The 60948-nt window shown below is 42.3% G+C and overlaps 3 protein-coding genes across 11 annotated transcripts; all 3 read right to left on the reverse strand.

Annotated features, from left to right (window-relative positions):
- Positions 1–3075: 3075 nt before the first annotated feature.
- LOC116993812 (corepressor interacting with RBPJ 1-like) lies at positions 3076–8379 on the reverse strand. The gene is made up of 7 exons (XM_033054915.2): positions 8318–8379; positions 7817–7888; positions 7472–7609; positions 6776–6828; positions 6084–6167; positions 5755–5847; positions 3076–4355 (listed from the first exon to the last, which is right to left on the reverse strand). Exons 2-7 carry the CDS (start codon positions 7884–7886, stop codon positions 4305–4307), a joined length of 489 nt encoding a protein of 162 aa, XP_032910806.1. The 5' UTR covers positions 7887–7888; positions 8318–8379; the 3' UTR covers positions 3076–4304.
- A 626-nt stretch (positions 8380–9005) lies between these two features.
- Positions 9006–25999, reverse strand: TRAF5 (TNF receptor associated factor 5). 5 transcript variants are annotated; one of them, XM_033056006.2, is made up of 12 exons: positions 22055–25999; positions 19688–19820; positions 18953–19177; positions 17763–17820; positions 16443–16544; positions 15930–16094; positions 15550–15627; positions 15098–15172; positions 14741–14833; positions 13646–13786; positions 12979–13147; positions 9006–12471 (listed from the first exon to the last, which is right to left on the reverse strand). In XM_033056006.2, exons 3-12 carry the CDS (start codon positions 19165–19167, stop codon positions 11894–11896), a joined length of 1674 nt encoding a protein of 557 aa, XP_032911897.1. In that variant the 5' UTR covers positions 19168–19177; positions 19688–19820; positions 22055–25999; the 3' UTR covers positions 9006–11893. The 5 variants fall into 5 exon arrangements, with proteins under 5 accessions (XP_032911897.1, XP_032911899.1, XP_032911896.1 ...); XM_033056008.1 differs by having other exon boundaries at positions 19688–19816; positions 22055–22069; XM_033056005.1 differs by lacking the exon at positions 19688–19820.
- A 7731-nt stretch (positions 26000–33730) lies between these two features.
- RCOR3 (REST corepressor 3) lies at positions 33731–60264 on the reverse strand. 5 transcript variants are annotated; one of them, XM_033054808.1, is made up of 12 exons: positions 60027–60264; positions 59508–59564; positions 53940–54017; positions 52388–52440; positions 50516–50677; positions 50049–50173; positions 48535–48613; positions 45596–45814; positions 43920–43997; positions 43104–43161; positions 37618–37859; positions 33731–37188 (listed from the first exon to the last, which is right to left on the reverse strand). In XM_033054808.1, the coding sequence occupies exons 1-12, from the start codon at positions 60166–60168 to the stop codon at positions 36844–36846; spliced, it is 1638 nt and encodes a 545-aa protein (XP_032910699.1). In that variant the 5' UTR covers positions 60169–60264; the 3' UTR covers positions 33731–36843. The 5 variants fall into 5 exon arrangements, with proteins under 5 accessions (XP_032910699.1, XP_032910697.1, XP_032910700.1 ...); XM_033054806.1 differs by having other exon boundaries at positions 48517–48613; XM_033054812.2 differs by lacking the exon at positions 37618–37859 and having other exon boundaries at positions 36770–37188.
- Positions 60265–60948: the final 684 nt, after the last annotated feature.

Raw genomic sequence — 60948 nt, forward strand, 5'->3', positions numbered from 1 at the left:
GCAGCCCAGGTAGGATGGTGCACCTTGCAGGCCCCTGCTGGCTCTCAGCAACCTGCTCCTGTTGCATTCAGTTACTGAGAAGTTAAAGGTTTCCTTCCTTCTGCCTCTGGCACACTGGCACCAGCAGAAGAGACTATTGTCTGTCCTCAGCACAGCCAAGGGCAAGAAAGGAACAAAGACTGGATTAAATTCATAGGACAGCAGTAACACATGTTCCCCACAAACAACCATAATTATTCGCAGGCTAATTATAGGGTTTCAGAATAAGAAAGTGCAAAGCCAACGTCCAAAGGTTTTAAAAAATAATAAATCTGTGACATTCCAGCTGGACAGCATTGCCACCTACTGGCAGATATTCCAGCATATTCCAGACATAGGTAGTGATGATGTTCTTCATGCTGCTCCAAAGGGCACTCAAGAGCTCTCAGACCCCTCAGCACCATGTCCTGCTCCTCCCTCAGACAACACTATGTGAGTCATACTCCTGAAGCACAATTTAAGACTGAAATTGAACAGGCAGGGAGAAAAAATACCTGTTTTCAACAGGCAAATAAATCACAATCTCTGCACTGGACAGTAGTTTTGATGATTAATTTTGTCCAGAGATGGAACTAGGTAGATGGTTGCTTGCCAATAATTTTAAGAAGCAGGTCCTCAAAAACTCATCACCCTACAGCTTCAAATATAACCCAGTGCAAACTGGAGGATTCTCAGGTGTGCCCAGGACCTCATTCCTTCAGGAAAACCCACTATAAAATAAAATCCACAGAGCCCTCAAATGACAGTGGAGCCCCCAACTGAGTGTTGAATCAGAACTTTGGAAACTTATTTCTAAATACATGCAGCAAAGACCCACACAGAAAAGACCCACACAGCAAAGACCATGAGGAGTGTGTTTAACACATGAAAGGACATCAGAGCTCCACCAGCCATCAAGGCCCCTGCCCACACCAGGAAAGGTTCAGCAGGTGACCCCAGGGCAAGTCACTTCAGCCTCTCTGACCTCTGCTCTTCCCCTGCGTGTAGAGCTCACTCAGTTTTTCCTGCTGCAGAGGATGACTGGGAATGATGCATTCCTGCAGCACAAAACCCCAAGTACACCCAAACATCCAAGTTTAACCATACTGAATACTGAACTGTCACCAAAACGGCAGACCCTGCTCAGCTCTGCAGGATGAGACACCTTAGTTCCATGGAGTCAGGTGGTTCCAAGTCAAAGTGGCATTTATCAATACTTCCTCAGCTTTTCATCTCTGCTACGTTTTTGCGGGGGCAAAAGAGTGAAGTTCAAGCGAACTCTAAATGAAATTAGTAACAAAGGATTGTACTGCCCACAAGAACAGACTGGGACAGAATACTTTAAAAAGTGCCAAGGAAGATGGGCATGGTAGCAGCAGCTCAGAGAATGTATCCTTCCTCTCCTTCCCACAACAAACTTCTGTTTCTGAAAATTCTGCTGCTAAAAAAAATCAGTTGAGGTCTGCATGATTCGCAGAATAGAAAATGGTGCAGAACACAGAAGGTGGGAAGACTGTCACACACACACACACACACACACAAAAGGCAGGTTTCACATCAAAAAGACTTCTATGATTCAGAATTTTAGGAAGAACCTCAACTTGCCCAGCCAGGTAAGCTTCTGCAGCCCCTGCCTCATCACCTGACCTCTGCCCCACTCCATGACTTCTGACAGCAGCCATCTCCCTCCACCCCTACCTCTCACCTTTTCCATTGTTCCAGCCTTCACCTTTGCCCAAGACATGCACTTCTTGGCAGACGTGGCAGCAAGTCTCTCTATCAGCCATGTGTGTATCAGGTTAACATCCCACACTGTTTCACAGTTCCTTCATGAAAATTCCTCAACCTGATTGTCACCACATTCTTACTGTTGCAACCTTCTCATCTGGCTCAGTCTTGTTGTGCAGCTGCCACAACAGGGGTCTGAAGCAGAACTGAGAATCTACATGGAGATGGGTAGGACAGAAAAGGAGACCTATAAAAGGAGTAACTGCTGGGAAGTTTCAGAGAGCACTTGTAAATGACTGGGCAGGAGAGAATAAAGCAGAATCACTGCCTCAGAGTTTAAGCAGCTTGGCTTTCCAGAAGAAATGATAGCTTAGAAGTAAATGCTGACACAGAAATATTTTAAAGCATCACCAAAGCATACCCAGCATATCAAGAAAAATAAACAGAAAATTTCTCTGTCCTAAACACACACCAAAAACAGGTTTGTTTTTTAAGAATAAATAGTTTGACTCATTTTTGCACCATGAGAGACAACTACCAAAACCCTAAACAAACAGCAGTCTTCATAATATTACTAAAGGCCCTTTGCCTTTTCCATACTGATGCGGAACAGGGCAGGAGTTTTTATGACAAAAAAAAGCAAATTATTTAGGGTAAAAAAAGCAAATTATCTAAACTAAGTATGAACCTTCCAACCAATGCAGTTCTTTACAACTGTGATCTCTGGGTTTCCTATTCCTATTTTCTTTCCATATTCCTAATTTCTACTCCCTACCCTACACCAAGTTTTCCAAAATAACACTATCTTTACATAAAATGTAACCTAGAGAATGGGAAGGATGTCGTCTTCTAAAAATGTGTCTTTGGGATTAACCTTGTTATGCAAAGTCCAGAGACAAAAGCTGCTTATCTGGGCAAGATGCTTTGGCATCACTAGCTAGAAAATAGCAAAGTAGCATAAATCAAAGCATAAAAACCCCCATGATAAATAAAAGGGGTTTTCTTGTTTGGTTGTTTGTTTCTCCCCAGTGACATTTCAGAACAGTATTTCAAAAAACCCTTTCCATTATTGGATTAGAAGTCAAGGAAACTCCATATCTTACCTGTTTCTGTAAATTTTATGTTTATAAGGATGTAAGGAGTTACTCTGCTGGATCAGGGCTTCACATCTCTGCAATAACTACAAAGTGCTTCACAACAAAAGAAAACTAGGGAAAGCAGAGGATTCTAGCATCTTCAGAAGGTTTCACACATCAAAACACTTATAAAATTATCCCTTGAGCAATAGTACAAATCTTCAGGTTTACTTCAAAACATAGCAGACACAGAGAGTTTTCCATTTGCTCTTTAATGAACTCCCCCACTCCGACTGCTGTACACTTGATGTTCTTGTCAAAGTCAACTCCCCTTGAGTCCTTCCTTCAGGCACACCCAAGCTGTAGCCCCTGAGCAGCACCTGCTTCACCAGCAGTTCAAGTGGAACTCCCACAGCAGGAATAGGTACAGAGGGGCCTGCTGGCTGACCAGGAGTCAAGGTTTGGAAAGAAGGTGCAGGCACCGAGCAAATTACCACAGCTGGCACACCCACAAGCTGTGCTGGGTTCCTGCTGCCTGTCCAAACCTGTTTCATCTCACAGTGGACTGCCAACAGACCCGTGAAGTCACTGTCACTGCCTGCCTCAGCACCATTCCACAGCTCAGACTAAGGTATGTCGATGGTACACGTCTTGCTGCGCTTCAGAGACAGAAATATTGGATACATGGCTCACAGGATCAGAAAAGCAGGCCACAACTCCAGAGCTTTTAGTCTAGGAACTGCAACTCCAGATGTGGGGAGGTAAACTATCTATTATGAGCTGAACAACTGATTCAGACAAACAAAACCAGAGACTGTTCCTGCTTCTATTTAAGGAAAAAAATAATTTGCTACCATTATTGCTCTAGAGTATTTTGTTGTTACATTTTCTAAAGAGAGAGAGCAATAAACTGTCTCTCTTAGAGAAACACCACATCTCAAATTCTGAAAGAAAATAGCATACTAGTGAATAAACAAAAAAAAAAAACACTTATGTAAAAGGATGTTCTATTTACCAAGGTCAATTTGCTCTTTAGGATAAGCATAACCATTACCAGAAAAAAATATACATAAAAGAAACATCTTTCAAATAGGCATTTACAAATACTCTGCTTGAACTACTAGAAAAATTAAGACACTTGAAATCAAGAGTGCATTCTGCATGCAGTTAGAATAGAAACTACATTGCTGGACTTCAGTGTGTCATTTCTTGCCATTGTGAACAACACACACTTGGGCTTTTCTAAAACACCACAGCCTGGCTATTACCTTAGGATCTCAAAAGGAGGACATGGCTCTCCATTAACAAGTTATTAGCTACTCTTTGTTTTGCCATGTAAAAAGGACATCCCGATTTTCTTCCCAGTAGAAGGGTCTGGTCTTGTCCAACGTGGTGTCCTTTTCCCTGAGGTTCCCTTTAGTGTTCTGCTAGGATGATGGCTGGCTTGGTACATCTACCAGTCCTTGGTGAGCACTCTTCCTGTTACAAGGCAGAGTTCAGAAATTCCAGGAGCTGTGCACGGTTCCGGTCTCTCTGTAGAGCAGACAAAGAGGCAGCGGTTGAACAGACCTGTCCCCAGGAGCAAGGCCACAGATCTCTATTTTCTGTGGGGTTTGCACATCCCAAAGCAAGTGCCATGCACACAGCTGGGTGTAACTAGCTACCAGTGAGGTGTGTGTGCCCAGGGGAAGTGCCAGGCAATGGGTACTGGGGAGATGAGCTGTCACTATTCCATGAGACTTTTCCTAAGTGGCTCCCTAAGGAGGCTCCACTGGGTTGTCATGTTCAGCTCACAGCCTGCCCAGGAGGGAACTCACAAGCACAACAGATGCTCCTCTCCGGTGGCTGAGGCAACTGTCACTGTACTCACAGCAAGTCCTGTGCTTTGGGAACCCTTTTTTTCCCTATGCATGAACAGCAGCTTATGCAGCATAACAGAACCCGAATTTAGGTTGTTCTTCACATAAGAGACGGCCCAACCAGTCAATTCCAGTGATTTTATAAAAAATTACAGAATCTTTAAATATTGCAAAGAATGGATGTTGTTCAGTTCAGCAACACCACAGGCACCAAACAAGAAAAGGACCATCAAATACTTGACATCAAATATTGTAATGAGCAGATTACTGGAACAGAAGTAGCAAACATTCAGCATAATTTAATACACACTTTACAGAGTTACAGAGAGAAGATAAAAAGTGTTGTCAGTCAAATTTAACTCAGAATGCTCAGGACTGCTTTGGCAGCTGCAGAATGAACTACTGGGGCTGAATGAGAATCTGCTAAGCTGGATACCTCAAGGAAGTCACACTTCCTGACCAGCACCAGAGCCCTCTGCAGGCCACCCTCAGGTGTGGAAACTGTTGAAAGGTCAAGGTATTATTGAAGTGCTGAGTCAAAACATCCATAGCAATAGCACACAACACTATTCATGGTATTTATTTCCCTGGGTATCTCAGCAGAAACATTTGACTGCTCTGAGAAAATGCAGGAGCATGGGGTCCTAATAATACTACTGGGTTTTTATAAATTCCACTCTAAATAAAGGCTAGTCTTGCATGTGTTAGAAAAACATAGTAAAGTAGCAATTACCACAACTGATCACAAGAGACTGAAAGAAGATGAGTACAATTAACACCAGTGTAAGAGAAAGCTACAAATTGGCTAATGATTAGAGGCCGAAATTTTAAGAACCTGCACAAGCATCCTTTGGTTTATCTGCTCATGACTCAGTATTCCAACCCCTTCCTAACATAAAATCTGCCAAAAGAATGAATTAAAATTTCTCAGAGGGCATCACAGCCACTCTTAACAGTTACACTCAGTTTACAACTCTAACTGCAAGACCCACTCTTCTACAAAACTACTATTAGAAAAATATTTTAAAATACAGTATTTTTTCTTAGGGACATTTAGACTAATTAACTCTTACCTCTATATCCTCCTTAGTCTTCTTTATTTTCATCTTAATTTTCTTTCCAGTTATCATGCTGTAGTTTTCATTCTTCTTTTTGTTTTTGAAGAACTGAAATGATATCACATGTTAAAAAGACATAAGCTTTGTTCTTATAACAAATAAGGACATATTATAATCTTATGTGAAATTACAGACAATAATATTTTATACATCCTAACTGTCCACAACAACAGAAAGAGATTTTCACTGGTTGATGACCAAAGATCTTATAAACATTTTTATGACAGGACAGATTAAGTGTGAAGGTGAGAAATAAAACAGGGCTTCACATCGGACCAGCATACCTTGGAAAGCTGGACAGGTCCTGTTTTCTCTTTCCTTTTCTTCTTTTCTTTCTTTTTCTTCATTTTGTTCTCCTTTTTCCTTTTCTACAAGAATAAGACATGCATTCTTATGCTTACAGACTAACAAGGGCAAAACCCCCCAAACCCACAAGAACCTCTCAAGGCCACTCTAATCAGCCATTAGTGCTTGCCCTGACCACTGCTGGACAAGTGGTAGAAAGTAATGGACCAGAGGGAGCAACCCTTGGGACTCTGAGGAACAGAAAAGGTCTGAACACCTGTTCTCTCTCCTTTAAAGTAACCTCAATATATAAAATCACTGAAAATGGAATAGAAAAACTACAACAGCAAGAATTTACCTCTTGCTTCTCTAACTGACTATGAATAATTTCTTCTGAACCAAGATTCCCCACTTCTCTTTGCTTCAGGAACTACTCTAAACTCCAACTGCTGGTCCAGCTGGACCAGCAATGAATGGCAAAAGTAACTTTAAATTATTTCTCTTTTTGTATAAAGCCAAGTGCCCATTTATCAGTTGAGCTACCACAACCCAGTGTGGTACCAATCCTAAAAGCATGATTTAGATTTACACAGCCACCACAGACAAAAGAATTGTCTTACATGACATTTCAGGTTATTGAAATAGTAAGAACTGTTTTGTTAACTACTTATTTCTCTTTGTTATCTTTTACCTTTTTGTTGTGTTTTTCTTTTTTCTTCTTCTTTGATTTAGACTTAGGAGAATCTAAAATAAAGGAAAAAATAAACAACAAAATCAAACCCTGTGAATTTAGCATTCTGAAAAAGGTGTTTGTTTTACAGACAAGACACAGAGAAATGTGAAACATACAAATAAAATGCTTCAGTTCAACTATACATATTGACACAGGTTGAACTAACTCTGAGAAAAAGAACACATTAAGTTACTGCCACTTACTGGACTAACATGGAAACTGAAAACGCCTGATTTACTGATTCTACAGATGGGCTGGCTTCACCTGAGTCCTCAAAGTAAAATGCTTGAAATGCTAAGACCAAAGTAGGACTAAATCAAACCCACACCTCTGTCTAGATAGACTGGTGAAGTAAAAAAAGATCTGTTTCGAAAATGTAAAAAATTGAGGGGTTTAAATACATACAGAGTATTGTTACCAAGTAACATTTATTCAAAAGGCAGTTTCTCTTCTGAAGGAATTCAAATTAACACAAGAACATTGCAAACTGTGTGTGAAGTGGCACCTTTACACACAATAGCAAAGGGTTATGAGAGAAACACCCTGAACAAGCAACACTGCTATTCTGCACTGTCACTTCTAAAATAAGCTTTAAACATTCTCAGGAGTGCTATCAAAACTGGAAAACACCATGTGCACATGGAGGTAGCTTACCTCTACTACTACTGGAAGAAGATGACCTTGATGATGAGCGTGATGAGGAGGAAGAAGTGGATGTGCTGCCAGAGGACGATGTGGATGAAACAGATGAGGATCTGCTTCTGCTGCGCTTCCGTTTCCTTTTTTCTTTTCCTGACAAGGTAACAGTGACAAGCTTGCTAGTAACTGAAGCCTATAGAAATGACTCTTAGAATTCAAATATAATAAACCCCTGTTTTGAGGCGTTGGTTGTGTTTTTCGCCACTCGGAAGTGTGCCATGCTGTATCTCCACCAGCAAACCCGGTGACACAGAGGGTGACACACGGACAAACATCACAGCGACAGACCACAGCACCTACCTCGGCCCTTCAGCCCTTCTTCTGAGCTTGCACACAGCGTCCTACTCTTTTCATCCTTCCTGCTTTCCATATCTAGTCAGAGGCAAAAGGACATTCAATAATATCATTTCCGAAAGACTGGGGGGGTGGTTTGGTTCACAAATAGAGGAAACGAGCGAGCAGGCCCGAGGGCAGCGCCACGGAAGCGCAGGGTGGGATGGCTGGAAGGGACCCGGTCCAACCTCCCTGCTCCAGCAGGGTCATCCCGGAGCACACGGCACAGGGTCACATCCCCTCCCATGACACCGCACCACACTGCGCCGGGAAAGCACGCTCCGGAACCGGAGCCCAGGCCCGCCTTTGGGTGCCGCTAGCGGGGGCGCCAGGGGAGTTTTACCCACACCTACGTGTCGGGCTGCGGCTGGATCACGGATGCCGCCCACGGCCCTCAGCGGCCGGAGGGCCCCGCACCCCGGCCCACCCTTCCCCGGCCGCCCCACAGCCCCACAGCCCCACACCCACCGGCGCTGCAGCCGCGGCCGCCCCGGCTCCGCCGCCCCTCGCCCCGGAAGGGCTGGGGCCGCGCGCCGCCGACTTCCGGCCCTCCCTCACGGGAGGGAGCCGCGGGATGAGGGACGGGAGCGCGGCCCTCACACCGCCCACCGGGCCTTGCCCTGCCCTCCCTCACGGGAGAGTGCCGCGGGATGAGGGACGGGAGCGCGGCTCCGCACCGCCCGCCGGGCCTTGCCCTGCCCTCCCTCACGGCAGCCGCGGGCTGAGGGACGGGAGCGGGGTCCCGCACAGCCCGCCGGGCCTTGCCCTGCCGACCGTCCCCTTCCTGCTGCAAAACACCGCGTTCCCAAGCGGCAGTAGTCAGGGGATACTGGAACAGCTCTTGTCTCTGCTCTGAACCGAAACAAATCCAACCCCTGCCGAGCCCAAACCCGCCCCAACCACAGATAACCATGGCAGTGCATCCTCAGACCTCGAGGATATTCATCTGATCTAGTTTAGGATTTACCGAACTTGCATGTGCGGGGTCTCTGCGATATCCAAGTGCAAACCAAAGTACCCACGAAGCACACATTGATTCCTAATCTAAAGCAGTGTTGGTTTGGTTTTGTTGTTTTGTTTTTTTTAGTTAGTGTAAACAAATACCCAGTATTCCACATCCTTAAATCCAGCCAAAAGGAATATAGGCCACAGTCCCTCCAGAAGGATGATAAAATTATTTATTGTTACATTAGTTTATGTACACAGTAAAGACACTCAGCTAGAAAAATGCCTCTGTTGTAGTAAGAGATACTCAAACAACTACAAACTATCAATAAATAGATTAGAAACATACGGTATGCTGATGTAGAAATACCCTACCGCTCGTTTGGTTACTTACCCAGTACAATATTATTGAAAAGTTTTTTGGTATTCTTCATGCAACATCAAAATTCTTCCTGACAATTCATGCTATACAACATTTTTTTTACTAGGAATGGGATGAAATTTAAAACCCTGTTTACAAGTAGTAAAAAAAATCACTGAAAATTTTAACAGAAATCTCTTAATTTCTGTACTAAAAAGAACCAATTTAAAGAAGGTTGTCTTTAAAAAAATTAATTTTCTCAACTAATTCTTTATAAAACAGGCAGTATTTCAAAAGGGATGTTTCCATCACCCAGGATGAATTTGTGCTTCAGAATCTTAAAAGGAATATTCATGGCAAAAACCTAAACCCAACCAGTAGGTAGAGGAGAGATTGCAGTACAAACTGCCTAAAACCAAACATGCTTCCAAAATCTGTCTAGGAAAACACTAAACACTTATTCACATCACTATGCCATCACCTATTCTAACAAATAGAAATGGAGTTTTAATAATACTTAGCTCTTTTCATGCTCAAATTTCTCCACAAACATTTAAATAGCCCTAACCCTTCTGCAAGTATTATTATCCCCATTTTACATTTGGGGTGGTGGAGGCAGAGAGGGCTGGGAATTTGCCAGGATACAGACCACACACATCCCTTTCATCTTGCCTCCCTCACTTGTCCAAGTTGTTTATCACTTTCTGTATTTAACACTCAAAGTACTGGAGAACCCCAGGACACATGGATGGTACATTCCCATCAGTTATTAGTGGTTATTATGCAAGTTGTGTCACTTTATGGCAAATACTAAAGTAATAATCGACATGAAATCCAGGCTCAAGAGTGGCACACCACTGTTAAAACAAGCCTGCTCTTTCTGTAACAAAGTGTTATGCATAATTAGTTCTGTGTTACAGCTGAAATGGCTCTTGAGGTCAACGGTGGCGGCACACAAGAATAAAATTTGTTCCTCACAGTCTGTCCCCATGAACATGGAAAGCCCCTATGGTGACTCAGTACATCTTGGCATTGTAAAACAAAAAGGACTTCTAGATCAAAACAAAGATTTCACATGTGCTAACCCACCATGAGGTACAGATTACTAAGGTCTTTTCCCCTCCACCCCTGAGTTAGAAAATACATGTGTCTGAATTATGTCCTGAAAACCATGCGGGAAAGTAAATGTCTAGCAATAAGATCACAGATACAAAATAAAGTATTTTGCCTTCATCTTGGTATCAATCCTTGAATTATTTGTTATCAACATCCTGCACAGGAAGGGCATTTTTCATTTTGCCACATTTGCCATCCTGAATTTTATATCTTACACCTTTCAGTCTGTGCCCTGTTTTGGTTTTTGTCCTGCCTAGTTTACTCTTGCTCTAAAACCAATTTAGTTTCTTGCTGCCTCTCGATAAGCTTTGGAGCAACAGATAATGCCATGGTGTTTCCCTTGCTAACCTGTAAGATATGAGAGACGCAAAATTCTGCCACTTGTCATAGCAAGTATGCAAAATTGCATCCCTCTCACAGGCACCCAAAGGGCTTTAAAAAGGCACATGTGTTCTGAGTCACTTGTTCCTCAGTGCCTGGTTTTGGTGGTTTTAGTGTGTCTCCAATAAACCCTGCACGCATTCCCTTGCAGTATGGAAGGAACTTGGAATAAAATTAAGATCTTCAGACATCGCAGTAAGCAGCTGTGTCATCCTTTAGCAGACACTAAGGCTGCACTGGTTGTGAAAATCGGGTTCTTACAGCAACCTCAAACCCTAACCCATTTCCTCCCTTCTTTCCCAAACTCCTAGGAGAGAGGAAAAAAGTGCATGTTATGTGAGCTATTCCCCAAGGTCTTCCTGCTGTTTGTAGAGCTGGTAAGGCCAGAAAACATCTCTTTTGCACAGATGTGGAAGCAAAAGAACAGGACTTTTGCCCTTTTTCCAGAAGCTGGCAGGCTGGCCGAGTGCCCTGCCTCTGGCCATGTCCTGAGAGGTGAGAAGCACCTGCAGCTTTTGGCTTCAGATGGGGACTGTGGATGTTCACCACCAATGGAAACCAGTCCCAAGGCACTAGGCAGGAATGGAAAGGACACAAGAAAGATGTGACCTGGGGGTTCTCTGTACAGCTGAAGAAACAGGCTAAAAAAGTAAGAGGCATTGGCTCCTTCCTGTGGGCTTCCTGGAAAAACACAATTAAATAAAAAAGATGCAAGATACTTGGCAAATGTTTTCCCTGCCTAACTGAAGCCATTCTCCCTGCTTCAAAATTCCAGGAGACGGAGGGATCAAGACTCATTGATTCGAATTTGCTAATGTTGAAATGTTTCCATTGCAGACAGATGAAATGCACTTGCATGTTTGGGCATGGCTTCACTTTTGTGTGAGGGAGAGGAGCCCACAGGCCTGCCTGGGCTCCAGGGAATTTACTGGAAGAGGTTCATCTCCAAATGCCACTCTGGTGATGGGAGCCAAGCATTCCCCCAGCCTGGACTGAACCAATCTGGATCGAATGCACGTTTGCACCAACATGGACTTCTAGCTGCCTTAAAAAAGCAGTCTTGAAAAAAAGGGTAGAAAAGGAAAGGCTTATGCTTTGGCAATTCAGTATCTGTCCTGTAGTCCAAAGCCATGAAACATTCTCAGTAGCCTGACTGGTGGCAATTTGCTATTGCATGGCTGGTGTTCACTGCAAAAGTAGTTCCTCACGCTTACGGCAGTCACATAGATCGGGCACGCTTTTCACAATTCCTCCAGATCAGTTAGATCCACGACCACTTTCAAAAAGAGAGTGTCATCTCTGATGTAGGTGTTTTTTGTGTTCTCCAGGACGGTGTGCGGCACGAAGCGCGGACAGCCGGAGGCGATGTTCATTTCTCCATCCGGCCTTTTGAAACTGCTGCTGTTGGGGTCAGCTCTAAAGACTTCCACAATGTGGTTCTTTTTCCCACTTTGGTCCAAAAGCATGAGTGTAACCTTCTGCCTGAAAGGCCACAGCAGCAGCGAGTCAAACTCGCCCCTCATGACCACGAAGTAGAGGGAGATGTGCGTTCCCTTTCCCGAGCCGTCCCCGTTCAGGTAGGCTCTGGCACACAGCCTGTACCCACAGCGGCTGGTGTAGAAGGGCTGGCTGGCTATGGACAGCACACGGCCTTCCACTGCCTCCTTCTTCTTCATCTTGTAGTCCGTGATTTTCCAGATTAATTTCCCATTGTAGCACGTGCCTTCCAAAAGCTTAAATCGTTCTTCGTTTTTATTGAGCTGTGCTTTGTGAATATTGATCTGGAGATCGTGTTTGCTGGACTGATCTTCCAAAACAACTGAGAGAAGAGGGGGAAAAAAAAGAAATAGCAAAAAAGGGAGAGAGATATTTGGTTAAAATAAAACTGTCAGAGCCCTGGATAAAACGAGCACCCAGACTCAAGCTGGCAAAACTGATCTACCCAAGCCTGAGTACAGGCTATGAAACACAGCTGTTAACTTTTTAGAACTGTGATTTCAGCTGGTAGTTGAATAAGAAAAGCTGGCAGCGATAAATAATGAATTTCTGAGTAGCATCACGGCCTCCATCACAGTGCAGGAGCCAAACCAAGGCCAGCTCTGTGGCTCTGTGGCCCTGCAGTGCCACTGGAGTTCAGGAGACATTGTGCAGTAGGGAAAGGCAGGAGAACACCACACACACCATCACGGTTTGGTCTCAGAATGCAAAAAGAAAGCCCTTTCTAGTGAAGAGCTCCATATGACTGAGTGTAGCACCAGAGCCTCTCTACTCAGCCACCAGTAAATCAGCAAACCCCCTCTACCTGTGTAGGAAAGTGCCAACATACCCAAGCGCTGGTCGTACGTCTCCATCAGGGCAATCTTCTGCTTCATGTTTTCAATTGTGTCAAACAGGGGCCGCAGGTCTAATTTGCTTTGCTGCTGGTTTGCCATCTGTATTAGCTGTTTCACTTGTGATTCCAGGCGTGCAGACTTATCCAGGTGACTGGCCAGAGCCTTCCCAGTTCATGCCATTGGAAGAGGGTGGGAAGTAGAGACAAAAGATATCCATAAACCAGCTATTTGCTTTGAATTAAGGTAGTGAAGTCTTTAGCATGTCAGCATGATATGATGCATTCAAAGTGCTCTGCTGGCTTAGGAACTTATCCCAGTGCTCCTTCATGATTAATTCAGCGCATTTACAGACTGAGAAGCCATCCCTCATTCAGAACCCATTCACGCTGCACCACTTCACTCTACTCATTATTCAAATTTACACCTGCACATTTGCTCTGGGCATCTGACCATGAGGATTTGTACAGTGCTTTTTTGCCCAGATCACATATCCAAAATTCTGTATCAACTAAAATGAAAAGACAATACCATATTGTAAAAAAATGAGAAGGTCTTGGGGAGATTTGTTATTGCTGTGCTATTAATGACAACTATTACTGGAGAAACATATTTTGGGATGCAAGAAAGCAATTGGTAAAAAAAGTAAAATTAATGTCTCACCTGAGTGCTCACCATCAAGCTGCTATTGTTACCAAACAGTTGTGTATACTGTCTGAATTCTTTCTCACACTTCTTAATGGCATCTGCTAGCTGCTGGATTTTAATCTCTTTACATTCCAGGCTCTTATACAGGTCAGATATCTATAGATGGAAAAATTAGAGTATAAATGCTAAGGAACACCAAAACATACAATGAAGGAATTATAACATATCTCACTATATAAGAGACAGTAGAAAAATTTACAATGCAAAATCCTCTAAGTGAGCTAGATAGAGCATTCCTTAATTCACTATTTGTGAATAAGCACTGAAGACAAGAACTGCACATAAGGTAATCAGACTTTTGAGCACATCTGTGTGGCTCCAGGTGCAAAGAGGCTTCTATCTCTCATTCCCATCATGATGATCCATTCAACTCTATAGTGGGATAATGTATACTAACATGCACATTTGTTTCTGTGTGTATGTGTGTGCATTATTTTCCTCTATTGAGCTCTAACCAGCAGAAGGGATGAGTCATTGATGGATACAAACTTCAAAACCAAGTTCTAGCAGTTTGGGACTTTTATTTCTTGTACAAACAAGCAAAGAGTAAGCCCACCATCACTGGATGCATTCAGTTTAGCAGGACTGGGCACACACCCAGTGTCTCCTGCTGGGAGCCAGAGAAGTGACTGTGATCAGAAAGGTGCTTGCAACTGGCTCTGCTGTCCTCTGTGCTGCCTCCATACAAGCAGGCTACCTGGGCACCTACAGGCCGCTTTTTGGAACAACTTGGCCAGTCCATGAAACTTTGAAATACCTTATCTCTAAACCTCATACCCAGTGTAAAGCACAGACTGAAAGCAAATGAGGTGAGCCATAGCAAGGAGCCCTCCACTGTGCCTGGTGGAGAATTTTCATGCCTGAGTACAGAGAGGTTTCCCTGTAATTGACTGACTTCACTAGAAAAGCTTCTTCTATCATCTGAGGTGTAAAAAGACCATAAAAAAAGTCATTTAAAATGTATCTGAGCTAAACCTACAAATGTAGAATCTCATATCATCTTCTAACCAGTCGAGAGCTGGTGAAGAGTGCTCATTAACTATGACTTACCTGTTCTTCCAACCGGGAGTTCTTGTCTAAAATCTGCAGCATGTGTTCCCTCAGGGCACTGTTTTCATGTTCAGCAAGTTTCCCTCTTTTAACCTTAGTGAGGCAGAGGGGGGAAGTGAAAGAAGAAAATAATAAGATAAGCAGATTTTTGAAGCTGTTGGTAAAAAATTCATTGATGCAAACATTCAAAATGTCTCCTTTATGCCTTGAAACCGAGGGAAGGGCAGTTCTGATTCTCTTGTATTTCAGTTTAGCCAGAAGAAACGGTTGTGAAAGGCCATAAATTGGTTAATTATTCTGATTGGTTTGGGAGACAAAGTCCAGTCCTGGTACAGACAAAGATCTATAGAACAGTACCTTTACATGACAGCCATACTGCTTATATGGACAGTCCACTTCTGCCTCGGGACACACAGCGTGGTGCTTTTCAATCTGCATGTGTTAATGAAGCAGTTTGTGATTAAATAAATACTTAGTAATTCAAAGCACTAATAAAATCTAAATGCCTGCAAAAAGGGTGAATAATGTCACTGTCATGACACCACCAATCACTTTATGAGGAAAACAAGTATCCAGAATCAATAAGCAAGCCAGGTATTTTTCCATGCTGCAAAACACCAATGGCTTGCAGTGACAGAATAATCCACTTAGAAGATGGGAAATATATCCCTTTAGGATCAAACAAAGGAAACACTTAGAGCACTGAGATTTTATTGGCATGGGTCAATGTGATCTGCAGCATAACTTTCAGTTTTCATAAATGTATGTGATCTGCTGAATCACAGTATCTAAAAAAAAAATAATAGTACCTCTTTTTTCAGAATTATTTGTGAACAGTTTTGGAGACAAGGCACAGGAAAATCAGGACAGTCATTTTTCTCATGATTCTGAAGAAAAAGAAACAGAAGAAGGCAATGGCTTTCATTTTTGTAAAGTAGTATATACAGAGCAACCTATGCAAAAAGTAATCTCAAACATACAAATGCAAGCCACCTATCACCTTGTTGTTCATAAAAGAACATCAATAATTGGTATGATTTAAAGCACATTTATTATACTTTCTCCTTCAGCTATGCAGCCAAATTTTGTTTCGGGAGTTAAGTGTTATTGCAGTGGTGGAAACTTCTCACTCAACAATATCAAGGGGAAACAGGTGCTATGGATTCCTGGGAATGCTTTATAATCTTACCTTTATGTTAATTAACACCACATATGTATTACAGTACTGGCACCTCTCTTCTCGGAATTTACAGTGGCAGCTCAAGTGCTCTTTCAAGTCTTTGCGAAGAATTTGATCCCGACATCCATCATTAGTGCATTGCATGCTTTCAAACAAACACTGCTGCAGATGCTCCTGCAACACACACCAGCAGATTAAATGCTAAATGGCCAGTGTGACCTGGCACATTTCCTCGAATCAACAATCACCTCAGCATTCAGAATGTGAATGGACACTGTGATTTACAAAGGCTACACAAAGCAAATGGTTCTTACTAAAAAAAAAAAAAACAAACCCTAAGGCAAAGCTAGAACAAGCTAAAAGCTGTAATATGTTCTACTTACAGTGTACAGCTGTCATAATCTTTGTACTTAAACAACTTTGCTACAATAATTCTGAATACAATAATGGGAACTTAGCTTATCATAAATACAGAGTTATCATGAAAATCAAAGGCTTCAAAATTTGATCAAGCAAACCAACCTGATATCGCCCCAGAATTACTTTTGAATTGCAGTCAGGAAAGTTTTTGCAGAATACATGCAAATTGAGAACTTCTCTTTTACAGCAATTGTCTTTGAATACCTGCAAAGGAAGCAAACCAGCTTTAATATGCAGTCACATGGGATGTTATAAATAATATAAAAGAACAAAATATCACTAGAGATCTTCGAGGTGTTCAAATGTAGATGCCGTAATTGTGAGTATGGCTCTTGATAATTAATATTGAAAATTTGTACTGAAACTATAAATTAAACCATTTATGACATTTCTAGTAAGCATGGGGGATTTTTTCCACAGATGCTGAACCATCCCACAACCAGCAGGACTAGCAGCACAGGAGCTGTATAACCACTGCCAGAGCCTGCCTGTATCTAGAAGAAAGCAGCTGGAGCTAACAGCCCCGAAGGCCAAACCAGCTCTGTGAATGCTCCACTATGTTCAAGCAGTGCCTTTGGGATGGAGGTGATACTGAGATATCCCTTCTGTCACCTCTGAGAAGCAGCACCCTTCTCAGCTGTGCATGCAGAAGCAAATAAAGCCCCCAGAGCAAACTCTCAGTCTTATTTAGAGATCTTCCCACACTGTTGTCATCAAAATTTGTGAGAAGTAGAAGATGGCAAATGGAAAACATAATTCCTGTGGATAGTCTGATTATAATTTCCTATCAGGAGTAGGAGAGAGAGGAAGGAGACATTTGATTTCCCTAGAAAATTTTTGGCAGGACCAATATATAATAGAGTTTTAAGCCTTGAAATATAAATAAGGACAAATGAATCCATTATAAAACAAAACAACCAAAACCAACAATAGCTTGCAAAATAAAAAGGATGAACTTCTCTTTTTCTCTAAAAGTTACCCAAAAGTAAATTAGGTCTTCAGGGCTAATGAGATCTAATGGAGATAGTCAAGAAAGCAAATTATAGCCAAGTTAAAATGAAAACAATCAGACAAACAAGATATCCCTGCAAGACAGGGCATTTAAAAAGCAGGTCAATAAAATCTCCATTAAAAAACAGACATCTGGTGACTTGGGAGGATTCAAAGCTTTGTGAAATTCTTCATCACTTTACTGGAAATACAGAAGACTAGAATGAAATAACTTTAGAACATGAGGTATAAAATGAAGCTCTAGCTAGACAGCCATAATTCCTTCCTGGGAGAGCATCACTGAGTACACTGCTTCCTTCAGCATTATTTCAGAGACAAAAATCCTGCTCTGCCCTGAGGACTAGAAGCCACCTTGTTCTCAGCTATCTTGCCTCTGCCATGTAAATGCTGACTGCTGAAATAGCCACTTACCTCATGCATTTTTATCGTTTCTTTGTCGACAGGACAGGTGGGTACTGCATTTAACTCTCTAGATCAAAAGAAGAGTCATGTTAAACCACAGGAAATTCAATTTATTTTACTAAATTGGGCTATGCTATAATCTGACTGACAGAAGTCAGCAGTAGATAGCATAAAAACAAAGGAAAAAAAAAAGTGCTTTAAAAACACTTTAATCTGGCAATGACACAGCCAAATTCTGCCCACAGCTCAAAGAGGGCATAAAGCAGCAACTGTACATACACAACAGAAAGCAGAGTTTGTCTTAAGAGTGTTCAATGGTAAAAACCACAAGATGTTTTTTAATTAAGAGGACTGTGTCACTTTCTGGCCATCTGCAGCTCACAAATGTCATATCTCAGAAAATCTCATTGTGTGCTTTAAACATAGCCTTTGTCTACTAGGAGCAGTGCCCTCCTTGCTACACCAGTACAAGGAGATCTAATGGCTTCTTTCTTAAAAGGCTTCCAGAAATCTTGTAATAGGTAGCAGGAAAACAGTCACAGAGGCAGTACAAAAGGAGTCAATCCAGAGGCAAAGCAGCAAACATGAAGCATCTAAAATTCACAAAGGGTAATAAGTGACATGCATCCACATAAAGAGGCTCCTCTGCAACCCTTCCAGGTGAAATTCTGCCCTCAGGTACACCAGAGTTCATAATGTATTCCCAGACAGGTCTGGAGGGCAAATTCATTTGCATCAAGCAAGAAGGATACCAGCAGCCTTGTGATGTGACTGCAGCATCAGGTAATATTAACATCAGTTTTATCATTCTGCTAAATTCAGAGGAATTATACAGAAGCAAACCACCAGCACCAACACCATGAGACATCAATGCAGCGAATTCCTCTGAAGAGCACAGTGGCAGACAGACAGACCACAGCAGCACCTCACACAGCAGTATCAGCTTACATCAACAGTTTCTTTATGCTGACTTCCCTGCGGTTCACCAGCACCGGGCAAGGTCTTTAGAGACACCTTTAGAACACTGAGCACGCAGTCACTGGGTTCAACAGAGCCCTTCCATTGACTCCTGCAGCCTCTTACTGGGTCGGCAACATTATTATGGCACTCACTGCTGATTTCTAGAAGACGTGGGCTGGTTTTTTTTTTAGGAAAGGGAACAAGGGGAGCTTGCGGACACGGGAGGAGCGTGCTCTCACCTCAGAGCGAGAATGCAGTGCTGGCAGAAGCGGTGCCCGCATCCCGTCTGGTGCGGGTTGTGCAGGACCAGGTGGCAGTAGGCGCACTTGTAGCGCTCCTCCAGCCTTTCCACAAACTTGTAGTCAGCGTCGGGCTCGAAGTCCAGGGAGCTGGTACTGGAGGAGTTCTGGCGCGTGAAGATGCCCGAGAGAGCAGCGGGTTCGTCACAGGCCATGGGAGCGGCACTGGGAAGCGAAGCAGACACAGGGAAAAGCTCTTCAAATGCTCCCTGGCAGCCTCTGCCTCAACAGGCTGCTGCTGGCAGGAGGGCTCTCATCTGCAGGGGGGAGACAGGTTTCACAGGGAAACATGGTGCCAGCTATGGAAAACAACAAAACTCACAGAACCACAAAATAAAGATCACGCCACAAGCGTCAAAACACAGTTCTTTGGAAAAGAGCTTCACAATCTGAAAATTATTCCACAGAACTGAAATTTTTATGGTTTGGTTGGGTTTTGATTTCTTTTTTTCTTTTTTCTTGCAGCTGTTCTTAGTCTTAAAAAACTACAGGAGTTTCAGCTGGGGAAAGCAGAGGCCAAGCCTTGGCCTTAATGTTCACCAGGAAAGTCTCCACTTAAAGTAGAGCCTACCCACATGAATTTACAAGTTCATTGCACTGTTCAAGTAGGAGATGGCTTTGTGGCTTACAGCAAGGAGCATACCAAAAAAAAAAGAGACAGCAGGGGGATTTTACCTTAGGTTTAGGTGTTACAGGAGTTGAAGCCTCTTAACTAGACATCTTTCTTTTTCCTGTTGATCATTCATTTCTAGCAGTAAACTCTTATTCTACTTAATTATGTGCAAGTTTTTGACTATATTAATTCTGTCTGAAAAAAGTGGTGGGAAAAAAAAGAAAGAAAAACAGGATTGCAATTAGAAGTGTGATGTAAGTTTTTCTTTCAACCTACCATAGTCATACACAGCACAGGAATGCAACATTAATTTTCCAGTAGGAAAAAACATCAGCATATGTTCCAAGCCTTAAGTCACAAACTTTGAGATTTGCCACCAGTCCCTCAACCTTGCAGTCGTTTTTTTGGCAAGTAGCTCAAGCTCTAGAGCTACTCTGGTTGGCATTTCTTGCAGCTTTGCACTCAGAAGACATTTTCCTTACAGGACTGTACAAAAGCACGACACACCTGAGCTCCCAGATGCTCATTTCATGAGGGAAGTGCTCAGTTTTAGAGCTGTGCTGTGGGATGCTGTACCACCCGCCCTGTCAGACACTGGAGTCACTCTTACTGGCACTTACACGTAAGCTCTCACTCATCTCCTGTAAGGTCACTCAGGGTATTCGCTGCTTTTGGAGGGAAGCAGGGCCAGCACATCACCATTAACAATCTTGTGTCTGGCATGAAAGATTGTGCCCAGTGCTGACATTCCTCCCTCTCTCCCTGCTGCAGTGGCCTCCTGGCCCACGAAAACAGCAATTAGTGAACTGCCACAGAGCACCTTGAGCTTCAGAGAGCAACATCCATTTTCCTTTCTGCTTTAACAATCCATACTGGGTGAGGAAAACCTGTGGACAGATAATGTGCCTGATGCAAAAACACACCAAAGCACTTAACCAATTAAAATGTATTCCACAGCCAACACTTAAGTGCTCCTGTAACTCAGCACCCTCATTAATGGTTGTACACAGTATTCACCTCCCCAGCTTGTGAGAGTCTCCCTGACTTTCACCAGGCTGAATGTGTGACATACTCCAGCACAACTGATCTGCCAACGTCGGTAGCCCTCAGGAATATGAGCCATAATCATATTCCAGCCATTAAAGACTTATTATTCCAATAGGAGTTTGCAAATTACCCTGTTTGGGTCCTCCAAATGAACAGCCTTCTGCTTCAAATCAGACATGGTTGTCCATTTGCTTCTTTCATTTTTAAACAGCTGATCTTTCCTCCTCTGAAAATGGGGTTCTCAGTTCCCTGACACCTAATAAGGAGCAATTCTATTTTCCTCACGTCAACCAGAGATGACAAAATGCAGCCTGAGGGATTACCAGTCTCATGTCTGGGCTGCCTCGGCAGCAGATGCCAGCAGCAGTGTTCCTGCTGCTTCTAAGGCAGATGGAGAGCTGTCACCATTAATTTCCAGAACATGGACCACCTACAGGATGAACTGCCTAAGAATTCACTCGGCCATGGGTCGGTGACAACCCTGAAACAACTTTTCTTCCTCTCTCTCATTACTGCTCTGTCTCTCTTTAACTTGGCATCCAATTTCCCCAGTCCTATTATGCTCCAGCACTTACCTCATCTGATGGTATGGTTTAGCAAGCTAATGCCACACTGTGTAAAACACACTAAAATAAAACCACCAACAACAACAACAACAAAAAAAAATTCTATGTTTTACCCATTTTGCCTTTAGGGATCCTCCTTAACTCCAGAAACCCCAGCTGAGATGACATGTTTTAGGCAAAAAAGTTATGGAACATATAAAAAAGAAACAGTCAGCAGCCCAAAATCCCATCCAGAAACTCCTCCAGAGCTCTCACTGCTCATTAAATCAAGCAAAATCCCTCCCATTTCTTTCTGCAAGAGCACTGCCCTGTGGTACCACCTTCCAACTCTGTTGCTGAAATGAGAGCCTGCATCTCTTTAAATACCTTCATAATGCACCCAACCCAGCTACCACTCCTAAAAACGGAGACTCTTGGCATCTCCATGAAGGCACCTCCTCCACCCCAGCCTCACCCAGGACAGTATTGCACAGCTGAGGGCACCTCAGGGCACGGGAAGGAGCACCCCAGGTGAAAGGGAAGCTGCCTGCTCAGAGGGCAGAGCGGAAACCTCTGTGTGCCCAGAGGATGAGTGGGCTCACCGCTGCTGCCAGCCTTACAGGAGCTTTGCTGCAGGGCTTGTAGCTGTTCTGCCGGAAGAAATGGGCTGCCCCAGGAGGGGGCCTGGGGTTAGCAGTGCTTTGCCTGAGCTGGAGAGGTGCCTGCATGAATCAGCTGGGGAGACTCAGAGGAGCAGCAGCCCTGTGCCAGCCAGCACTCGGTGGGATGCGATCCAAACCAGCGCAGGCAGCGTGTAATTCCCACCCCAGCACTCACCAGTGACTCAGGGCAGGTTGCAGCAGCTTTGCTCCCACTTCTGGCTTCCAGTGCATGGGCTCTCTGAACTGAAACCAAAGGGAAACCGTCAGGGGAAAAAGTGCTGTTTTGTGTCAGTGAGAGCACCCCAGGGTTATCTGAATCAATTTCCTGCTTACGCTGATGCCTGGCCAGCGTAGGTAGGGGCTGAGGTAGCTTTCACTTCTGTTTGCTCACAGCTTCCAGCAAGGGGAAGGTGTCCTGCCTTTGTGTATGCTGCAGTTTTTCAGCACACGTGTGAACTGCAATGCTGGTTTAAAATAGCAGAGAGTGGAGGCTCATGCTGCATGATGATGCTCTTGTGGCAGACACAGTGCATGCTGTAAAGGGATTTTCACTGCAATTCCACTGCAACAGGGCACACACAAAACCTCCTAACCTGTGGAGGCTGAAAAACCTACACATTAAAAAAAAAAAAAGGATTCCCCTATACTGAAATAAATAGAATTAATTCTGCCCACACATAAAAAAAGTGGTATGAATCACTAGAAGCTAAGCCCAAGTCCTATAAACAGCTACCAACGAGTGGGAGCTCCAAGGCAGTGCAGTACAAAGAGCTCCCAGCTGCACCTTCCCACCACTTCAGCATCCCAGCCCTGCCTGCACCATGAGCTGCAAAATGCTTCTAGAAAAACTCCTTCTATGCAGATGCCTTAACCTCACTGGAAATAATCCAAATGGGAGAATTTTTATAACAAAAATAAACTTTATATACTGGGAGCTTTCCTATTTTAACTACCACCACACCAAACTGAGCCCAAAACACTTTCCAGTAAAATGCTCCACAGTGAGAATTGCTTCTTGTTCAGAAACTGCACAGAACATAATAATAAGGAGAAAAATCAGCATGGGCATGACTTACTAGAATATAAAATTGCATCAACATTTTAAAGCCATGTTCAAACAGCTCCCCTCCAGCACTGCTGCTCTCTACCTACAGCACCAGCAGTCACAATGACAGAGGCTGTGTGGAACCTTGATATTACATTGAACTACTGTGGACAGATTAACTTATTCCAGCCACAAAAACATACTTTCTGCACACAGGAAAAACCATTCCTTATGATGTGGTTGCTTTTTTTAAAAGAGAACATGTTTTTCCTGTTTTCTTTCATATAAAGCCAAGCCCTCCTGAAAGGTTACCACATTATTCCACAAGCTGAGAGTGCACCATTACAGCCAAAACTTCCAGGACAGCAGGCACAGGCACTGGGTGCCACCATGTCTCAGACTGAGAAGGGAAAATATCCAGGTTGTCATTACAGATTTATCATCACACATGGACAGGATCCATGATCCTGCTGCCCAGCAAATGGGGCTGAGAGCCTGGCTTCTGCCAGGTTCAGTGCATGAGGGGAGGGTGCTGCTCAGCCACCCTCCAGGATTGGGGTATTCCCAGCAAAAAGCACCTTCCTCACTTAACCAGCTTCCGTGTCATACGTACAACAGGGCACATAAAAAAGGTTATGCACCTACCTTTCTGTATCTCTAGCTCAGCTCTGTTGCTTTGCCCTAAAACACTTGGTAGGGACAAATCTTAGAAGATGCCCTGTCCCTCCCTCTAAAATTATCTACCTTTTATGGTAGATCAAAACTGACTGATCTTAGTCACAGTGGGAAAAGTTTTGTCAAATTTTGAGGTCTAAGATCAAGTCACTTCATTGGGAGGTAACAGGCAGAAACAGGATGGAGAGGAACACATCTTGCATTGAAACAACCCTCTCCAAGCTGCCTTATAAACTATTAAATTTATAAACAGATTACCTGCCTCCAGTACTTTTGAATTAAAACAACAAAGTTGCATGATTTACTGCTCTAAGGCCCTGCAAAACCCTACTATTTCGGGAACAAGAAATACATGCCCCAACTCAACACAGAGTGGAAGAGATAACAGTTTGCTAAAAAATGACTAGAAGTATCTATACAGTTTGACATACATATTTAAGATATAACAAGTTACATGGTGTCATGTGAAAACAGGAGATGATGACATCTGACATCACTGGGGGATCATCCTTGTCCCTTCCAGCCCAGGAAGGGTTAGAACATTTTGACTGCTGACAACAAAACACACTTGCAGAGTCCCTGTGTGGGAGAAGGACCCTGGAGAGAAGTGTGTCCCTCCAGCACAGAGGCTGAGGAGGGAAAGGATCCCTTGTTGCACCAACACAGACCCACTGCTAACACTCAGGGCTCACTCCCACTTCACCTGGCAGCAAGTGAAGCTCAGGAACTGCTCTGCTGTTGTCCTAATCACTTAAAAGCTGCAGGGCAGTGACCAGCTGTACTCAGGAGAGAGTGTTTCTAACAGCAACAATTTCCTATTGGATATGTGCCTGAGCCACCCCAGGGGATGTTGCTGCAGAGGACAGCAGAATAAACGTTTTCTTTTGTATACAGATACCACTATACTATTGAAGTTCCAAATGTAATATTACCTCATCCTCAAGGCACAGTAAAACCTTACTAAGCAAGCACCAGTTTGCTCATCTCCATAGGCAAATTTTCACTAAGCAGAGTCAGACAGTAGGGTATCCTTTGCATAGAGGTACTGTCAAGCATTACAGTAAATTCCCTTAAGACTAGACTTCATCAGGGTTTTAAGACACAGGTTACAACACAAAAAAAAATTAAAAACCACTCTCTTACAACTAATGAAGTGTGTATGGTGCTAAAGCAGCTTTGATTTTACAGCTAGTTTACTTATTTACTACATCTACTCTTTTCCCTAGAGATTCTAAAAATATTTAATTAATTAATTTTGCATTATCAAGAAATCTATTTCTAATCAAACCAATATTGTTATGCCTTAAAATAACCCCTTATTCACAGCTGGAAAAGAACCTTGTGCCATCACTCCTGTAGCAATCCTTGAGTGTTTTATCACATTCCCAAGCACCAACAGAAATCTCAGCAAGAAGGCTCTGCTTCTCCCCCCTACAACATCGTGGCACCATTTTGCCAGTTCAGGGGATGAACTTGTTTCCCAAGATGTTTTTGGCTCTGCAGCCTTCCCCCAACCCCTGTGTACCAAGCCCCTGAATAGCCCTTCAGAAATGAGAAATAATTCTGGTAAAGTTAAGCTCCTGCCAGCATCAACAAGACACGTTTTGGTAAAGCCATACCTGGAAACTGCAGCTGGTTCTCAATGGGGAGAAAATGAGAGAGAGACAGAGAGAGAGAGAGAGAGAGTGTACCAGCGTGAGCTTTGTGGTTAACACAGCAGTATGAGCATTTTAAAACAGCAAGGGAGTGGAAATCCCCCAGAGTAGTTTTGAAAAGATCATGTATAAAAATGTTTTAGAAGTGTTAGGATAAAAGGCAAGCCACTGAAAAGTATTTTGCCTTACTGCAATGATGTAGGGACTGCATATTTTACCATCTGGAGCAACACAAGGTTACCAAGGACGTTTCTCACAGTTGGAATCCAAGATACAGAGCGGATTTCACCTTCCACAAAACTGGTGAGTGATGTGATCAAAGAAGAAGTACAAGGACAGCAGGAAACACACAAGGCTATAACAAACACCCGTGTCCAGTCCTCTGAAGCCCTCCACAGTAGCCTGGCGAAGCTGGGTGAACCCACCCATTGCAGGAAGTGAAGTGGCAGTTCTCAGAGGAACAGCATTGGCTGGGTCACATCAGCTCATGCCACAGGCTGCACGGGCAGGTCACATTCAAACAGAACTCCCAAACGGAAATAAAATCCATTTTAAGAAAAGAAACATTTTATTTGGTTTTGTAATAACTTAAGTGGCCATAAACCCTAAATGGTTTTGTAGTCTGAACTTAATTGTGCATGCAGGATTCTTGGCAGCTTCCATCTCCCTCTTTCTGCATCAGCCTCCCTTCCCAGTCCAAAATGTGCTGCTCTCGAGGCAGTGCCTTAGGCTCCATCTCTACCCCCACTCTTTCCTCCTCTGCTTTCTGGTCTCTCATTCTTTCTTTCTTTCTTTCTTTCTTTCTTTCTTTCTTTCTTTCTTTCTTTCTTTCTTTCTTTCTTTCTTTCTTTCTTTCTTTCTTTCCTAAAGTAACCTATTGTATTTTCTCTGAAAGCAATGATTTTTAAGTCTCTTGTTATTTAAAATACTAATTTTTCCAAAGAAAGTTTCTGTTCTCTTTTCTGCTTAATGCAACATATACCCGCTTTTGTCTTTTCCCTTTAACTGAGTTTTCTCCCAGAGCATTTCTAGCCTATTTCAATTTCCATCTTCCCTCCCGGGAGGTATCCCAACCTACGGAATGTTTTCCTGAACCTTTCATGGAGGTCTGGAACAGACAAATCATTGCATCATGAAGTCAGTAGCAAAGGGAAAGGCACCAATTTGCAGGCATGCTGCTTCTTTATGGGATCAATTAAATTGATTTGAGTTGCATTTCTCAGCACAGCCCAAGCTCCCTTTTATGGTCAAGCTTTTAAACCCAGAAGGTGTCCTTTCATCCCTGCCATCAGCACCTGTCCTCAGGCTGCTTCCTGGTCAGGCTGTAGACCACACACCACCTCTGACCAGGCTGCCACCAGAACAGCACAACAGCTGGTACACAGGCTTTCCTTGAGCCTGGCAGCTCTCAGGGAAGGGCACATCCAGCTGGATTCCTCGGGAGGAGGCAGCGCTGCAGAAAGTGTAGTGCTCTGCAGGCATGGCTCCAGGAAGTGCCATCTGCTTCTGGGAAGCTTTGGGGAAAACCCCAAATGGAGAAGTTGAGTGGGAGCAGGATCTTAATTTTAAACAGCTTGACTCTGCAAATGAATAGAGAGCAGTGGGCCAGTGTTATTGTTTGTGAGCACCCTTGACCTCCTCCAGCACCAAGCACAGTGCTGAAACCCTCACCAAGCTTCAAGCAAACTCAAGGGGATGAACTTGAGTGAACAGACAGACAGCAACAGCATTTAGGAAACAGAATGAAGGAAGAGACAGAAAAAGAAAATAAAGAAATAAAAGTCACTGAAATAAAACCAGTAAGGGACAGAGAACAAGACAACGAGCAGACTTTAATTTTGTATCTTTTAGTGTACTGAAGTCATAGTACTCACTTTGCCTAACTAATAATTGGCCATTACAAATTTTGCAAAACTAGGTCTTTGGGGCTTTCAAATTTTCTGCCCTATAGGGACACACTATTCAGGGCTTCAGCTGATCTGACCATTCAGATGGTTTGGCCATGAATATCTGTTTAAGGCACAAGAGATTATTGGTTTTAATTTTCCACGCCCAGATCCTTTGACTCAGTCTTAATGAAGAACTTTACCATCATCTATACAGAAATCTATGAATCAACTCAATTATTCATCCAAATTATTAGGACGAGCTCCAATTTTTTTTAACACATACAGGTGTCTGATGACATGTAGACCACATTTTTGTAGCCACAGCTGTCACTGAAAATGTAACTGCTAATGTCACTGAAAATGTAACTGCTAATGTAAAAACCCAGATGCTATCGGGGACCCCATGAAATTGCTATTGGGAAAGTGGTGACAGCAAAGATTGTGACCATTTTCTTTTCTTAAAAAGAAAAAAAAATCAACAAGAGAAAGGATGTGTTCTTAAAACATGAGGACAGGCTGGAGATCTACAGAGGTGAGAACCAGAAGCAGTGCTTTCCCCTGGCCCCTTCTCCAAATGCAGTGGGCAGTGGAAAGCTGTGCTGCTCTGCCTGAGCATGCTGCCACAGCCAGACAGCCACAGCATTTTTTTGTATCTTTCATAGAACATTCCAGTTTCAAGCACATGGATATAGCAGAAAAGACTGTGAACCATATAACTTAGCACAGGTCTGACCATTTCACATCTCACAGCACCTACTTTGGGAAAATCTGCTTTGCAGATGGTTCCTAACCTTGAGGTTTGGTTAGTCACAAGGTGGCTTTGCATAATAATAGTAAATAACTTTTATACTTTGATATAATCTTCTGCAAAGTAAGTTCACAGCAACACACTTACCCATACAGAATCCCTGTACGCAAACATCAGTGTATTACACACAAAAATTTGCTTTATCAGTCCCACTCCCAGAGACAAACATGCTTAACTGCAGAGCACTCTGGGCAATCCCATATCAAAACCACTGTGGTTTAGGTGCACAGAGTTTCTCACACACTAGTGTATTTGTTGCAATATTGAGCAGGGGAAACTGGAAATTTTTGCAACATTTTTATTAACAATACAGCATGAGTCATGTTTCCTCACTTTCCCAAGCCCAGCCACACACCAGGGTAAAGAGGTTAGCTTCTTTCCTGGGCTGAGGGAAGATAGTGGAACAACTGCACAGTTGTAGCCCAAACTGGTGCTGATAAGGGACTGATGACTAACAGGGTGATCATTAACCCTTCACAGTTATTGCCCAGAAAGTTGGACAGAAAAGCCCCAGAAAGCAGAAGAGCTTCTGAAATCCTCACCTCAGGCCCAGACCCAAGGGCACGCTGGCTGTAAGGTGTCCCAGCCAGGGACTGGGTCCTGCAGCAGCACCCTGAGGCTGCCACGCTGCTCTGGGCAGGGAATGCTCCCAAGAACAGAACATCTGGGAGGCAAGAGACACTACCTGAATCTCTGCAGCCATCACCAACTGCCCCCACAGGATCAGAGACCAAGAAAATTACAACTCACCCAGACTCCTTGAAAAACCAGAGAAAGGAATATCACTCCCTAGCCAGCTGATTCCTGATGATGAATTATGTATATTTATGCAAAATCAAAGGGTCAGACAAAGAACTGAAGAAGACAGAGGGCTATTGGATAACTTAAAGGTGGGCACAAATAAAGTCCAGGAGATGAAGTGCCCTACAAGTCTGCACCTACCCAGTGAAGGGATTTTGCAAAGTGACCCAGCAATATGAAGCACAGAATGAAGAGCTCCTGACCTGTCCCACAGCTTTGACAGCTGTGTAAGAACTGCTCCTGACTTAGGGAGTCTGTGTGGTAAAATAAAGAACTGTCTGGTTTCTGCCCTCTGCACTTACCTGAATTCCTTTTGTCCAAGTCTACAAAAGCAGCTTTCTAGCTTTAAAATCTTGTCCCCTCCTGGCTGGGATTCCTTACCCTCTTGAAACTCCATAAATACCCTGTGAGTGCCACAAGCTTTTCTTTCTTCCTTCAGGGTGGTACTCTGTATCTTATCTTTCAGGAACCTACAATTCTTCAGTTTCTAACCCTAAAGTTTCCTGCCAGGTACTCACAGATGTGCCCTATCACCCAGACCATCTCCCTGCACAGGCTGAACTCTGAACCTCTCCTCTGATATCTGGGCTGTGGATAATGACCAGCCCAGGGGTAGCACGATGAGCCCAAGCTTCCCCCACAGCCCTTCTGCACAGCCCGTGTCCCAACCTCACACAACCAGACCCTGCTCCACTCAGCTCAACCTTCACCTTTCTCTCAGGTCTTAAGTGTTAGATCTTCACAATACCTCACTAACTTCTCCTGCTTCATGTCTCTGTATGACACAGTATTTCTTGTCTACAAACACAAAAACTGGGTTGGAAGGCACCTTAAAGATCATCTCGTTCCAGCTACCTGGCCATGGGCAGGGACACCTTCCACTAAACCCCATTCAGCCCGGCCTTGAATGCTTCCAGGAATGGGGAAAACACTCATTTCCAAACACTTATTTCTCTTGAAAGGTAATATTTTACTAATTTATTCACCCTGCATGCTGCCACAGGGATCATTTTTCTAAGCCACAGCTACAACCACATCACCTCTCACCATCCCTCCACCTTCCCAATGCACCAAAACCTCTTCACTTTCAAAGCCTGTTCTAGGCTCCCTCCACTTGCCCCTGCATTGCCTCCACTGATGTAAAGGTTTCCTCTCTGTCCAAGGAACGATAACAGGTTCCGCTGCTTCCTTGTTAGGTATTTAAGCGAGGGGGTGCTGGGAGGACAGATTTTTTTTTTTTAGGAGATATTAGCAGGCTGATCTACTTCAAATCTCTTCTCCAAGATCTCCTTTGCCAAGCAGCTGGGAACAACTGGCTTCTGACTATCAGGGTGATCCAGAGGGTTGCACTGTCTCCTACTGCTCCTGCACGTCCCTCCCTCCTGATGTGAAGCTATAAACTCTCTTCAGCCAAGGGCTGTGGTTTTGCCTTCTGCTCGCACAGAAGGGTCCTCAACCACAGCAAATACTTCTCTGCACAGCAGAAACAAAATAAGATAATCAAGGCTAACAGCAAAGGAAGTGGTCCTGGGTGGTTTTAGGCTGAGTGCAACACATCACCACCACACTTCACGCTTAGCTCAAAAGTGGTGATACAACACAGTCCTCAGACAGAAGGTGAAGTGAAAAACCAGCCAGGTCAAGGCTCATGCACAAGGGCATTCCAGAGCACCCCAATTTTACCTTCATCACTAAACCCACATGCTCTGTGTGCAATCAGCAGGGGAGTTTAAAAATACAACAGTTTCTGCTGCCAGCCTGGAGATGTGCCTGACCTGAATACACCCAGCTATTTTTAGCGCATCATTGCACTCCTTTCAGCCATCCCGCATTTATGAAACGGAAGTTATGGGAAAAGTTGTTCTTGGCTGGCACCGGGAAGGAGCAGCCAAGCTAATAATAGGCAAAGCAATTCAAGAAGTGCCAACAATAGGAGCTCTTCATTTTTCGTTCTAAACATGAAGAGTGTTGAAAATGTTTGGTTAAAGCCTGCTGCTTCAAGATGCTCCCAGAGTGCTGTTAATCAAGGAAAATCAGAAGACTCCCTGCACAAGCACAGAGGGGAGATTCCCTCCCCCAGCAGCACTCAGCTGACACCAGCGGGGATGCTTGTTACAGTTCCCTGCCGTCTGAAAAGATCAGAGCTGCAAAGACATTCTTCATTCATCCGATCAGTCCCGGCTCTGTCTCCTTCCCAGCCCCCAAAATTTCGGCCCCGCATCAGCCTCTGGGGGGGCACGGGCCTACCTTTCCCTGCGGCATCCCTGGGGGCGGCGGCCGCGGCGCATCCCGGCCAGGGCAGGGCTGAGGGCGCCTCCGGGAGCCCCGGCCGGGGCCGAGCGCTCCGCCGCGCCTCGCTCAACTCCCGGGGCGCCAACTTCGGCTGTGCCAGCCGGGACGCTGTCTAGGCGGAGGAGAGCAGCCCCTGTGCACCGAGAGCTCCCCGTGCACCGCGGGGCTGGCAGAGCCACTTCGGGGAGGTGTCACCGCCGCCAGCCCGGCCGGCCCCACCGCTGCCGCCCGCCCCGGCCCCGCTCCCCGGCCCGCCCCGGCCCCCGCCCGTGTCCCGGCGCTGCCGGCCCCTCTCCGCGGCCCGCCCGCCCCGCCGCACCTGTACCGGCGCTCGCTGCGCTCCGGGCCGGGCCGGGCCGCGCTGCCGGCGGGGCGCGGGCGCTGTGGGCCGGCCCGGCTGCGCGGGCGCGGCTCCGTGCGCGGCTCCGGCGGGCGGGGGGCGCGGCGAGGACGCGCTACAGCCACTGCCGCCGCCCCCGGCTGCCGCCACCCCCGCGGGCGGGAGCCGCTTTCGGTTTCATGGCAACCCCCGGGCGGGGAGACCCCGGCGGCGGCACCGCCCGCTCCCGGGCTGGGGAGGGAGCGGCGGCGTTCCCCCGCCTCCTTAGGGATGGCAGCGCCGGGACCCGCGGCCCGGGAAGGCTCCCCGGCAGCCCATCCTCACCCACCGCCGGCCCGGGCTCGGCACGCCGCCCTGCAGCCTGCCGAAGGCCGGCGAGGTTCGGTGCGGTCGGCACAGCCGTGCCCCGCCGGCCCGCGAGTTTCCCAGGAGCGGCGGCGGGGCTCGGACGCGGCACTCGCTGCCTGCAGGTAGGGCAGTAGTTGTTCTCTCATTATTTACACCTGCGGGACTGAAAGAGCGAAAATGAGCCCATGCTGAATAGGCAAAGGACACGCACATGCCACATGCCAGTTATTATTATAGTATTACTATTACTTGCTGGCTAATGACCCGAGACGTGCCGAAGGGTTCCTTACACAGGCAGGCAACGCCGCCCTCCTCCAGCCAATAGTGCTGGTGCGAGGGCTTTGCTGCCTGTGCCACATCACCTGCTGCTGCACTTTGCTCTGTCTTTCACATTAAAACACTTCTGGGAAAACCAGTCTCCAAGGAACATTCCATCCTAGCACACGCACGAAAACACTAAGGCTAACAAAAAAAAAAGAAGCAATTGGGTTGTGTTATCTGGGTTGTCTTCAAAGGAGCTCTAAAACCAATACTAATAAAATGGTTTCAGAAATATTCTTCTTTTGCTAAAATGACTCAGAATTGTCACTCCCGAGAGAATCAGTCCATAGTGCTTTGACTCTGGGAACCCAGCAAAGACATTACTACAACCGACACTTTTAAAAACACTCCTTCTTGCAAAAATTAGGTTGGTTTTTTATTAGCTTTTAGAAATATCCTGATTAGTCTTAGTACTACTTGCTGGGAAGTTCACAGGAAGATCCGTCAGAATGACAGGCATTCTGTTTCTGTAATTAAATATTTATAAATTTAAATTAATAGTTTAGAGATGGGATCAGGTTGCCAAGCTGGTCATTGGCTGCACTATCCTCCCAATGCAGAAGGTAATTCCCCAGAACAGTGCTTTGTGGGGATGAAGATCCATCAATAAAATCATCAGCTATCAAGGTGCAGGCATTAGTTTAAAAATCCCTCTTCACTTAAGGCTCAGTGAGCGTAATGGGAGGCCTGGTCTGCATAAAGACAAAGTTGCATGCTTGAAACTGCAGCAGAGTTCACAATCCCTGAATCTCAGTGCTTTCTTGTGAGCCAATCCAAGGGAAAACTGCCGAGACAGTAGCAGCAATGAGGATTTATTGTGCTGCCAGAATTCTTTCAGTGTAAAAAGCTGCACTAAAAAGGAGGTTTAAGATTAAAGATTTGACAGAACTAAAAAGTAGCAGCCTTCACTAGCGCAACAATGAAGTATTTTCCAAAGTTGTACTTTAGAATTAATTTTGAGGATGTCGGTCTATAAAAGGGGGGACCGACTAATTAAACAGCCCAGACATTGTTGCCTGTATATTCTGCTTCTCCTCCCTACCTGACTGTACATTTTTGATGCCTAATTCATCAGCAATGGACTATGAGTAGTGTAAAGAATTAAAGTTTACCTTTATATCTCATATACAACTGCCTAGGATCTTAAAGTAGATGTCTATCCCATCAGTGCCTAGTTTTAACTCACTCTGAGAAAGGAAAACCCTTGAGGTTTGGGTACCTTAGCCTCAGGAAAAGCTGGAGGTTCACCATGTTCAGCTGATGACTGAACTGTATTCAGTGCTGTTTACAGTGCAACATTGCTGACTTCGCTACAACTTTCCTTGCATTATGAAACACAACTCCAAGCACACTATTTCATGATGTTTGGCTTTGCTTTTGCCTGACAACCACATTTCTGCCTGGCCCCAGTGTAAATTCAGTCTATTCCTTTCTTCTGCTATAAAGAGGCACATAACCTTCATCCCAAACTATTCCCCAAACTCTGTAATTCGTCTCTATCCATACATAAAATCCCGTAGCTGTAAGCTACTGGTTTGTGTTCTGTTCTTAATGCATCATGAGGTTTCCAGAGTAAAGAAAAAATCCCAACGCTCTTAGGATGAACAAAACCCTAAGAACAAAAGTACCTAATTCCTTTTGCTCAGGAGCAACAAATTAAACTGCTTTACTATGATGTGCAATGTTTAGTGATTGTTTTATTAAATGCAGAAATACCTGCTCAACTTCGTACCCATTCTGATTTAAAGTGCAACAATTAAATCTGATAGTTCTTGTACATCCATTATTTTGCAAGTGTTGTTTCTTGAATACATGTTGTTCCAATTATGCCTTGCATTTGTAAAATTTAATTTTTTTAGTACCGTTTTGCTTTATTAATTAAAATAAACTGTACAAAAAGCTGTAGAGTTACATTAGCTTTGAACAATGTAGGATACACGTTCTCTGCCAAACGTTAGTGTGCAAACATTGTACATTTTTTAAAGTGACAAAATTAAGCCAACCTTGAAGTCAGAGTTCATTACTACATTACAAAACAGGAGACTAGATATGGCAAAAGAAATTTCCCACTGAAATCAACACCATTGTATAATTTTATTTCTAATTTTTAAAAAAATAGAAATGAATTTAGAAGAGAATCACAGTATAAGGGCCCTAACATATTAGACCATTACAAGGTACATAAAAATAGAAGACACAGATTTCTTTGAAACTTTAATCCTTTGATTAAGCAGCAAGCATATCACTCTCCAGGCAAACACTGCTTAAAACAAACTCTACCCCCCAAAACAGGACGTGCAAACTGTATGCACATATTCTGCAAAGCACACAATAAAGACATTTTGCTATGTACATACTTATTTAGTACTACAAATGCTAGGAGTTCCCTACTGTGTGCTACAGTGTAGGTAAATTAAGAAATACTACCCTACCTATCTCTGGCCCTCCCTCCCCCCTTCAAATACAGCACCTTTGCCCAGTTATAGAATATTTAAACAAGATTAAACGGAATTACAATGTACTGAACAGTTTGTAGCAGTTGGTGGTGGCCAACTGTACTGTAACACCCAACATTCTGCATACTGAAGTCTATCAACAAGAGACAAGACAAAAATTAGCAGATGTACAATACACACACCTGGGAGACTCAATGCGTAAAAGTAAAAAAAAAAAAGCAAAAAGAAAAAAAGGAAAAAACAATCCTGAAGATGAATCTTGCCACTTTTAACAACTGAACTGTAAAAATGTACCATCTTGGTTTTATACTGGTTTCAAAGACCAGAGAGCAGCTAGATTTGTGTGTAGCTGTTACACACTAGCACACTAAAGACTCACGACTCCCAGAACACAAGTTTCCATGATTACGAATTCCTTGGTGCTTGTTTTAAAATTCTGCTTTACTTAGACAGGGGGTCATTTGATACTCACATAGTGGCTAAGCACCTGATGTAAAAGAAAATTTCTAAGAAAGACCTTTTATATGATACCTCAGCACACCAGTAAAAGTTCTTCAGAAAGAAAAATCTCTCACGTTTAATCTGAGAATATTTTAAAATGAAGAACCAAAACATGAAGGTTAACACTTTAACTGCAATTCAGGCTACAACTAACAAACTTTAATACTAGATTTTCAAATTAAATAGAATCTGATAGTACAAAAACTTCCCTTTGCACATTAAAAAAGACCTTATTTAGCTGCAAAACTGATCACTGACCACCCAATTTATCTGTGAAAAAACCTAGGGAGAGCACATCCTATCTGCATTTAAAAAATCTCATTTTAGTGAAGGGCAAATCTAGTTAATAACAAAAAGGAGTTAAAAAGACTTAGACACCATTTCAGCTATAAGCAAAAAAAAATTTTGAAATAGTATGACAGTCAACATGAATATTATTACATAATCAAGAATGCATTATTTTTTAATAGCTTAATTCAGATCACACAGTTTCAGACAGTGCTACTCATATTTGGAACCTGGTTTACTTGGAGGGTAGAGGCATCTGCTTAAAAAAAAAACAACCAAAAAACCAAAAACCCCACACCCCAAAACACTGCAAGGCATCAATTAAGGTTTCAGATGAGAATTCAGTGAAATGAGTTTCTTTCAAACTCCTATAATTTGGAAGCAATATGAATACCTAAGTGCAGGATTTACTGACTCAATAAAATAAACAAACACCCTCATCCTTCCCCTAATACCCTTAACTCATGTAATCAACTTTGCCAGAAATATAGCAGGAGCAAAGACATAATCACTAAAAAGTAAGACTGGGTTGGCAGCAGGTAACTACTCTCATATTCTACCAGCACCACCAGCCTCTACACTTCCCTCATTAATGCTCCAGCAAGGCATCAGTGATCTAACACACACAAACTGCAGACAGTCATTCTCAGAGGAACGGACTTTTACTGTACTTACATTAGAAGAATTAGTAGAATAACAAATTAAATTAATACTTCTTACTAGATAGTTCCTCTCCTATCATCCCCCTGGGTGGCTGGAAGCTGCTGCCACTCTATCCTGCCCAGCCTGCAAGACAAGACTGCAGCAAGAAACTGGACTCCTGCTTCCAGTTAAATTCTGTGAGTAGAACGCATGAGATTTAATAAATTTGGTACAACAGTTCACTGAGTCTTCAGAATACTCTGAAAGAGAAGTATTAAATAAGCCAGTACCTCTTAAAACATGCTCAGATGTTCTGGGAAAAACACAAAGAGAAGACCTATGTTTTCCAAGTGTGTGAAATGCTTCTATGTTATCTAAACAGGGCCAAACATTCTGAACCTAAAGCCATTATTTTCTTTTGCTAAAAGGTAAAAAAAATAACCCTAAAAATTCACACACACAAAAAATCCCAACACTACATTTAAGTCTCCTACAATATTACGTATTTCTAGATTTGCCAGACTACTTTCCTGTAGTTAGATGCTTGACTATAAAGAACTGTAATAAAATAAATAGAGTAAAAATCAGTTAAACAAAATCTTGGTGTGTTGAACATTTATTCATTTAAGAAGTTAGCTTCCTTCAACAGTTATTCACACAGAGGAGGGCTGCAGTGTAGGCATTGTTTTGCTGTACAAGTCTTCGGCATAAAAATATTTTTATACAGGTGGTCATTGACGTCGTTCCGTTTCTAGTTTGTAGCTTGCTCCTCTGGAAAACTGGTCTCATACCTGTGAAGGCTTGCTCTTTTCTCCCCTTCATTATTTGAAAAAAAAAAAAAAAAAAAGTACACGGGTACAATTTTTGAAAGGTGGGAGTTAGCATAATTCAGCTTTCATTTCTTCAGTGCAGAGTGGACTGCGACTCTGTCTGGATGCCGATGAGCGAGGGCGGCTGCTGGCCGCTGCCAGCGGTCAGCACGGGCCGGGGGTTGAGGCGGGGAGGCATGGAATTAGCTGGGCGGATGAGCGGCGGGGGAGGCTGGTTCAGGGTCGGCCGCGGCTGGATGAAGCGCGCCTGCTGCTGGAGCGGCGGGGGCTGCCGGTGCAGGGCAGGAGCGGCGGGGAGGGCCGGACGGAGTAACGGGGGCGGCTGATTTAAAGTTGCCATGGGAGCGGCAGGTGCTGGAGCAGATGCCTGTGCTGGAGGTGAAGGGCCTAAACACTGAGTGGCCGGAGTGCTTTGTGCCTGCACAAAGGACAAAGACAAGACCGCGTCAACAGCCGTCCCGGCCAGGACGTGACGCAGTTGGGCTGCCACTGGCCACTACACAGGAAACAGCATTTAAAAAAAATAAAACCAAAGAACTGAGAAGTTACTGAAAAGAAATCACCAACCAAAACATTATAGACAGCAGAACTAAAAATATTTACGAAGCAAGTCTTCTTCTAGAACAAGAAGTGTATTTTAACACTAAAACAGTAACGTGATCGTCACTATCAAAGATGCAGTCCTGCTCCCAGCTGGTTAACGACATTGGCTGAAGTTCTATGCAAGCTCATCATCATTCTTTAGAATGCGGTTTGCCACTCCACACCAGTTAACCTTATATTTTATCACTAAATAAAATGCTGTTCCTCAACCCATGCTTACTTATTTCTGGTACACAAAACACACCTCATCTTCTTCATCAGTGCTCTTTCCTGATGGCACATTAGAAGTATTTTTTGTGTCCTCCCCTAAAGCAGAAGCATCACCATTAGAAGCCAGGGTTCCTTGTTCCGCTTCCCATTCCTGCAATACCTCCTCTAAGTTAAACCGACGCCTGTAGTTTACAAAGAAGTTCTTCACTTGGCCAACAGTCTTGTTGCCAATTACATCTGCAATAGCTTGAAAATCTTTACCATATTTTCGGACACCTGGAAGGCAAAGTAAATAACATAGCTGTGAAGAATCAGTCAGACACAGCTACGTGTGATGTATTTATAGAGAGAACCTATGGGACCTGCAAACCGAGGACTCGCTAATTAGGAGAACTTCTCAATTAGGAGAAGGCCTTAATTTCCATTAAAACAAAGTAATCTTTAATAGCATAGCTATCAACATACAAAGCAAGAACTTTATTAAAAAGTCATTACCCATTCTTCTTAAAAGATCCTGGCTTACTCACCAAGCCTCTCAACCTAAAACCACAGATCCGGCCTCTGACAAACACAGTGAATCTTTCAGAGTGCTCACAGTAAGGGCAGAAGCCCAAGACCAGCTCAAGAGGGGAGGAAGGGTGACTGAGCATGTATGAATGGCTGTAAACAGACTAAGATGCTAGAAATATCAAGTGACAAACACTGCACTGATCGCTCCTACAGGTTGCCTACACACCAGCTGCAGGCAGCTGGTTCTTTCCCATAGCCAGTGGGGCAGGAGCAGCAGAGGGCAGAACAGGGGGCACAGTTCAGAAATCACAATACGCTGCTCATTCCTGTACTTGTGACATGCTCTACTCAGCCTAAACAGAGCAACTGGCAAGTGTTCACCTCACAAAGTCTGGTTGAAGCTTTCATTCACCATTCAGACTCAGCAGAAAAATCTGGGAGTTTGGGACAATCACCTAGGAGAATATAAACACATTTAAGCTACTGGTATCTGCTTACTTGGATGGCCCAGCACAATTCTCCGGGATTAAATCCCCTACTGATAAGCAGCATGACAGGTGATCTTTGCATTGTTCTTTTCATTGATTTTTGTACTGACAGCAGTAGTCACTTTTGTTTATGAGCGCTTCAAAACAAAGTCCCAACACATTTTAAATACTTCTAAAATTACATTTGCATACAAAGCAAAAAACTATTGTGTGCAACATTCCATAGTTTTAAACTTAAAATTTGAATTATAATAAAAAGTATATTGATTTTGTTATATTTAGGGTATGTGTCTAGTTCTTCCCCCCTCCTGCTTAAGAAAAAAATCCTCAACCTCTCCCACCTCCTAGAACACAGATTTTAGCTGCACAAAGTATATTTTTAATTACAAGTGTCAAAAAGTTTGGAGACTTGAAGAAATAAACCAATTTTGTTCCAGAGTGAATAAACAGAAAACTCTTTTTTATTTTTTTTTGCACTGTCAGTTATGCATGACCAAACTACAATTTGGCTTCTCCTGTGAAGCCCCTGACAGTTAAACTCATTCAGAACATATTACAGTTCTTAGAGGACACACACTTTTTCTCATTACAGGAAAATAAATTTATGCCTGAGTTCATGCCTCACTTCAGAAAATGAAGCAAAGTGTTCAGAAAGTGAGAGTTGTTTCAAATCTGAAAGCTATGTTCCTTTTCAACTTAATTGTGAAGAGTGTGACCTTCAGTTTGTTCTGCTCCTTTCTATTTTCCTCATTATTAGGCACTTCTGATGTGGTAATGCACACTTCCTGCGATTTAAAAGAAAAGTTCACCTCCAGGATAGTTACAATTTGTGTAGCTGAAGCTGATGTTTCAGCTGTCAAGAGCCCAGTTACATTATTTAGTATCTTTTTCTGGGGCATACAAAAGAATACAAGCCTCCTGATTGCAGGAACCTTGGAAAGATTTCAGAGCCATGTGGGAGGGCATGGATCCAGGCAAAGCAAAGACAGGGATTTGGCTCTGTGCTTTATCAGCTGAACAAGGTATCAGCTATACTCCTTAAAAGCTGTGTGTGCCCACAGAACATTGCCTTCAGTATTTTAATATTCTTTGTCTGCCCTACCACTACCACCTTTACTGATTTCTAATGAACATGAAATGTCCACTATGTATAGTGCAATATATCTAACACCCTGTACAATTAATCAAGTGAACAAGGTGCCCAGCAGAACAAAGCACATTTCTGGTAGAAAACGAATATAGACTTCTAGTGATGTCAGCCTTTTCTGTTATTATGCTGGCTACACTTTTTGCCTCCCTTAATCTGGAAAACAACTGAGCCTGTGGGTTATCTTCAGCTCAGGTTGTCAAAAATAAGATCTCAAACCCTATTTCCAAGCAAACAGCTTGAAAACAAGGTGTTCCTGCCTTCACTGAAAACCCAACTCTAAAAAAAAACTAAATAAAATAAAATTTCCTTAGTTTAGCTACACACAGCACTACTCATTTTTACTACTCATTTTGGATTATTTTCAATGTTATTACTACTGCTCTAGCACAATGACTTATTTAAAAGCCTTTCAAGTCACATAAGAAAGAGAGAAAATTCACTGTGTGTTTATGAAACTTTAATGTTAAAGGTGATGGCATACCTCTCAAGAGTGATTACCAAGCCACCATCCCTGTCAAAGTGGTGCATATTATTTATTCATCCTTATACAAATTCAGTGCTAAACACCTCCAAATTATTTCTCACTTGTTCAATCTGTTATTGAATAAAAATAATTTTATTAGACTGATGAAAGTGAAAAGGACAACTGCATAGCCTCACTTCACACATATGCATGGTTTTCTCCCAGTTCATTTGAAAGTAGCCCAGTTCACAGGAATCCTTCAAGCTCTTCAGAACTTCACCCAGCTGCAAAGGTACCCTGGAACACGTGCATGCTCTTGATTACAGCATTTCATCTTGAATGTCTTTTCTTGGAGAAACTCATAAATCCAAGTTTGATGCTGCTTACACTGCTTAATGTTGTACAGTACAGCAAACACAATATTAATCAGGGTGCAAAGCAATATGATACAGCACCACAACGAGGCAGAAATAGTTAATGGGAGCTGCAGTTCCACTGTGATGGGATTACAGTGCTCCTGGCAACTATCTTATGTAGAGTTAGATCCTGATTGCCTCAACTCTTTTTCCCTGCAATACCATGAAAGTCATGCACTGCTTTTCCATGCAAATTTAGTTGTCTTGAATAAGTGTTAAAATGTTTTTGTAAATACATTTTCATGGCCAAGATCTTAGTTTGAAAGTATGATCGTGCTTATACATTTCTGTACATAAAAGTTTGTAATTTAAGAACACTAAGTGATGAACTAGTAGCCCATTACATTTAACAACTATTCAAAGCTGAACTGTTACCTGATAAATTATACTGCATATATATTGGCTCAGAGACTGTAAACCTAAGTTCACAACCCCATTGCAGGCACCCACACTGCTTTTAAAATTACATACAGCTCTATTTTAAGATAAGTTTTCTCATTACCTCTTCCTTAGTTACTGGCAGTCCCTTGAGATTAGCATGCAGATAATGAGTTTTTTCATGTTTACAAAAAACAGTACCAAAGTTACATTACTGCAGATTATATTTACAATTTCCATGGTTAGATTTATTGTCCAAATTCAAGTGAACAAATCATGTAAGTGTCACCTACCTGCTTAATGCTTATGATTTCTGTAAAATTATTAAAAGCATATGCCAAAATATACCAATACATTTTAGGAAATGAAACAATTTTTAAGCATACAAACTAAATGTCCCCATGTTCTAGTGAACTTTCAAGTCCAAGCCTAATGCACATTATGGAAGCTTTTAGTAGAGCATCTGTAGCTACCTTCTAAAAACAAAGCCAGAGAAAAACACAGCATGGCTCCCTAACGCCTAGAGTCTACTACCTCAAGCAATTGCTCTGAAGCAAGAAATCGGGTCCTTAGCCTGAGGGATGGGAGGTTAATACCTACAGCACTCTCATTCCAGGAGAGACAGAACAAGCAGTGAGTAAGGAAGGGATAATCAGAACACTTTGTTCTTGTCATTAGGATTCTCTCCCATCTCCATTTTATATAGTGACAAGGGGATCACAGAGGAAACAATACATATATAAAGCACATGTCAATTAAAACTGATTTCTTCCAGAAGGTCCAATTTCTCACCCCAGTCTTAAGGCTGACTACCTTTATAAAACATATAACCATCCCTAGAGACCAGAAGACTCGATCTCTTCTCCAAGGAGTCACCACTAACCCTCACTCTCTTTTGCTCAGGCTCTAGTTCATTTGTCTTATTGGTCACAGAGTGCCATAGCTTAACAAAGTCTGAAAGTATTCTTATCACTCCCTAAACTGTTGCTTAGTGATAACTCCAGTAACTAAGCTATGGAAAGGCAAGATGCTTTGAATCCTTTCATTCCAAGGCAGGCACAATGACCCTGGATTTTCCCCACTCTTCCAGCAAGCCTTCTACTTACTAGACTATCATACTAGAGACATGCATTTCTTCAGTTGCATCTGGGAACAAAATACTGAAGTACTTAGCAAGAGAGAGAGAATGAACTTAGGACAGAGGACAGTTTGGAGATGCAAATCCAAGCCTAAGGCACATAAGTTGAAAGGAATGATTTAAGACACACCACGTCTTTCTGCATTTCCATTCACACTTCAAAACAACCTAACTTTAGGTTCAGTCATCCAACTAATAAGTACCAGGTATGGCATACCTGACAACTTTACACTGATACCCTGATCCACTGAATATTTTATACTAAAACCAAGTCTCTCATTTTCAAAGTGAAGAATACAGAGGAATAAAGCAGATAGATATAACTGAGCTATTATCTCTATAAAAGATGATCCACATAGGTGAGTCAATATATGCCTTCAACACAGTATCTCCAGATATTTCCCTTACATGCTAATACAAGAGTCACTTTTCATTCATATATAAATGAAATAAATGCAAATTAGCTGTATGAATAACCTACTACTGGGTTTTAGCCCAGTAAGACTGCTAGTCAAGCATCCATATCCAGCTTCAGATTCTTAAATGGCCAAATGGGTGCATACCTGCCCATTATTCCCTCATGAACAGAGAGAAGCAATGGTAAAGCAGATTTACTTCTGCTTTTTCTTACTTTAGGATACTGGAGAAGTCTTAAATACTTCAAATTTTATTCCTTTAACTATTCCACATTAGAGATATCCATGTAAAGTGATTTAGAAGATGACTGAGGGGACTTTCTGGTACTAATACAGTTGTTAAATCCTGCTTAGCTTTTCTCTTTGAAATTTAACACAGGTAACAGAAAGCCTAGTGTTGTGTTGCTTGAATAAATGCCCTAAATATTCTCAATAGTTTTGCTGCTTTCCTGGTGACCAGATAAAGTTTAGCTTTGCATTAGAGGGAAATATAAATATAAGCCTAAGTACCTCTTCAAATCCTTTGCATCAGATTTCAACTTGCTGCTACTATTAACATACCTTGTACTGCAAGAAGCTGCTCTTCTGTGGTCCAACGGGCATTGATTTTCTGATTAGACTATTAAAATTAGAAAAATGGCACAAAGATCATTAAATTGTTTTAACAGCTGCAAAATATCTGAGCATCAATGTGTTTTATTTGCACTACATTCTGCAAAATAGGTAAAAACTTGTTGCTTATAAGCCATAAATTTATAGTTTAAGATTGTTTTCATGCAGAGGAAATAGTGTTTACGGATTTGAACTTAAAACCATGCCAGCAGTTTTTCCTCTGTTTTACTGCAGTTCTTAGTACCAGCTATATAATAACTTATGCACAAGCTAATGATCTTTATGCAGACAGAATTTGAATTTATAGTAACATTTATCTAAACTATTGGGACTTAGTGTTTAGAGGATTTTGCATTCATGTTATGTTTCAAATCCAAGCCTTTAAAACAAGCAAAAACAGAACTTTGGTAGTAACAGATCATTGATTTTAGATGCCAAAATGTATATATAGTAATGTTTTCACACAGAGCACCATTTATTACTGGCAATTTGCATTACCTATTTTTAATCTAAAAAGCCCCCATGTATCAGGGCTCAATTTCAGCTCTTTATTATTGTGAACAGACATGACATTTCAACCAGTTGCCATAAAAAAAAGCCTACCACTGATTTCTTTTAAGAAGCCAGACTCCCCTTGCATGTAATTTAATGGATCCTGTTTAAGCTGCTGCTGGAGTGCAAACACTAGGCTGTACCAAAACTCATTTCTGCAGCTTCCCACTAATGTAAGTGCAAGGCCACAAGTTTCAGTATTTATTGATTTACCTCAGGAGGTTTGAATTCTTCAATCCCGCCTTCCATTTTCTGTTTAAGTGCACTGTTTACTTGCTTAGCATTTTGAACCTTGGTCAAAAACAACAAAGTTAATCAGCTCCACAAAGAAAGTTGGTCACTTTACACATTTATCTTCACTAGGATTGCCACAAGTGTACCTCCTAAGTTAGAAAGAGAAATATTATGGTTTAAGGCTTCACTACTTTTAACTGTTTCAAAAGAAAACTTAAAAACCAAAACAAAATACATCACAGTTTACTATAGAGAAAAAAAAAATAAAGCCAGTCTTTCAAAAAAACAGTTTGTCTGCAAGAATATTAACAGCTTCTCATAACAAGTAATTTTTTATAAGGATGCATAGGTTCTTGAAGAATTAAGAATACCCTAGACACAAAACTTTGTTCTTAGAAATGTGAGTTGTATTATTATCTTCTTCCTTCTAAAAAAAAAATAAATCATGAGATGCTTCCAGTTAGTTCCTTCTGACAGATGACTTGAGATCATTCTAATTTTCTTTAGAGGGGATTCTTGAAATTACTTTAAATATTTCTTAGTTTACAAAAAGGACAGACCTTTATACACATCTATGAACTACTTAAATCTGAAATTGATGCACGTAAGGTAACATAGGTAAGAAAATAGTTTTGCATACTATGGTGCACAGCTACTACAAGGGTTCTTAAGTATGGACACAAAAGTTCAGTGGGAGATTCCAAAAGCTGCATCTCTGAGATCACTGCAAGAAAAAAAAAAAAACAAAAAACACAACCTTAAGGCTGTAACTCACCTACACTTAGGCTAAAGAGTGAAACCCACCTATGCTATTTAGCCCCAGAGTCCTGCTGTGACAGAAAGAAGCTTATCTCTCCTGTAAAAGAACATAAGGGAGCAAAAATCCCATGTAAAAAACACCCTTTATTCACTCCATGATTTTGCAACATGGCAGCTCTATAAGGAGGCAAAAATTCCAGAGGATAAGCCTTGACTCTGTAGCCCCATCGGTCCTAGAAAGCAAGCATGCACATAACTATTGTACCCTTAGAAGCTGGATAATTACATGTTTCAACTTTAAATGCCAAAATTTAATTTCTTCATGCAAAGGATGCAGGCAATTTTCCTCTTAAAGGTGAAGACTAAAAAGCTTTTCTAAATTTAATAAATAGAAAACTGATCAATTCAAACAGAGAAATAACTAGGTCCATGATTTCCACAGGCCTCCCATACTTTCATAGAATGTGGGAAAGGACATCCACAAAAACAGCTACAATTTAACGCATAACAAATGTAACTTCCTCTGCTCTGTTGGTCTCATTTTTACTATTCAAAAAAATATTTCTAACAAAGTAAAAAAAACCCAAAATTCAAATAAAATGTGACTTTTGATTTTTCCTGTCCCCAAATCTGTAGCACTGTTTTAATGCTACCCTTTTTTTTTAGTAAGTAAAAATCATATTGCTTCATTTTATCCAAAAGAGCAGATGAACAGAAAAAAACAAAACTGAAGAACAGCTACTGTCCAGCATTTGTGGTGATAACTGTGGAACAAAATGAGGAAGACTCACATTAAAGAAGTCTCAGAATCTTCACAGATAATCTTCAAAACCATTACAATCAGAACAATCTGAGATGAAAAAAAAAAACAAACCAAGACCAATAACCCATGGTACCTGTCGCTTTAACGAGATTAGTTCCATATCCAGCTGTCTAAGAATTGTGTTGGCTGCATTGGGACTACAGGAAACAGCTATCACATCTTCCTGGGTCAGGTACATGCCTTTTGGTGGACGGCATTTGGAACGCTGGGAATGGTGGCGATGCTGCAAGCTCTGATACTCTCTTCTACCCAGACCTATTTTGCTGGTCTGGACAGGCTGCTCATTATTGCCCTTTAATTTACAAGAAATAAATCATTAAAGAATAACAGTATCTTATATACAACTTTACTAAAAAGAATGAAGTATCAGATAGCATTGTAATGTCGTATTTATGGAAAACAAAACTTAAGCTAACATCTTCCTTTGCATGTAGTATCCAAGTATGTCTTGGAGATGAGTTGATGGAGCATACCAGTCTGGATAAGCCAACATCAGTCTAAGAAAGGTCAGTTTTCAAACCTTTTTTTGTAACATGGCCACAAATACAGTAAGTGTTACGGAAATTCCAGTCTGAATACTTTGACAGAGGGCAAAACATTACAGGCCTCTTATGTATAGTAAGAAGGTAAGCAATATACATGTATGTATCTTGCTTTTAAAACAAATAATTAGTGACTTTACACATTTATTTCCCATCAGATATGAAGAATTTGGGCAAAGACTCAAGGAGAAGAATGACAAAGTCAACCAGGCCAGGCAAGAATGCAAAATTACATTTCTCCCTGCTGTAAGCACTCCATAGAAAGAGACTGTACTGTTTAGTTTGGGGGGGACAGGGAGGGGCTGACTTGATATTTGGAACAGAGTACGGCCATAACCCTGCAGTCATTATAGAAATCTATGTAATTTAGAAAAAATGAGCCTTTGTTATTTGCTTCTTTGGAAAGGAAAGGAATGGCAAAGAGGAAACAAAGTCTTTGTTTTGATATGTTTGGGTACCCAAACATTTCAGCTTTGTGTTCAGTAGGGATTGCTGCACAGCTTCTCTGCATGTATGCGACTCCCTCAGAGCCAAGTGAGTAGCTTCCCTATAGCCCAGGAGCAGAGACATAAAAATTACTTCCTCTGCAAGCATTTTCTAATTCAAAGAAATGCTTAGTACCAGAACAGAAAGACCTCATGCTTTTCCCTACTTGAAGCAGCTCCCTACTGCTCCTCCCTGCTGGCATCCACGCATGCTAAGAGGAGGTGGTCATCTGATCACAGCGACTGCAAAACCAAGTGCAGCAGCCATTATTATTAGTAGTAGTAGTAGCATTATCATTTATTATTATTATTTTCTGTAGTAGTAGCTCAGAGCAGCAAACAGAATCTCGTTTTACTACACTTGACATTGTGCCACATTCTCTTCCCCAGGTAACAGAACATCTTAATCCAGCCCACAAACTTTACAGAGGCCACTTTAAAAGCACTTAAGACATGTGCTCTTCCTTGGAAAATTGATGTAGAGCCTTACATCTTTGACATCTAAAAATGTAAAGGTTAAGTTGACTTCAGCCCTGTTTATACTTAATTGGGTTTTGGTTCTGCATTGTTCTTTCGGTATGAAATTGCAGTTCCTGTGTGTTCAATCTGGATTTAAAGTGAAAATATTCTCTCACAATTTCATCTTGCCAAGATAGAGAGTTTAGGGTATATTTGTTTTACCTGGTAACAGAAAGTTTCCATTGCTCTGTGTGTTCAAGCAACCTACTCAGTTTATATTTTGCTTAGGAAGTGAAAGTACGCAAATCCTACCAGAACTATTAGATCACAAAATTATCTTTTGCAGATCCAAACAGCTCATCAGAAACTACAAACCTATTTGTCCTATTACTAGAAGTCTATCAGCACATTACTTGCATTCTGGAAGGCATGGCATGATTCACACTATAACCAAGTAAATTGAGCAAAACAGCCCTTATTTAGACATGGCTAAGGCAACCCCAATCATTAGATTGCAAAGACATTGTTAGAACAGCATAGAAGTAAAAAGGTACACTATCAGACCACGTGACGTAAAACCATGTAAAACATCCATGTTAAAAAAGTAAATCTCAAACTCTTTCACTGAAAGAGATAATTGTCCTTTTTTCCCTCCCAAGGCCAGTAGATAAAGGGATACATTGAAGGTCACTGCAAAGCTGAGAACAGAAGCTGAACTTGTCAGTCTCTCCCTCAATATTATTTTTGTGAAAAGCACCAAGTTTTAGTGATAATCCTAGATATCACTTCATGAGAGTGCTGAAGTTCTGCATAACCTTTCCTTCTCTCTTGAGAAGCATGAGCTGGCTGATTTAGGAAGATCACAAATGCTTAAAGTTGATCAAAGAAACAACTGAACACACTTTAATGTGTTTCTCTAGTCTTGTTCATAGATAGCTTTACAACATGAACTCAAAAAACCCCTAAAACCTGAACATACCCTGAACACAGCACTCAGCAGTAAAGCAAACAGTAAGTGCTCATTAGGACAAAAATGTTTTTCCTCTACATTTATTAGTAGAAAGCATCTCAGCAAAACCACATATTAGTTGAAATGCATCACCTCGCTGTGGTTTGGAACAAACAACACAAGTTGTTCTTTGAAAAATGTAATTTAATTTTAAAATTCAAAGAAAACATTTTGATTCAAATAATTCACAGCCAGTAACATTGTAAACATATTAACAAGACTGAACGAGGGCAATACAACCTGTTTGACCAGGTTGCAAGAGGATACAGCTCTTATAAAACTTGAAGATCTCTCAGGACACGGTGGAGGTAATGAGATACATGTTTACAGCCACTAAATGGCAAAAATATATGGTACAACTTTGCTTCAATGAAAAGTCATCAGGATTTTGACTACTTAAAGACCCTGGGAATTTGGCAGGCTGAAACCTAAACCTCTGTAACCTAAACTTACTCTTCACAGTAACACATTCACTGAAAACAAACAAACTGACATTCACCATTAAGTTATCTGTTACCTCCTTTTTGGCTTCTTTTTTGGGATCATAATCACTATCATTTCCATCCATTGGATGAGCTTCTTCTACGTCATCATCACTAAAGACAGATTAGAAAAAAGCTGGTCACTTTGTTGCTTTTTAAACCCAAATCTAAGTATGTACCAGGATTAGAGAGTTATCTACTTGAATTTATCTATTCTGAGTGTATGGCATCTCAAAATTATTCGTAGTTTTCAAAAGACAGCTGTCACAAGCATGATTTTCTGCATGAAATTCTAGTAATTATCATGATAAACAAGCAATCCTAAACCATAGTTTCAAAGTTACTTTAAGCAGTGCTGGTACTGCTGCCAAGAATTTTGGTGTCACCTTTCTTCAATTCAACCACTTGTGCCAGCATGAACATTTAAGTGGCCATCTATATACCAAGGCTAGAAATAACTTTTCATTTGCTCCATTAGTTTTAATAGAGCAATTTTCAAACTGCTGCACCAGGTGAATAAACCCTTGCTGAAGTCTGTGGGGAGCATAGGGCATATGAATGGAAAACATGGGACTGCTTTTTCACCAATGTGCTTAAAATCTGGCAATTTAGGGGAGGGAAATGAAATCTACTGAATTAAATCAAAGAGAAAAGGTTAAAAAGAGAAAAGTCAATTTAGATCTCATCATTCTGACAATATAATTTCTGAATAAATTAAAGCAAAAACAAACCAAATCCCTCCAAACTGCTATGTTAAAAGCAAACTGATTTTAGCTTGTCATTTTTCAGAAATAGGATCACTAAATAAGCATATGAACCTTAGATCTCAGAAATTATTGAAAATAACATGTAATTAAAAAGACTCCTTTTGCTCCAGTTAAGCAATTTTCTACAGATACAAAATTACAGCTTCCAATATAAACATAGATTGTTACTTATACATGCAACACATATCACCTTTTAAAAAGTCAACATTAGTAATTAAGTATACTGAGCACAATAAAATTTTAATTTCATAGTAACTGTGAGAAATGTTATTTCCTTCTATGCAAGACTACAAAACTACTCTGAGCTCTAATTCTCTCTGACTGATAGCAATTCTAAGTCTCCTAAAATAAGATTTTTACATAAAAAGTTTTATAACTAAACAATGAGTAGGCATTCTAACTGCTTCAGCTCTTTATAGTGGTTAAACTTTCAGTTTTAGTTCCATATTAGTTCAAAAAACAAAAACAAAAAAACAATTCCAACCCCCCACACATCCACAAAAACACTCTCCTGCACAGACAGTAACACACTTCAGGGTTTAAATCCTTGTTTTTACAGTTATCCATTAAGACACTCCCGTCTCTTATTACAACTCATACAGACTGGAGCGATAAAGTTCATAAAACACAGGTACCAAACCCCTTGCTAAAGTCAGGTATCACAACAGGGGCTGAAACCTGAAACACATGCTTCACACTGAAACAATGGCTAGTAACCACTCAACATCACTACTTAGGAAGATTTCAGTCTCTGGTTAGCTACTTAAGAACATAAAACTCACCTGTCGCCTTGATTATTTCTATTAGCTAGTTTACGAGCCTGACGATCCATCAAACTTGTCCTAGAGCGAGTTTTTTTCCAAGAATAGTAATATTTTACAAGGCTTGCAATGGTCTTGTCTGGGAGCTAGAAGAATTCATCAACAGATTAACACTTAAAATTTAAAATGCCACCCAGAATTGTAATTCTGCTCTGTTTATAACCCTCTTTAAACAGTATTTTAAATGGATTGATAAGACTGAAAGGAGGTACGTATTTCATACACATTTTTAAAAGAGGGAGAAGGCTTCTTTTCATTAGAGTGAAAAAGTTCTATATCCAAGAGACATGAAATTAAATTAAATCTTATATTCAAGGTTCTTCCTGAAGCATTTACACAGAAATCAACATAAAATTTTAGCCCAACAGGAGCCTTTGTTCTTTGTGTATCTGAGCTGTTCAATGCTTCTGATTAAAATATTACTTTACCATTTGCTGGATCCTGTGAAAGCTCTTTCCATGGAAGCTAAATGCTTGTTCAAATAGGACTTTGTCTTCAACTGTCCATTCATCAGGGAAAGGAGTGAAGTTAGGGAGATCCGCAAGGGACTTCTCAATATTGTGTTTATGCCAGAACAACATGCCGAGAGCCTTTGAAAAGAAACAGTCCCTCTTTGGATTTAGTCAATTTTTTAAAACGTTGAGACAAGTTAAATACAAACAGGCAATTTGTTTGAAATAAAATTTGACTATCAGAATCCCTTGTCGAAATGTATTTACAATTTTGTGGCTATTTACTACAGGTTACAAAATTCTCTTTGGAGACAGTGGGCACATCTATACTTTATTAATGGTATGAAAGCCAGACAATTTAAAGTTGGCATGGCAGCAGTAATTCTAGAGTAGTATGAACTAGGCTGAGAGGCTCAAATCTGACCTGCTTCCTTACTTTGCAGGCAAATATCACCTATGGTTCCTTACAGGCCTTTATTACCAGCTCACTCAAAAAAGAAAATAGAAATACTTTTGAGTAGCCAGAGGATCATCCAAAATGCAAGTCTGAAAGTTCAAAGTGAGAGTGGTCTTTCTACAACTCTCTAATCCACAAATAACAGCATGGCCACTTTGTCATGTGCACCTAATAAGGAATGGAAATTTAAATAACTTTCTTATGTAATTTCATTTCTTGGTATTCTAAAATTCTAAAATATTCTAATTCTGATATTCTAAATTCTAAAAGAATTTTAGGTTTATTACACTTTCTGCCAGAGAATCATTGGCAGACTTGATGCCACAACTCGGGCATGGGAACTGGGCAATGCAATCCACTCAGTTCCAATCATAGAGCACAGACACAATCACCAGGCATCCCTCCAACCCCCTGATTTCACCTCTTCTAACAACCTGGACACAGCAAACCTCTGCTCTTGTTAAAATGGCAAGTGACAAGCACCTCTTGCAAAGAGAATTTCTACTGTGACAAGTCTACAAATGTTTTATACCAGAAGTTACTTTGGAAATCCATCTCCTGGAGACTTGAGATCCATCAGTTCCTCCTCTTGCCTAACAGAAGTCAAGGCAAAAAGAAGCAATACCAAACCACAGGTATATTCTGGACATTGTAACTGGTAGCCTCTTTGTCAGACAGCAGTTGCTGAGCAAGCTTCCATCCTCCCAGACTTGATCATACAACTTCTGTAAATTGTACAGTGAATATTTTTTTGCAATAGGTAATCTCACTTTTACATATATTGGTTAATTTACGAAGAAACTTGTGACAGAACTACAAGCAAACCAGCAAAATTTTATCCTTACTTTTTAAGGAATGGTGACCAAAGGTTGTTACATAAAAAGCGAACTTGTTTGTTACTTTCAGAGCTAAAATTTGAGTCCGTTCTCCTGCCTCTGAAAAAATCCTCAACTGAGGATGGTTTGCATTTGTTTTTTTCAAATATGAAAGAAACCTTTTCAGTGCCATCCCTATCAATTAATGGTTCAAAATTGTACCACATTTGCATTCTAATGTTGAACTTTAAATTTGTAAGCTGCTTCCCTAAGAAACTCTTCAGCTAAATATACACACACAATTGCATGACATGCCCAGTGTATCAAGAAACATACCAAACCTTTCAAAAGTGCACATTACAAGCTGAGCATGTCATAAAAACAAAGAGCTCAATCTTTTGCAGAGAATCCAGACCACAACTGTATGCAGATCCATTTAACTGCAGTGTTTGCTGCCGTGCCTGAAGAGAAACAGCGTTAATTAATGGTAACCAAGGGGAAAAATAAGAGTTGTGTTATAGTTTTATATTTTAAAAAATATCCTTTAAATGAGCACTCTCATTCCACAGCACTTACCTGTTCCACATTGTATCCATGTTTTTCCTTTGCTATTGCTATATATTCATCCACTGTAACAAAGCAATGTCAGAATTATTCTTTAATACTTTTAGCTCTGCTCTATGACAGAATCTAACATGGGAAAAGTCTCCCCATGCTTTAACACACTGCATAGGCCCAGGTCCCCCAAAATGTTAAATATACTCACAGCTTTATTAATAATAAATAAACCCACTGACCACTATTGAACATTTAATTTTATGAACTTTTTACACAAGCTAATTCTGTTTTCTTTAACATTTTTACTACAACAAAACCACAGAGGCTCATAATTTATTTAATTATTTAAAGCAGAGACTAACTGATTATTGAATAGCTATGCCTTTTTGAAACCCCCTCCTGGGTTAGTTTTAAATTTAACTACTTCTATTCCCAAATGCTGACAATTAATGCAAGGAGATCTTATGTCAATGATTATGCATATCCTCAAGAGCACTATAACTTTCACCGACCAATGCGGATTTTAACTATGACACTAAGTCAGTTTTCGATAGAAAGTACAAAAATTCAATAATTAGATAACAAAATTAAAGAATAACATTTTAAAAATCATATTTAGCAATAATAGAGCCAGCTTTGAGTTGAACATTTTTTATCATTTTGAAATTAAATCCCACTTTTTTATTTCTAAACAAAAACCTCTTTCCGTTCACCTTCTACAGCTCGAAATTAAGTGGCAACTAAATAGTTGAAAGGAAGTATGATCAAGAAAAGGAAATAATCATATCCTCCTTATTCAAATGGACAAGGGATATCCTTGCCATGCACTGTTGCAGCAAAGAGTTATACTCTAAAGGAATGAAAAAAGTGTTTCATAATCCCAGTTGTATTTTATTTCTAACTGCTCTGCAGTAGTTGAAGGTGCATTCCCTTAAATGTAGAGGGACACAAATCTCTTAACTAGTGGTATTAGATCAACATTGTCCTGAGGATGAGGTTCTCATGGCTGCATCCTCAAAGTTTACTCCCCTATATTACAGATGGGAAACTCTAGCACAGAAGACAGGTTTAAGCTAGAATAAACAGATAACTGATTACATTTAGTCAGATGACTCCTGTATTTCAGGTCACTTCTAAAGGGAGAAAATGTTTGGTTTTTCCTTCTGTGACAGCAGTAATAATTTCCCCATGAAGTAGGCCTCAATAAATCTTTTCTGATTTCATCCACTGCAACTCCTTCTCCTAGAAACTTAGAGCAGGAAGCTCCTCATGTTAAGGTATTTTATTCTTTAATTATTAACAAAAGGTTTCACAGACAATGATGATGATAATACAAAATAGGCAGTAGGATGATAATATAAAATAGGCAGTATGATTTGAAACAAAGACTTTACTAACGTAAGAGAAGGTCATCTTCCCTTTACCTGGAGTTCTCCAAATAAAGAAAAAGAAGCTTTGCGTTTCATTATTTGCAATTTCACTGTGTGTAAAATAAAGAGCAAACAGGCTCACCATAAACAATTACTTAGTTTACTTAAGTACCCAAATTCCTAAGCAGGCAAGGACTTACACTTGGCATCGGGAATATTATGATACGGAGACCATACAAGCATCCCTCCATTATCTTTATCAGTGTATTTTGTGGCACCTGTAAGAAAACAAGTAACTCTGAGTATTCATTTAATAACTATGATCTAGAGCACAACTACATGACAGTAAGCAAAAGCCAACCACAGTAAGAAGTCCAGCTACTAAGGAAGGAGAGGAGGGGGAAAATCATTAATTCAAAATTATTTCCTTAAGACATTAAATGGCTGAATCTGAACATTACTCTTAGGATGTTCAAGTATACCTAAATATTAGACAGTATCCTGGTTACCACAATTAAACCACTCAAGTGCATTGCTTAAGTTGGAAGGAGTCCAACCCCCTTGCCATGGGCAGAGACACCTCCCAGTAGACCTGGTTGCTCTGAGCCCCATCCAATCTGGCCTTGAACACTTTCAGGGATGGGACATCCACAGCTTCTCTGGGCAACCTGTGCCAGTGCCTCACCACCCTATAGTTGGGAATTTCTTTCTCATATCTAAATCTACCCCCTATTAAAGTTGGCAAGGATGCAACTTTGTTCGCCTGAAGTTTATTGTCCATTAGTCCTCTAACATTTACCACTATCATAGGAGCACTACTGTGGTCAGTTAGGCTTCCTTAAAACTTCCTTCTAGCTCTTCCTTAAGAGTGAGAATTCAGTCACCATCCCCGATTCCTTTCAACAAGAAACTATACCAACAACTAAGCCAGAAACAATTCTGTTAATCTCTCTAGTTTTGATTTTTCTAATTTTATAATTCTAATATTCCTAGCCAACCAAATGGCACAGTTGGAGAAAGCAGACATATCTAAAAGTAATCTTTGGTTTTGGTTTGTTTATCCTCACCTCAACATAGCAAGGGAAGCGGTACAAATTACCTAACCCATCAGGAAAGAGCAATACTGGTGCAAACACCGAAGCACTAAATCAGAGCATATGAATTTTGTAAACATGCTGTAAAAGAAAGCTCCCCAATACTATCAAAGCACTAATTCAGAGTCACTTTCCATTACTATTTCACAAATGTAATCTAAAACATAAAGCCCCTTACAACCTACTTGCTTACAACATTTTACTTTGCTAAGAAATTGCTCCACAATTGGATTTATATCTAATGTCAGTATGAATTCCTTGAGTAATCACCCTCTGAGAAACTTTGCTTGCATCCTTCTTGGAGGACAGCTTTTTTTATTCAGTGAAACAAGTAACTTTTCACTCCATTTTAAGCTTACACACTTTATATTTAGGCTCTACATCTTGTTTGAGGCAAACAAAAAACCAGACCCAATGCTTTGGAAAAAAGAACAGTGTAGTGTTTTCCCTTTATGTACTGTGTTTTGTTGCTCTTCCCCTTTCAGTTTGGCAGCATTTTGTATTTGCTATCATTTGCAATCTTGATCCATCACAACTGTGAACTTGAAGACAGTTAATTAGAAAAACTAAAAACTCCTGCGCCGTTCCAAAATGAGATGAGTAAGACAGATAACCTCAATGCAGCATAAACTCTGTAACAGGTTAAGAATGTACATACACTCATAAAGCACCAGTTTCAAGGCATAAGCATTACTAAACTCTGAAAGTTTTTCAGTATACAAGAACAAACTCCTTAATATAACATTCCATTTTAGAACAAAAAAGCACAACACTTGCAGTCATCAGGAATGCAATACTTCATGAAGAGCAAGGCAAGTGTGTCACAGGCACAACATTTCTCTTGTACACGGTTTTTATCACAAGTAAATGACCACTATACTGCACTTCATTCTAACTAAAGATGAGGAGGAAGCAGGACCCCCAGAGAATGTATTACAATCTCAGGTTATGAGGAAAAAATGTCTAAACTAAGATACCTGCAGACAATTGGATGTCATGGATATTATCAGGTACTGAATACTCAAGTACTAAAGCGAAAAAAATAGTTTCAGAGTTCTTGGGCCTGCAGGAGATCATTTATGTGGTGACATTCCCCTACTGAGGTGCCACCCTCACGTGACAAACGAGCAACAACCACCAGAACATCCCTTTTCAAAGCAGTGCTGTGTCCCCAGCAAGAATCAGACATCTACTTCCACTCAGGTGGCACCTTCACACTGCCAAGAGAAAAGACAGGATGACAAAGGAATAATGAGATGTATACAGGCAGCTTGAAGGAAGGCACCCTGCTGTAGGACAGGGATCCCTGCATCCCCATAAGCAGAACCACAACCTACCTTCCTGAGAACTTGCTGCCTGTCCTTTGTGCCCCAAGCACTCAGGCAAGCAGCCCTAACCCCCAAAGAGGCTGCGTTATGCCTCAAGGGCAACATGATCTTTTTTACAAGGGAGGCGGGCTGGAAATACCCTGCAACATGTTAACCAAAGTGTCAGAAGAGTTCTAAGCCAGCAAGGAAGAGAAGAACCAAGAGCTACATCTGAAGAACAACAAGTCTCCCCAAAACACACCTCCAAGCCACTGAGGAAGAGGTTTCTGTACTTCAGCACCCCTCTGCCAGTACCAGTTAGGAAACGCAGCCAGATGAAGGTGACTGACAGGCACTCTGCAGCACTTCCAGAATATGGAAATCTCAGCAGCAAACTGACCCTCTCTAAATTGCAGCTTCACATTAGAAGTTAAGTATGCATGGCTCTATATTCCAGGTACTGAGAATAAAGAGATCATCCAGGAGCATACAAGGCACAGTGAGGTAGCATGGCAATTTAAAATTATCTTGGTTTCCAGCACAAAATATATCATCTTCTGCTTAAGACTAAGCCTTCCTCACACCATTTAATAATTTTAGTTTAAGAAAGCCTGTTTTCCCATTGGAAGACTGGAGAGAGAAAAGTTATGAAGACATACAGAGAAATGCATTCCTAAGTGATCATAAATGGTATAAAATCTTCTTGACAGTCCCAACTCCATCCCTGAAAAGAGGGTAAATGGGAAATTAAGTATTTCAGCATTAAGTAAGCAAAATTCATGCTAACACCATTGTGAAGTCTAAAACTGAGTAGAACAAAACTTTTCTAGCAGTTATCTGTGGATGGCACAACAGGATGGTGCATTCTCTACCATGATTTCCAGAAGAATGCAAACAATCCACAATATAAGGATACCAGCTTTGTAACATCCTGCTGGATCTATAGGTGGGATAGAAAGTACAAGCAGAAAAATTTTCACCACGAATATAAAATACTATAGGAAAAGCAAGAGAAGGAGATAAAAATCTGGAGTGCAAGAGATGTTATGCTAATTCAGTAAATTAGATAAAGTAAAAATCCAAAGTTTCCTTATTAAAATTGTTTCTTGCAGTGACAAAATCTCTCTCATTGCTGCAATATTTGGTGACAATTAAAAACACTACTTCCCTTAAGCTCAATCTGAAATTTTGCTTGTAAAAAGAATATGGTGTGGAGAGGGGTAAGAGTATATTTGAACTAACTTCTCCTAATGGTTGCTTCCAACCACAATCCACTTGTTCCATGAGACACCAAGAAACAGTTGCACTTTTTCTTTAAAAAAAAACTATCATGTTTTATACATAAACTAAGTTTAAAAAAAAATTGACTGCCATCACAACATTAATCATGAATATTTTGTTCCTCAGTGTATTGTTGTAGAGCATTGCTCATGGCTATTTTTCAAGACAGGCTGAGTGAAACCCAAGGATTGGTGTTATTCCACTCATTTTAGTATTCTGTGGGTTTATCAGGGCTGACTTTGTGTCTTAGAGTTATGTCTACTTCTATCCATCACTGATTACCTTCTCCCAACTATTTATTTCAAGGGGTTTAAAAAGCAAGGGGTTTAAAAAACTACAAAAACACATACTCTGATAAACTCTCAAAAAAGAGCATTAGAACAATTCCAAGAAGAAACATAATTAAAGATAATTAAACATAGTATCATATCCATAAATGCAAACCTAGAACTATTACCTCACTTGCTACAAGAAAGTAACCTAAATGCAGCTGCAACAGCACAGATTTTGGTCTCTCATTACTTCTGTCTCCAAGAAATTATGCCTCAAAACTTATCAGAAAAAAAAACCTACACCAAAAAGCCATAAATACGAAAGAGTGAGATCTTGCTAATATCTCCTTAGATATTCAAACTCTTACATAGTAAGTGCTGTATTTTTAAACTTGATGGACTTTAAAATTTATTTTGTAAGACTTAGGTGTTCCAAAATAAATCACTATCTTCTTGCCCTAATAAGCAAACTACACCAAGAAGGATAATACCTCATAATAAAACATTATACCTCTAACTCAGGAGTTATTAAAGAAACATTTCCATTATTAAGGAAACTGATAGGTGAGTATATATGAATCCCAGTTATTGGGGAAAGAGGCATTAATTGAATACCATCCCCCAGAAACACTTAGGAGTTCTAGTAAGGCTGGTTATACGAGAGCATAAAATTAGTTCTGTAGTTACTAATGTAATGGTACTATTGCATATACAGTTTACCAAATTGAAACCACAGAACCTCAATTGTCCTACAAGGGCTGAAGGGTTCTTTTAATTGAAAGAAAAACAAACACTAGGTGTTTTTCTTATTTAAGTGGCCTGTAGGAAAGGCAAACCCAGGCTGCAGGTTAGAAACCATCATTTTTATCTGTGTAGGCAATGTAAAAACACTGAGTGCAAACAATTAGGCTTATTATCAAGGAGACAGCGTGCTCCTTCCTGGGGAAAGGCATCCCCTTAAGCCAAGCTCACACATCCATTTAATCCCACCCTCGCGCTTTCCTTTCCCGGCCTTTTCTTTGGCCAGCGGGGACTTGCGCCCATCCAGAGGGGCTCGCCCCAGCCTTGGGAGGCACCGTGCGAGCAATCCTCTTCCGGCAAGAAATCATCTGACACCCACGGAGCCTGCCTGGAGAGCAGCAAAGTAGGCAGGCTTCCTCTGACCACTACCGCAGCACTGCTCCCGTGCTCTCTCTCCCTGCTCAGCGTAGTAAGGCACGGCAGCGTTCTAGCCATTAACTTGCTGGAGCCGAGTACCAGGCTATGCGAGCGTACCCATATTGCTCGGGGCGGGGCTGGGGGGGCGAGGAAGGCGGAGGAGAGCAGCTCAGCCTGCCACGGCGGGGCCAGCCAGGCTACTACAGCACACAAAACCAGGAGCAGGAGTTTCCCACCGAGCGCATCTTCCAGCCAGCGCCTCCAGCACGCAGCCAGGTCTGCTCCGCTTCCGGCAGGGCGCATCACTTCCCACCCTTGCCCGACAACATCCATCACCCTTAGTCAAACATTTTTTATGGCTATAGGTTTAAGGACAGGGAGGGGGGAAAAAGAAAATTAAAAAATCAAGCTTTTTCTGCTTCACCGCCTCCCGCCGGATACACATAATGCGGCCGATAATGAAGTGAGAATCCCCCACCGCGACGCCCCCCGCCCCCGGAGCGCAGATGCTGCCCCGGCCAAGCCTCCCTCCGCCGGCACCGGATCGCCGACACAAAGGCTCAAAAGCACCATAAACACAGCCCCGCGGCCGCCGCCGGGCGAGCCCACCCCTCCCGCCTCGGCAGATGTCAGGTTACAGCCGAAAAGCCATTTACCGGGCTCGAAGTCAGGAATGCGCGCCTGGTATTCCGCTCCGACCCTCATTCCTACATCTGCAAGGCAAAGGGGGGAAGAGAAATTAAGGGCTGGAGCGTCCCCGGGCGCCGTCCCAGGCTCCCGCCGTGCGGCGGGCGGGCGGGCTGGCGGAGCCCCCGCCGCGGCCGTGCGGAATAAGGCACCTCCTCCCCCCGCCACCCCCCCGCCCACCGCCGCCGCCGCGGATTAAGCCCCGACGACCGCCGAGGAGGAGGCGGAAGGGGGAGTTTATTCCAGCGGAACAATGGGGACGGCGGCGGCTCCCGGGAGACACTCCCTCCCCATCGTTAAGTACCGCGGGGGCAGCCGCGGGGCCGCGCCGCGCGCTCCCGCCCCCCGCCCCGCACACGCGCGGCCGCAGCACGGACGGAGCGGCGGAGCCCCGGCACCGGCAAGGGGGAGGCGGCTCGGCTCGCCGCCCCTCCCGCCGCCTCCGCCACCCCCCTGCCGCCGCCGGCGGGGCGGCCCCAGGCTCGCACCGTGCTCGTCGCCACTGTCGCCGCCGCCGCTCTCCGGCTCCGAGTAGTGCCCGTTGGAGGGGCTGCTGCTCTTGGCGCCGTTGGGGGCTGCTCGGCTCTTACCCCCCAAGAGCTCCGCGCCCTTCTCCATCATGCCCGGCATGTCAGGGCTGGGAGCGGGGGAGAGCGGCGGCAGCGCTGGCTGCCGAGGGGGGGGAAGTTAATACGGAGCCGCCATGTTGCCCCCTTCCCGCCCCCCCCTCGGGCACCTCCTCCCCCCGCCCGCCGCGCCCCCCCTCCCCCGGCGCCGGGGATCCCTCCGCGCCGGCCCGGCCGGATCTCGCCGAGGGGCGGGGATGCCGCTGGAGCGCCGGCGGCGCGGCCGAAGGAAACAAGGAAGGATCGCTCCCGCTCCCGGACGGCGGCCGCACCGCCGCGCCGCGGGGCTCTGCCGGCCAGCGGGCCCGGAGCAGAGAGGGGACTATTTCCCGGCAGCGGCGGCGGCGGCGCAGGGATCCCGGCGGGCGGGTGTCGCGGCCGCCGGTGGTGCCGCGGCTGGGGCGGGAGGAGCCGCGGCCGCGCAGGGGCCGAGCGGGGACAGGCGGAGCGGGGCTGGGCCGGGCGCCGGCGGGGAAAGCCGCGGCTGTCATATCGCTGAAAGCACGCAAACGTGCTGTTTTTCCTTTCTTCAAGTGCAAAAAATGACCAATTTATTTACCTCTTTAGTGCGATTCCGGCGCCTTACCGAGTGCTGCGGTGTTGCCATCCAGTTTATCTCAAATCTTCACGTTTTATGAGGTAAAAAAAGGCTGAGACGGGCTCCAGCTGGAGGCTGAGTGACAATAGTCTTGCTACTTAATCTGGAGATGCATTATTAGTTTGGTTTCTTCTATGCAAATCCTTGTGGCTGTTCTTGTGGCTGTTCTAGTATGTGTTACAAGTA

This window comes from Catharus ustulatus, chromosome 3 (genome assembly GCF_009819885.2).
Source record: "Catharus ustulatus isolate bCatUst1 chromosome 3, bCatUst1.pri.v2, whole genome shotgun sequence".
Classification (NCBI taxonomy): Eukaryota; Metazoa; Chordata; class Aves; order Passeriformes; family Turdidae; genus Catharus; species Catharus ustulatus.

Excerpts from the sequence above, each read along its gene's own strand:
- LOC116993812 (XM_033054915.2), bottom strand. The coding sequence starts at position 7,886 with ATGGAAAGCAGGAAGGATGAAAAGAGTAGGACGCTGTGTGCAAGCTCA. Across the intron at positions 6,168-6,775 it reads AAGAAAAACACAACAAAAAG|AAAAGGAAAAAGGAGAACAA; the intron begins GTAAAAGATAAC and ends TTATTCTTGTAG. Across the intron at positions 5,848-6,083 it reads GACCTGTCCAGCTTTCCAAG|TTCTTCAAAAACAAAAAGAA; the intron begins GTATGCTGGTCC and ends ATATCATTTCAG.
- TRAF5 (XM_033056005.1), bottom strand. The coding sequence starts at position 22,110 with ATGCACTGGAAGCCAGAAGTGGGAGCAAAGCTGCTGCAACCTGCCCTG. Across the intron at positions 15,173-15,549 it reads AAATAATTCTGAAAAAAGAG|ATTGAAAAGCACCACGCTGT; the intron begins GTACTATTATTT and ends TAACACATGCAG. Across the intron at positions 13,148-13,645 it reads GCTTGATGGTGAGCACTCAG|GCTCTGGCCAGTCACCTGGA; the intron begins GTGAGACATTAA and ends TGAACTGGGAAG.
- RCOR3 (XM_033054806.1), bottom strand. The coding sequence starts at position 60,168 with ATGCCGGGCATGATGGAGAAGGGCGCGGAGCTCTTGGGGGGTAAGAGC. Across the intron at positions 48,614-50,048 it reads AGAAATAATCAAGGCGACAG|TGATGATGACGTAGAAGAAG; the intron begins GTGAGTTTTATG and ends ATCTGTCTTTAG. Across the intron at positions 45,815-48,516 it reads AGGTAACAGATAACTTAATG|GGCAATAATGAGCAGCCTGT; the intron begins GTGAATGTCAGT and ends TGTAAATTAAAG.